This window comes from Telmatherina bonti (genome assembly GCF_933228915.1).
Source record: "Telmatherina bonti genome assembly, chromosome: 8".
Lineage (NCBI taxonomy): Eukaryota > Metazoa > Chordata > Actinopteri > Atheriniformes > Telmatherinidae > Telmatherina > Telmatherina bonti.
Window position 1 is genome coordinate 27,930,888 of NC_136626.1, and position 71,360 is coordinate 28,002,247.

At 38.0% G+C, this 71,360-nt stretch overlaps 6 protein-coding genes across 6 annotated transcripts; 3 read left to right on the forward strand and 3 right to left on the reverse strand.

Moving 5' to 3' along the window:
- Positions 1-1,577: 1,577 nt before the first annotated feature.
- Positions 1,578-10,380, forward strand: tmem161a (transmembrane protein 161A). Its single transcript, XM_079245262.1, has 11 exons — positions 1,578-1,658; positions 2,145-2,248; positions 2,345-2,428; positions 2,644-2,735; positions 3,766-3,922; positions 4,237-4,452; positions 4,604-4,747; positions 4,835-4,948; positions 5,327-5,501; positions 5,667-5,763; positions 7,498-10,380. Exons 1-11 carry the CDS (start codon positions 1,656-1,658, stop codon positions 7,800-7,802), a joined length of 1,491 nt encoding a protein of 496 aa, XP_079101388.1. The 5' UTR covers positions 1,578-1,655; the 3' UTR covers positions 7,803-10,380.
- Positions 10,381-14,063: 3,683 nt separating this feature from the next.
- Positions 14,064-21,465, reverse strand: mef2b (myocyte enhancer factor 2b; the record flags this gene model as incomplete). The annotated part of the gene is made up of 8 exons (XM_079245222.1): positions 21,387-21,465; positions 19,921-20,124; positions 19,553-19,681; positions 19,252-19,441; positions 18,341-18,489; positions 17,896-18,010; positions 15,973-16,084; positions 14,064-14,376 (listed from the first exon to the last, which is right to left on the reverse strand). Exons 1-8 carry the CDS (start codon positions 21,438-21,440, stop codon positions 14,064-14,066), a joined length of 1,266 nt encoding a protein of 421 aa, XP_079101348.1. The 5' UTR covers positions 21,441-21,465.
- Positions 21,466-30,764: 9,299 nt separating this feature from the next.
- Positions 30,765-33,701, forward strand: tmem221 (transmembrane protein 221; the record flags this gene model as incomplete). The annotated part of the gene is made up of 3 exons (XM_079245024.1): positions 30,765-31,186; positions 32,368-32,453; positions 33,175-33,701. The coding sequence occupies exons 1-3, from the start codon at positions 30,885-30,887 to the stop codon at positions 33,699-33,701; spliced, it is 915 nt and encodes a 304-aa protein (XP_079101150.1). The 5' UTR covers positions 30,765-30,884.
- On the reverse strand, positions 32,544-37,437 carry borcs8 (BLOC-1 related complex subunit 8). Its single transcript, XM_079245025.1, has 6 exons — positions 37,339-37,437; positions 37,004-37,116; positions 35,096-35,160; positions 34,891-34,998; positions 34,239-34,330; positions 32,544-33,000 (listed from the first exon to the last, which is right to left on the reverse strand). The coding sequence occupies exons 1-5, from the start codon at positions 37,373-37,375 to the stop codon at positions 34,261-34,263; spliced, it is 393 nt and encodes a 130-aa protein (XP_079101151.1). The 5' UTR covers positions 37,376-37,437; the 3' UTR covers positions 32,544-33,000; positions 34,239-34,260.
- A 139-nt stretch (positions 37,438-37,576) lies between these two features.
- Positions 37,577-41,200, forward strand: rfxank (regulatory factor X-associated ankyrin-containing protein). Its single transcript, XM_079244632.1, has 9 exons — positions 37,577-37,758; positions 37,846-37,950; positions 38,091-38,192; positions 38,290-38,355; positions 38,424-38,524; positions 38,605-38,730; positions 40,004-40,070; positions 40,152-40,232; positions 40,896-41,200. The coding sequence occupies exons 2-9, from the start codon at positions 37,851-37,853 to the stop codon at positions 40,946-40,948; spliced, it is 696 nt and encodes a 231-aa protein (XP_079100758.1). The 5' UTR covers positions 37,577-37,758; positions 37,846-37,850; the 3' UTR covers positions 40,949-41,200.
- Positions 41,201-41,539: 339 nt separating this feature from the next.
- Positions 41,540-43,278, reverse strand: nr2c2ap (nuclear receptor 2C2-associated protein; the record flags this gene model as incomplete). The annotated part of the gene is made up of 5 exons (XM_079245515.1): positions 43,208-43,278; positions 42,968-43,058; positions 42,230-42,335; positions 42,072-42,141; positions 41,540-41,660 (listed from the first exon to the last, which is right to left on the reverse strand). The coding sequence occupies exons 1-5, from the start codon at positions 43,252-43,254 to the stop codon at positions 41,540-41,542; spliced, it is 435 nt and encodes a 144-aa protein (XP_079101641.1). The 5' UTR covers positions 43,255-43,278.
- Between the last annotated feature and the right edge of the window lie 28,082 nt (positions 43,279-71,360).

Below are 71,360 nucleotides of genomic sequence, written 5' to 3' on the forward strand. Positions count from 1 at the left end.
AAATGCACACATCTTTATTCTTTGCCTATCTGCGGTGAGCAGTGTTTTAATGCCAAAGCAAGGAGTAACAGGAGCATATCTGAGACTTTAAGCCTAACAATTTGCATAATGTTTGTTTTCATCCAGTGAAATGTTGAGATGTGTAACGGTGGAAGCATGAAACCTGGAGATTATCATTAGGAGGATCACACAGAGGCATTCATGGGTACTGAGGAAGAACAAGGTACTGAGATGGATAAAACCTTACATTTTAATGAGAGGAACAAGTGGAAGAGTTTCTTATTAAATATTAGCATTTTCTCCCCCATGCTTTTCATAAACAGTTGTTTTCACAATAAAAAGTTGAGACCCTGTAAAATATAAATACGTATGTCGAAAATTAATTTATTGAAAATGATCTAAATGATATTTAATGAAATCATTAGAAAACATAATGGAATCTGAAAATATTGGTCTTGCATTAAAACCACATTGATTTTATGTCACCACACTTTTTCACTGATGAGCAAAAAGTTGACGAAACCAGACAAAATTAGGATAGTGTCACAAATATCTTCTAGTTTCCATTAAATATTTGTTAGCTTTTATCCAGGAGTATATGAATTGAAGTGTTCTTATGGTTAAAAACACACAGACAGACACACACACACAAGATCTGTTGAAGAGATTCACTCCTCAAAGTGAATCCCTGTTCTGTCTGAAGAGCTCTTTAGTTTTCATTAATGAGCTTGCCTGGTGATGTAGCAGACTCTGTGTCTTTAACCACACCTTCATAATATCATGAGATTTAAAAAAAAGTGAATTGTGTGAAAAATGATGTATGAGGTAAGGAATAGTTGAGACTCATTGATTATATTAACTTGCGCTTTTGAATGGCATGATGTGCATTCCTCTTAAAATCTGAATAATGAACACTTCTTCATTTTCCCTTTTTAAGCACTCAGCCTCTCTGCTCTTTCATAGTTTAATGAATCATGTTACTCACCTCCTGTCAGTTCTCCTTACTGTTGAATGGTGCTTTAAAAAGCTTTCTTCCTTTGACTGCTCTGAATATTGCCTTCAAAAACTGGAAATAGTGCCTGAGGGAGGCAAGCTGATGAGAATATAACTTTTTGATGGGGCTTTTGGTACTCCGCAGTTTTGGTTGTTCTCAATTGCATTTATAATAATAATAATAATAATAATAATAATAATAATAATAATAATAATAATAATAATAATAATAATAATAATAATAATAATAATAATAACATACTTTGTAATCCATTGGGAAACTGAGTATCACCAGTTTATTTAAAATATTTGTTACATAATCTCTTCAGATCTAAAATATTTATAAGTCAGTTAAACATGCAAGTTATAGTAGAGTAATAAAAACTGCGTATGTCCCTCTTACAGAAATATCAAACACAAGTGACAAAAAATAGAGTGAAACATTGACAAGCCTATGGGTTACATAGTCAGTAGTCGCAGCATCTCTTTAAAATCCAAATTTACGTGGTTTTCGCGGGGTACCTGAAGGCATCCAGGGACCCATCGACTACATCCGGGGCATCAGTTTCACATGTCAGTCGGTCCAGCTGTCAAAGACTGTCCTGCATGTACAGAAGCTCCGACAGCTGCTTTAAATTTCACCACTTCTTTTGATAGAGGGGATGGTAAATTCATTCACATCTAGGCACAAACACCGTCAGCTACTAGGATATTCTCTTCTATTGAAGGATATTCTCTGAAGTTCAGCCGTGACTCAGAAGAGCAGCGGAATGATACTCTGCTAATGCTAACTAGTCGGCTAATGGTTGCAGCAGGCTGACAGCTGCTGGAGTTTCAGCTAAATTTAGACCTTTAAACATTTGCTAAGTTTAATTAATTTTCTAGAGACTTCCAACGCGCGCTGTGTTTAAATATGACATGTTTTTGTCTAAAGTTGCTCTCCTCATACAGATGACTGTTTTTTTGTTTGTTTGTTTTTTTTTGTTTTTTTATTGCAGGTTGAAACTTTAGCTTCTTCTGCATAGTTTGTGTATCCAGGACTGCTTTTTCAGTGCCGTGCAAAGAATACCGTCTTGCCAGTGTTATTGATAAGAGCAACTTGTTCTATTATGCATTACCTTTCATTTGCTGGTGTCTGCTTCCCCTGACAGGCTCTGATGGGGATTCAGCTGGTGGTCAGCCTGCTGGCTGCCAGCATCATGCAGAGGATGGCTCCACACTGCTCATTTGCTCGCTGGCTCCTCTGTAATGGCAGGTAATTGCTCCCCTTCACACTAGTTTATACACCTCTATTAATCTTTTTTAATCCAGTTTGCAGTGCTGTTGTTATACGTGATGTTGATCCTTTCAGTTTGTTCCGATTCAAACACCCTTCAGAGGGAGAGCTGTGTGCTTTGGCTGGAAAGCAGATGCCGAAACTAAACAAAAGAGACAGGTAAGAGAGGGCATTTTTAATGTTGAATATCTGAGTCTCTGTTTGTTGTTCATTAAAAATGCAGATATGCTTGAGTCAAAGGTTGGCTTGCACAGACACAACATTTTAGTTTGATGGCTTGCTAATCTGTCTCTTTGAGTGCCCACCTGTTAAAACTTACCTATAAAGTTTTAACGTACTCATGTTTCTCCTGCAAATTTCTCTGCTGCTCATAGACGACAGAATGGGGAGAACAAGCCTCTCACTGTGCCCAAAGACATCGACCTTCATCTGGAGAAAGCGCCAGTCAGTGTGGTTGATGCTCTTGGTAAAACAAGCACTCCTTTAATTTACAATGACAGAAAATGCTATAAGCACTTATGACTAGGCCTGTCACAATAAGCAATAAGTTATTTAATCGCATGATAAGAAAAAATGTACGCATTAAGTTTTTCAGACACAATAATTTTCATTTGTCTTTCTATTCTCTTTCGCAATCTCTAACGCATTTGTTTTATGACAATATTAACTAAACACTGCAACACAACAAGCTTCTATCTGCACTTAAAACCCATTCATCAACTGCAGTGTTCCCAGCTGGGGAAAAAAGACCTTAACAAACAGGCTAGCTCCATCTTCCCAACAGTCCGACGATCACTGGGGTGTTTAACCAACAGATAAACACAACCAGGACAGTGCAACATGGCGTGCACTCAGACAGCATGGTCGGTAAAGCCATGCTGCCCTTAATGCTGTTAAAAAGGTGACATTTTGAAAAATGTTGCAAACATTTCACAGCCAGTGTGAATTACCTGGATGATCATACATGTTACAAACGGCATTTCCACAACTTTACAATGACATGAAAAATGACATAATGAAGGCGATCAAAGACATTCAATTTTACCATTCCACCTCTGGTCAAGTCCAAACATGTCCCCTTATAAGAGCTTTACCATAGACTATGTAACTGTGTTTCATGGTGTTTAGAGACCATATGTTCCAAATAACCACATCGCCAAAACCCCAGGAGAAATCCTGATCAGTTTTTGCAGACTGGAGACTGGATGAGCATAAACTAGTCTGCACATCGAGCTAAATGTTCTTTAGAAATTAAAGTTTGTTCATCTTTGAAAGGGTGTACTTGCATTATTAACAACAATAATTGCTAAGCGCAATATTATCGTCTATCGCAATAATTTCTTTGACAATCGCATGGCAAAATTTGCTACGGTGACAGACCTACTTATGACTACTGATCCATAATAGATATGTAGTATTAATCAATATACTGCATTTCATGATTTATATTTTAAGATATGCAGCTTTTTTTGTTGTTGTTTTTTTTTTGCTTACAGTGCTGCGTTTTTTCCTGGAGTACCAGTGGCTTATAGACTTTGCAGTCTATGCGTTTGGTGTCTTCCTCTTCACTGAATGTTACTACAGTGTGGTGGATGCAAGCAAAGAGGTCAATATTGGAGCCATCTGGTGTGTCATTACTGTTCTTTTCGGTCTGTATCCTTCAAATGTGAACTTTTTCTCACACAGCAGCAACGTCTGTGAGTCTTTAAGTGTATTTAGGACTGACCAAAGAGATTTGAATATCTCATTGTAAAGCTGCAGTTTCTTCCCTTTCTTATATGAGTGGTAACAGAGATCATAAAGTCTCCAGTCACCTTTGCATAGTTGCAATATGTTATCAAAATGTATGCTAGTGGTAATAGGTTACATTATCAGGTAGTTAGAATTTTAAAATCTTCACTGAAATATATGGTCGTAGGCTAGATGAGTTGCCTCTTTGTTACTTTCTTTTAACCCATAACCCTCAGAAAGACCCTTCACACGCTGATGAGCCACTACTTCCGCTCTGAGGAGGGTGGCGAACGCTCCGTGTGCCTTGCCTTTGGCTTTCTGTCTCTGTTGGTGGCCATGCTTGTGATTGTGGTCAGAGAGGACTACCTGGAGTTTGGCCTGGAGCCTGGATTTTCTAGCCTATTTGACAATTTGGAGATATTTGCCAAACAGCAGGGCTACGCCGACTGGTCGTAAGTATCTGTGCTTGCTGGATATAACTTTGAGCTGAGATACCAAAAAACTTTTTTTTAAAGAAACATTTTGATAGTGCTTGTTAGGGGATTTCTTCTTTAGACACAGCCATGTTGGTTTCACATACTATGGTGGTTGTTTTGCCATCAGGATCCCCGTGACTAAGCTGACGGTGAAGCTTGGTCTGGCTGCTGTCTGTGCTTACATTGGAGCCCTCCTGGCCTTCCCAGGACTACGGCTGGCTCAGACTCATCTAGATGCTGTACAAATGAACTCAGACCGCCCTCTCATTCAGTAAGATGCTATTTGAAAAGGAAAAAAAAAACAGGCATCATATTAGCTGTGCATGGATCTCTCAGTGCTGTGTCTGTTTCTTGACAGGATTTTGCTGCACATGAGTTTTCTTTCTCCAGTCATTGTGTTGATTCTGTGGGTGAAACCCATTGCTAGAGACTTCCTGGCCAATGCACCTATGGGAAAGACTTCTATCACATTGTAAGTGTGCTTCTTTTATCCTCTAGAAGTATTTCTTTTCTATTTCTTTTACCTTTTATTTTACCAGGCAGATGCTTGAGATCAAATTATCTCTTGTATCAGTAGACATTTCACCAAGCCACAACATCCAGCATATCATGCAGCAAAACACCTGCACAATCCCATATCTCCCATCAGCATGTCTGTGACAAGAGTTTTAAAGTGAGGGAGACTCACTATGGCCTGAAGCTTTTATTTTATTCCATTCCAAGCAAAGGGAGAGTGCATAAATGCCCTCAAGTAATCTATGCTATCAGAAATCAGCAGTCAGGAAGCATTGGATGTCCTCCATGTACTGGCTCATGGTCAGCACGGTTTCTAATACTCTTTCTTTTGCAGAGTGCCCAGTGCAGCATTTGACAGCATGCGACTATGGATTATCGTTGTACTGTGCGCGCTGCGGTTGGGACTGACCCGTTACCACCTGCAGGCCTACCTCAACCTGGCCCAGAAGTGGGTAGAACAGATGAAGAAGGAGGCAGGACGCATTGCTGCCATTGACATCCAAAGGAAGGTTAGCTACGCTTTGATAATTTACACTTGGATCTCTTCTGTCCTTCCTGACAGATTTACATTTAGATATTTGAATTTAAACTTTGATACAAATAAATCTCTTTTAGCTAGAAGAAAGTAAAATCTCAGTAAAACATACATTTTTTTGTGTTCGTTTTTTTTCCAGGTTACACGCGTGTTTTGCTACCTGAGCGTCGTCACTCTTCAGTATCTGATTCCCGTTCTGCTTATCCTGTTCTCCACTCTGTCACTAAAGGCACTAGGTGAGTAAAATCTTGCCACTGTCACCAGAACCGCTACATTTTGAGGAGCAAGTCCACACTTCATGTCTCTGCCTACCCGTTTAGAATTAGTTTTGGATGAACTCAGAGTGATTTCGGTTTTCATAAAAGGTGTGTTTGAATTTCTGTGGAATTATGCTGAATACACTACCATAAAACATATTTGTGTCCCTCGTTAAATTGAATTAATCCACCTATTAAGCTGCTCTGGATAATGTGGTGATGTGCAACATCAGGTGGCATGCACAAAATAAAAGTTTAACATTTAGTCTAAAACTGGAAGCTAGTGTAGAGAAACTTATGGTACGTGTACCTGTTAGTTGTTGAGCAGTGTGTGAATCAGCTGCAGCTAAAAGAGCAAAATGCTGGCCGACACCTGAATGAAAGTTTTATAAGTTGTCAATAAAGGATATTAATTTGTTGGTACACATGATACACATAATAGAGATTACAACTTGAGATCAGAACAGTTTCTATTAGTTGTAAAAGTCTTGTTTATTATTGTGAAAATGAATGAGCATTCCATAAAACCATGTTGCATCATCTGGTATCCCTGAAGTTAAAAGCAAGGTTTAAAAATACAAAATGTTGAGAAAATACTGTATTTTAAAAAAAGTTTAAAAAACAAATAAAAAAACAAAAACAAAGGCAAACTGATGTTTCCCCACACTAGATTCACACAAACCAGTATACATTATTGTATTTACATAAACCCATAAATACACACATAATGCATATAAATCCATTATCACTATCAGCTATACAAATCATAAAACATCTCTATCTACATGCTTACTCTTGTCCACGTTATTATACATATATGTTCGTACAAACATTTGAATATATACATAAACAAATATACACACATAAATACATACAAACTGTACCAGTCAAAAATTTGGACACTCTTTCCCATTAAATCGAAAGGGGGGAGAAATGTGTCCAAATATTTGACTGGTAGTATACATCCATACATATCTACATAGTGCCGTCTCCAAACATCGTTCCTATGGTGACCTTTTCCAGGCGAACTGTTGTGAGACAATCTGTCTCTGTTGGCAGTAAGACGTTCCATAGGTTACCACCCTGTGGAACGTCTAAGTGTGCCTTTTAAATCATTTTCAGAAACTTGATTTCATTAAGATTATTTTCTTTAAACTTGGATTATTAACACTTTTTGTTGAGCAAGATTCCAGAAATCCTAGTTTCTCCCTGCTGGTTTATTAACGGGCATTAGTTAAAATGGTCTAAGTACTTTTTTTTTTTTTTTATCTACAGCCTGAAAAACAGCAGATATGAAAAGTATGGTGGATATCCTTTCTTCTGCTAATCAGAGATAACAAACACCCTGACATTTACTCTTCACCTGTTCTATTTGCAGAACAAGTAGTTTTAACAGGTAAAAACTGCACCAAGTACTGACCAGTGTGCCAGTGTTTTGACATTGAGCCGTATTGGAGAATGAAGCTATTTAAGACATTAGCTTGCAACCAAAATTCTTGTGCATTTAGCAGAACTAAAACTGGATCCAGTTCAACTCTTCCATCAGACCCAACTCGGTTTCTGGTCTGTAGCTGGTTACCAGCTGAAAGTCTTAGTTGAATATCCCAACTTGTTAAGTAATAAATTGATGTTAGCTACAGCATAACTACATTTCATACATTTTGCTCAAGTTTTATCGTCTGTTTAACCTTTTCATTTGGTGCTTTCTTACAGGAGGTTTCTCCTGGGGTGTGGGTGCTGAGGAGACTCCTGGGGTCACACCAGCACTGGTGATGCCCACAGCAGCACCTGTGCTGCCTGGCGGTGTTGATGAAGATGAAGACGGGATGGAAGACATGGAGGAAGACATCCAGGCTACAGTAACTCGCCTAACAGAGACTTTCATGGCGCTGCGATCTGTTCTCACGCCACTCTTTTTCCGTGGTTTCTTCGCCTTTCTCACCTGGTGGGTGGCTGCCTGCCAAGTCATCAGCTCTCTGTTTGGGATCTATTTCCACCAGTACTTAATGCAAAACTGAGGAAATTTGACAGCTCAGTGTCTGGACGAGCAGGGGAACCTAAGCTCTAGGTTTATGGTGTGCTGTTGCAACAAAGACGGCAAAGGGTACATTTCATGAAAACATTCAACCACAGACAGATTACAACTCATTTTGTAGAAGAATTTCTGATTAAAGTTGTTACAGTTTTACCAGCAGGATACTGGTTTCCATTGTACAAATATACAGTTAAAGACTGGGGCTTGTATCACAAAGCAAATTCAACTTTTTCCAGGTGTCACCTCTTTACTTGGCTTCACCAAGTTGTGCGTCACATACTGCATATTCAGAAAGTGCATCTTGTACAGCATGTTGGCAGACCTGCAGCAGCAAAAGGTCGAGTTTATGTCTGATCTGGAGATGACTGCAGGTCACCAAAGCTCTGAACATGCCTAGGGTTCATTAGTTAGCTGGAAAGATATCCTGAAGGTGTCCTTCTGCTGAGTTTATAAACAAAACTATCCTACAAATAACAGGCCAAATGCAGGTTTATGTTGTGGAGCACCCCCTAGTGGCCAAATACTGAAATTGTTTGGTTCTCAGTCAATGTACCAAATTGATCAATCATAGTATCGCTATGACACCATGCTTCCTGTTCGGCAACTATGTTACTTATATACACTTTTAACAATATTTGACAAGCAAATCTGTTTGACAGGCGCTTTGTCTGAGCATTACTTATGCAAATTTAGATGAATAGAGAAAAACAGATTGTGGCTTGCAAAAAAAATGTTGGCTTTAAAAAAAAAAAAAAAAAAAAAAAAAAAAGAGTAATATTACTAAACTCAAATCCAGCATCATTGAAATCCCAATATAGGAAAGTGTTTTTTTTGTTTTGTTTTTTTTTTGTTTTTTTTTTTATATAAAAGCTCGATATACAACTTCACTTCAGATTTGGATTCATCGGTTGTGCTACAACGTGTGAGATGCATACAGCCAAAGTTCAACTGGGTTTGTTATCTGTTCTCCTCATCACCATATCATTTATATCATCACATAAACAGACAAATGACAAAAACACGGCAACTCCAAAGCTGAAGTTCCATCCACCCTTCCAGATTTGACAACTAAGCTGAAGTTGTCAAATTAAAAAAAAAAATTGTATTGATTTGCAGCCAACAATAAACAATAGTTAATCAGGGAAATATATGTTGGTTGGAGACTGCATTATCCTCTTTATTTAGCTGGTTTCAGGGAAGTTATTGCCAGAAAAGATTAGCAAAGCTGCCTTAAATGACACATTTTAATTGCAAGCTTATTGTACTCATCAACATCTCCATTTAACGCATCTGCATAGTTCCAGCCCAACAGGTTATTTTGAGTTTAATTTTTCATAAACGCTTATATTGAGAATAGTAAAGTAAGAGTTGGGTAAGGAAGAACCGATTGAAGCGAATTGTTAAAAACCTTTTTTTTTTTTTTTTTTTTTTTTTTTAAATTAATTTTCTTTCATCTGTGCAGCATAACAAAAAAAAGCCATTTCACTTTTGTGATGCTGAATGCACATGGAATAAGAAATAATTCAGACTTTTTTCAGATGTTGCATGTTAAATAACCTTTTGAAGACTTATAAATTCAGAGTCATGCAGAATAGTTACCATGGCTATATCTCATCGAGCATGACAGGCGGACGGGGCGGGAAATCCAGACTAACACAAACGTAGCCAGTTTATAGCTTTTTGTCATACAGGTCCCATTTGCATTTTCCATCCACTTCAGAACATCTTTCTGCATCTTATCAGGAATTTCTATCATAGTTTGATCTGAATACAACTACTGTAAAATGCTGCATGTAAGATATTTATTGGTGCCAGGGCAGGTTTAAGAATTAACTCCCTGAATAGAAAGATGTGATGTTTAAATGAGGGACTTTGTTTCCCTCAAAGAACCGATTCAAGAGTGCTAAATGTTTTTTTCTTAAATTTTACTTTAATTTCTCTGTAATTTCTCTTTTCTAAAACGGCGTTCTGTATTTCTGGGTGCAGATTAATGGAAGCTGAGCACTGAACAGTTGTTGCTTTTTATCCTAAGTGCCTGGGAACTCCAGCTCAAGGGTGACTTGCGAGCCACTTTTAAAAGCCTCTCTCCTCCATGTTTATATGTTTTTTGCAGAAAAGTTTCAGTTAATGGCTTGTAAAAAAAAAAAAAAAAAATTGTGTTTTTTAAAGTATATTTTCATACACTACCCATCGGCAACATTTTTAAGCTGCACTGTCTTAATTAACCACATCTGTTCTGAGTTTGTGCTGTGTTTTTAATATCTACTCAGTCATGTACAGGTTAGATTAATCAACACCTTCTATTTATTTATTTATGTTACCTTTTGTTAGTTAGAAATGACCTGCTGTAATTTGGAATGAGTTTTATGTTCTGTTTATGACAACTTTTGATTTTTAGTGTGTTTAAGTTTGATTTTTTTTTAAGTTGTTTGCTCTGAAATCAATATACTATGAAGAGTATATTAGAATATTATGTTATTTTTGGAATGCATTCAGATTTATGACTGTAATCCGGATACGTGTGTGTGTGTGTGTGTGTGTGTGTGTGTGTGTGTGTGTGTGTGTGTGTGTGTGTGTGTGTGTGTGTGTGTGTGTGTGTGTGTGTGTGTGTGTGTGTGTGTGTGTGTGTGTGTGTGTGTGTGTGTGTGTGTGTGGCTTAATAAAAACATACTATTTTAGTCTCATTTTAAATGTTGAGCTTAATTCTGGCTTCCTTCAGAGCGTGGGAGATTTCACATATAAATGGTTCTCTTTTTTTTTAAAGCTGCTGCTGTATTTGACAAAAGAGATCATGCATGACAAAAGAGTGTCTAGCTGCTGTGCAGGGTCTTGATCTCTGACCCCAGCCTCCTGAGAAGATCATTCTTTAATCTCTCGTAATTACTATGAACTTGATTCCCACCTCAAGTGTCTGAGAGAAAATACATTTGTGGCTCTTTGCTGCATAAACTTGATAATTTTGCGGAGAAAGTTGCCCTAAAGTTTGGAATTTTATGTAACAGGGCTGTTTACAAAGTAAGTACTTGCTTTCTTTTTTTTTCTTAGTTTTGGACATTTCAAACTGCAAATTTTCAGGGTTTTTTGTTTTTTGTTTTTTTTACCAGCAAGTATGATCAAAAGCAAAAAATTTAATTTAGATCCCTTTTCAATCAACACAAAGTGATGAGTAACAATGTCGTGGCTATCTGCAAGACTAATAAAAAGCCACTTACCATCCTTTGGATTAAATCTTTCCATAAACAGCATTCGTGTTGCTATTAAGTGATTCTTGAAGGGGCATAATATGGCTTTTGTTTTCTATTTATTAATCACCCTCTAAAAGGAGTCAAGCCCATTCCTCTCTGGCAGGTCTGAGCAGCCTAATGAGGCACAAGGTGATGAGTCTGACACGTTCATATAATCACTTTTTTTGTGTGTGTGCATCTGAAGGAGGCCTTGGGGCGCCTTCAGTCTGCTTTGTGGACTGCAGCATGCCAAGTCAGGAAGCTACTGCTAGCAGCAGTTGCTATAGAGACCAGTGTGTGTATGTGTACGCACAGGACACAGACATGACATACAGACTGGGCCTGGTCTCAGGGGAGCAGGCTAGACATGACCCCAGTGACAGTCTTTTTATTTAGGAAGCAGACAGACCAGACCAGTCTGGATTCCTCCATTTCCCTCCTCTTAGCTGATGTAATAAACAGAAAGCTAAATACTCCATAAGGGTGGCACGAACAGATGCTCTGGCATAGTTACTGTGAGACAACCAGCTGTGAAAATGAGCCTTTTTCATTTAGATTATATTCTTTTCTCACTTTTTTTTTTTTAAAATAAAAAACATAAAGGTCTCCAGGCTTTTAAGTGGTCCACAGTCATCCCTCTCATTTTGGTGGCCATGTTGAGCTGCTTGACAGGGACCTGACACGATAACGAAGGACTTTGTCTGTGTTCAAAAGACTGAAACTTAGGTCAACAAGAACAAATAAGAAGCATCGCACGATGAAAGCATAGCAGGAGAGAGCTTTTTACCTTCCATCAAACTGAAAAAACAAACAATTCACATTTTCTCCTCAAACAATATATTCAACTAAATGGCATGTGTTGAACAAAATAAAAATAAGGCTGGGGTAAAGTTAAAAATGTTTATTATTTCAAATGGCTCAAAACAAATGTTGAATAAAAATCAGTCTGCTTGGCTAGTGAAGAACTCTGCAAACATAAATAAAAATGTATGAATACTTAAAGTACCATAATTATTTAAAAAAGAAAAAAAAAGAAAAGCAAATTGAACAAAAAACAGACATAGGCGCAGAAGTGTTTGCTAAGTGTCATCTGGGTTAAACACGGAACGTCTGTCCTGTTGTGGAGTTTCGTTACATAATTAATTGCCGAAAGTAAAACATCCATTGTCTCATACAGTGTTTAGCCTGAATTTAGACTCTATTTTGAAGAGCAGAATTTGAGTATGCAACAGTGAAACATGTAGAAATCCAGAAATGTAAAATTTACAACAAAAGTCAGCTGATTTCTTATTAAATATTCTGTGAATATTAAAAGTAAATGCATATTTCCGAGCATCATAAGCGCAATCATTTCTGCGACATTCACACAACATGAAGCCCTTTCGTAAAAGCTAACACCGTGCAGTTGTGTAATCGAACAAAAATAGCAACATTAAATACATCTTTGGCTGCTGCAGTATTTCAGTGCAGTGCATGAGGATTTACATCAGTTTGGAAACTGAAAAAGTAAAGATTGCAACTTTTATTAGGAGAAAAAAAAAAACCCCAGAAAAAGCTTAAAGCGTAAACCTGAAAGGGAAATAATGAGTTAACATTTTCTAGTCTGCCTTTAACAGTGCTTCCATGTCTGTGTGAATGCTACAGAACACTTTGGCTGCTCCTGTTCACATCGGCCAAACGAGATACAAAAGTCAGGACTTATGTAAGGGGCGATATTTCTATCTCTATTGAAGAGTGCATTTTCTTTTCATTTCTATGTTACATTCCTTGTATTTCATGCCAACATACTGTACTGCTTTCCCTAAACATTTGTCTTCACACTCTTAGAGCTCAAACTGCTCCACGTTCTGCATTCCTCTAATCCAGTGGTGTCCAAAGTCTGTCCTCGAGGGCTGCTGTCCTCCAGGTTGTCAATGTATGCCTGCTTCAATACTCCTGACTCAAATTAAATGGATCCAACAGCCTATGTACAGTTTTACACAGTGACCGACCAGTTTAGTATAGAAAACCTGCAGGATTGTGGCCCATAAGGACCGGAGCTGCTCCAATCTGACCATGTCTCTGTGCACTAAGGGTTATCCTGCAAATCCTTAACTCTTTTGGATTTAGCAGTCTGAATTACACAAGTACCTTTGGGTTAAATTTGAACATGTTTAAAAAAATGATAACTGTATTTTGATGCATTTGCTTTGGTTTGCGATTGCTGGGTGTTCTACAGATCACTGCACAACACTGTCACCAGAAGCACTCTGTTACTTTAAATGGGGAAAATGCTTCTTATATAATAAAGACAGAGGAGGACATATTTAATATTTAGCTTTCCATTATAAAGCTATTTCTTGATAGAAGAGCAGAAATGCAGCCTTGTGATAGACTGGCGACGTGTCCAGGGTGTACCCTGCCTCTCGCCCAATGGGAGAGGCCCAGCTTCCCTGCAACACTTAATTGGACTAAGTGGCTAAAACATGGATGGATGGATGGATGGATGGAGTATTGCAGCAATTAAAAAACATATGCACACTTACAAAGACAGACTTAAAAAAAAAAATCTCATTTAAAATGCAGGTACTTTCACTTCTTGAATGAAAAAAGGTCAAGCTTCTTGTGAGGTTAACATGTCTTAATATAACATCCATACTTTGGTTAAAGATGAAGATGTTTGCAGGTGGTTTCAGCACTTTTAAAGAAACTCAGTTGGTCCCAATATGCTGCTGTAGCAAACTCCAACAAAGTCTTTAACTAAATTAACATTTTGGATTTGTATTTTTATTCACCATAAAAAAAAACAAAAAAACAAAACAAAACTAAACCTAAAGAAAAAGCAAAAGTCTCTTTGCATCCATCTCCTCATTGGATAGAAAGTGATGTGGAGAAGAATTCTCCACTTGTGAGAGACCAGCTCTGTGTGAGGAGACAAAGAGAGGCGTCCCGTTCTGGGAGGTCGGGGACACACATTTCCACCCGATCTGGTTTGTTGGCAGCTGTTAAAGGAGAGATGGTGGTGGACCTACAGCACCTGGCTATCTCTGCCAGCCATCACTCATCTCTAACTGCCTGAGCGGCTGCCCGCCTTCCTGTATATCTTGTGGGTAGCTGGCTTTGGGAAAATCCTTCGTCTCATTGGTTGGTCCTTTTTCTGGAGGGGTATGGCGAGTTGAATCAGGGTTGCTAATTGGAGAATGCTGCCTGAGGTGGTGTAGAGGAGGGGTGGAAGGTGAGGACATGTGCTCAGGAGAGCTTCGCTCGGATTTAATGCTGAGATTGAGGGAGGGGAGATGTGGGGAGTTTGAGGAGCAAGGCTGAGAGGGGAAGGAGCACCCCCCACTGGACATGCTAGATACAACAACAAAGAGGTGGACAGAAAACAAATGTACATTTATGTATGAAGGGAATTAGGGACAATTTCATTCAGCTGAAACTAGAAGAAGAAAAGAGAATTTGACATTTGACACTCATTCATCATGCCTAAAAAGTTACAATGTTACAATGAATCACTTTAAATGTTGATGAAACAGAAACTCAGCGAAAGGAGTTTAGTATTATAATAATAGTATTATAGTATTATAATAGTATTATAATAGTAAAGCAACACTGACATCACTTTGTCCTTTTTTGCTTTATGCAAATGTGGATTTTAAGAGGACAGGAACAGAAAATAATTTCTTTTAATGCAATTCCTAAAAGGGATGTTAGATCCCAGCATATCTGTTCAGTGTGCTACACCAAAGTCAGGAGATTCTGATATTGACTATCCAAAGTAGGAAGGAATGGAGATTGCATAAACAAAAATAAGAACGACTTTAAAAAATATTTACTAAGCAGCTGTAGATTCAGCGCTGCAGACTTCGGTCTGAACACCTCAGTGTAAGTGTGTTCAGATTCTCATTGCAGTTCGGTCGTCTATATAGAAGTCCTCATGAACCTCTTTCTTTGACCTTAAAATGATTTTAACAGGTGTAAAGGAAAGTATTTTCTAGGAATAATAATAATAATAATATGTTATATCTTTCACAGAAATTTCATAGTATCACTTTATGTTTCTCTGTTTTAGAGGAAGCTGGATTAAAAGGGTGATGCTCAAATGAGTCACCCTTGTCTAGAAGTTTCATGTATGACACGTTTCATCCCTTATTTGCCTCTTAAAAACTACTTTCCAGCATCTTCTTCTCTTCTTTTTTTCATCCATTTAAAATACATTTAAATACCAGTTACTTTTGAATCCTAGTTATATGTGGTTATATCTTTCCAAGATGTCAAGTTTATCACATTATTATTTGTTGGGGTTTTTAAGCTTGAGTGCTTTGAACATATTTAACATTTTCTTTTTTTTTCTCTTTTTTTTTTTGCTTAATTTATATAATAAAACTTTGTAACTTTATTTAGTTGTTTTTTTTTTCTTCTAATTTATTTTTATTTGGTTAGAATGTCCAAAAAAGCTCCTGCAGAACTGTGTATAGAATTAACATGATCATTAATGTCATTGCAGAGAGGCTTGGTCACCTCTGTAGTTGTCTGCCAAGATGACCAGTAACAAGCAAAGCTATTTTCTCTCCATTAGCTACCATAGTAAGGTTTTTTTCTGTACAATATTTTAAACCAATGTATTGCACTTCCATTACTGCTGTAGGTCACAGACCATTGAGATTATATCTCATCCTCACAAAGTTTTATCTCTTTATACAAAGAGTTCTTTGGATCTGCACAGTACTAAATGACATTATTTGCAACAGCTGGTTGGTGTAAAGGTGCTTTATATGTCAAGAAATGATGAAACATTGCATTTTTGTGCCTAATTTCCTGAAACACTCAGAAAGAAACACACCAAATTAAAAAACTATGGACAGCAATCAGTTGCTGGTTCAAATGCCATACAGCAGCTTTTCAACAAAATGGATCTGTGACATTTACAATAGCAGGTAATCTGCTTACCCTGAGCTTATATGTGGCCCATGGGGCTCCTGAGGCAGTTGTGATGGTTGCCAGGGGTTTACTGCTCCACGTTGTAGACTAACAGAGTGATAAAAACCAGGCTGGCTATACTCTGAAACAAAACGACAGTGATGTTAAATAAATCTTTGAGACATTTGGATTTCTATATTTATGAATAAATAATACAAGAGTCCAGTTTCACCTTAGTTTTCTTCTTACGTTGAGTTATCTTCGTGTAACATAGCCTTAAACACAGCGCAGCATATAGATACTGTTTCCAAATATAGAAAGTTAAATGTAGCCACTGGCAGAAACACATGGAGCTAACTGCGATCCTCCTAAAAATAACCCTGTGCCAACTCCTCTCACAAGCATCTTTTATCTGCGGCTAATTAAAATAGATAGGAAATCTATTTTCTTATCAAGCTCAAAAGCTGACTGGTTTATTCTGCAGCTTATACAGTCATCTGTTAATCATTGTGTTGAACGAGTTTAGCTTATCTCAGCTAAGCTAAAGTACGCTAAGCTAGGTCATGTCTGTTTAAAATTACTTTTTTTTAGAGCTGCTTTTATTAAAATAGGTGTGCAGGCATTATGCACATTGGTCACATTTGATGCACAAGTGAGGCAAGAAAGGCCTGGATGTGTGCAGAGCAGTGATTTTTACAGGAACAGTAGAGCTTACTTTTATATTTACTGTTCCCGCCATTGCATATCTCAGCACATGCCAACAGTGACATGTAAACAGACACTGGACAGTTTGCCTCGCTGCTATGACGACAAATCGTGCATCTCAGTGTTTGTAACATGCCCAGTTATCTGTGAGTCTGATGTTTTTCAGGTCCGTGCCAAGAAAAAAGGAAAGAAAATTTGTTTTGTTACTTTTAATCCCTTATAGTAACAATAGCTACTGTAAATGAGACGCTCCAGTTTTTCATGTATAAACTTTAACCAAACAGTTGAGATGTCTGATTTATAAATAAAATGATCATACTTTTAAAAAATGTGATAAAATTCTAAAACAAGTAAAAATCATAGACTGTATAAAGAGATGGACGGAGCCTCTGTGATGTCACCCATAGGTTTCTGAAGAGCTGAATTGAAGCTCGGTGAGCGGTTCCAACCATCGCCATGTTGGCAGTGTCATGCGTGTCATCTCGCCCGGAAAATACAAATATGGGCAAAGTGGTGGAGCTGAGAGGGGGGCTGTGAGCGTCATGGTAGATGATTGACATTGAGTGAACTCCGAGCTTTCTGTAGCTAAAAGCTAACCAGGCTAACCTGGAGATAACAGGAGCTAACCAGCTAACGGAGGTAAGCGGGCTAAAGTTAAGTCACGGTTTTAACCGGCTAAAAACCGCGGTTGTTATACATTCTTCTGACTTGAAGCGGGAGATCGGTACCTGTCAATCAAAAGGACACGAAATTAGCTGAATTTCGATATTAAATTACTTTTAAACGGGCGAGTTAGAAAAAAATTCTCTCCCCCCACAGTTGTCATGAAGGTAAACCAAACCGAAAATGGATTTTTGAACCAAGCTGTAAACATGTTTATTTCTAGTGTGAAGTTGTTGTTTTTAACATGGGAGTCTATGGGGATTTGCTCTGTTTTGCAGCCCCTAGTGGATGAAGGGGGAACGGCAGTTTTATGCACTTGCGCATAGGTTTCACTTTTAACTGCAGGAGGCTGCCGCTTGGTAAAAATACAATAATATTTTCTCAAGAAATTTGCAGGCAATAGCACATTAGAGTTATACCCGTTTAAGTACGTTATTTCTATTTCATTTTAATTAGCTAATTTTACTAACTTTAGCTCGCTTCTCTACCTTTACCACAGAGTGACATTTCACTCGTTTGCTAGAGCATGTTTTTTAAAAATTATTTGACCCTTATAAGATGTATTTTATGTAGCATTAAACCTACCAGAGGCTCCAGGGGAGGGGAGGCCATAGCTTCCCAAACTATGACCAAGGATCCCAGTTTTGCCCATGGCTACCATGGAACTACCACTGTGTAGCCCCTGGTACAAGAGACCCCGCTGATGATAAAAAAAAAAAGAAAAGAAAAGAAAAGAAAGAAATGTAAACAGCAGAAGGAAATTTTCACATGTAGTGGTAAAATGATTTCATTCAATACAGAAAGCGTGAACTTTGTAAGTGTGAGCGGCGTGAATGAATAAAAACGATTAAAGGAACTTGTGAAATGACTTTTACAAGTTTGCAAGATGGTGCGTGTATAAGCAAACACACACCCACACTCACACACTTTCTAGTCTTACGTCTAGTTAAAAAATTGCACAAAAAAATAAACAACTACAAATAGTTTGTGTTGAATTCAAAGACACCTGTTTCTGCTGACAACTACTTACAGCAGAGCTGTGGTTTGCTCGTGTGATCCCCATGCCCTGATTAACAGCATCTGCCCGCATGTTCTCAGTGCCCACATTCAGAGGAGGGGGGCTTTTCATGTCCAGAGTTCGATTCAGGTTCCCATGGGAGAACACAGAGTAGCCGATACCTAACCAGTGAAAGAAAGGAGCAGAAGTGAAAAGTAACCTCAGTTTGCTTCACTCACAGAGGAATAATTTTTTTTTTCCGTGATACATTCTTCACCTCCCTCTGCTGCTACCTACAAGTGTGACAAAATTAACTTCTTTTTGTGTGTGCTTTGAGTCACTATTTGATATGTGTGTGAGAATAGGCAGCAGTTATCTGAAGGTGAATTTTAGTCTTAAGCTGGAAAAATCAGTTTTAAACCAGCAAACAAACAAACAAAACAAAAATCTGTGTAATTTCTTAGCTTAGTTAAAATGCTGCATTTAGAGACTGTATGAATATCTCATGACATCATAATGCATCTAAAGAGTCGAAGAGTGAAAAAGAGGCAGACATGACCTGCAGGTGTGATACATTCTGTATAGAAACCACAGAACTATGGTTGCTCTTACACTAGTAGAAGGCCAGTTTCATAAAACAGGCTCACAACATGTGTGGATTAGTGAATACACACACTTCCTGTGAGTTCACAGCCAGCTGCACAGTTGTTTGACATGCGAGCTTTACGGCGAAGCATTTAGTGAGAAAGTAAAACGTAAACCTCGAAAAGAAGAAGAAAAATTCACCAGTGATTCATTTATCAACGATGCAAAGCAGTTATGGAAAATAATTTTGTGAATGAATAAATGTGAGTTGTTCTTTATGATGCCAGTACGTGCAAAGCATTTCCATTCGGCAGATTTTAAAAGCATTTCATGTTATTAAAACTGTCGTAGGGTCTCACCTGCATGTGGAGACATAAATGCAGTGTGTGCGTGAGGTGCAGCAGGGCTGGCAGGGCCCGGTCTTGAGCTGAGAGGTTTAAAACCTGGGGGTCTGTGGGAGGCCATGGTGGACGCAGAAGAGTTAGGGAAACCATTCTCGCAACCCGCTGAAACAAGGAACTGTGCCTCTGGTGAAAGGAGCGAAGGAGCCTACAAAGTAACACATTTTATAATTAGCCCTGTTGATTTCTGTACACGTGAAATCTTTCAAAATCTGTGTTACTGTTGAGTGTATAAAAGCACAAGTGTGTATGGACTGACATAGAAGCGCTGGCGGGCCACAGAGAGATCCATGCCCTCGCTGTGGGGATATTTGTCTGCCACTGCCTGCGCGCTTTCCTCACCATCGAGCTCAGAGCCTTCCAGACCGAGGCCTTTCCTACGCAGGGTCTGACTCAGAAGAGAGGGTGCACATTGTAAAGTTATGCAGCACAATGTCTCTGAACAGCAAGAATGATTAAAAATGCAACACTCCAAGTTGAAATTTGTAACCTGATTACATCTCCTATAACCAAATCAAATGTCTTGTTTGAAATGACAATTATAATACCAGTCAATATACTCAGTAGTTAATAATAACTAGAGTCACATGTAAAAACTTGTCAAAGAGCAAAACGTTCCAAGAGTACCTCTAATATGTCTGAGTTGGTGCGACTCTCGTGGGGCTCGCTGTACTCTGTGTACTTCAGCAGCACTTTGTCCATGTCAGTGCTGGCGTACTGGAACAGACGGTTGGTACTGTTAAAGATGATGAGGGCGATCTCACAGTCGCAGAGCACACTCAGCTCGTAAGCCTTCTTCATCAGACCAAACTTACGTTTGGTGAAGGTCACCTACCGCAAATTAAAAAAAAAAAAGATTAGAAGATTAGAAGAAGCAGAAGAGGAAAAGGAAGTGGTCTGTGTCATTATGTTGTGAATAAGTGTAACAGATAATGTGCCCAGACACCCTTCAGATACGAAAAAATAGAGGGATAAACTTCATGGACGCAAGCGATAGCTCTAACTTTTAATAACATGCATCTCACACAGAAGTGTTCTGCAAACATCTTATGTGGTGTCTGATGAGAACACAATAGCATCTCTACTGTTAGCTGCCATCAAGATGATACTGTACATGTGATCTGTTATCAGATTTGTTTCCTTATTAAGCTGATAAAAATGTCTTCATCTGTAAAATATGTCTTCTTTATATAGACTTTAACCATGTTTCCTCTTTCCGCGTTGACCTGTTGGTGAGCTCACTTGGCTGCTTTCTGTGTCAAGGTGCCGAAGTCATCTTTACCCCCCTTTCGACATGGAGCAAAATCTCACTTTTTTACCGGGGTTTTAGATTTTACTACATTCACATCAATGAAACACAGAAGCAGTTGTAATTTCTTGGAAATTAAAGCATTTAAATTGATGCCTTTTAAACCTCTGTAGAGAAACATGACATTAAAGGATTTGTTGTTTCCCAACAAGTGCAAATCTGATGCAAAACTATTTTTTATTTTATCGAAGTCATAGTTTTTTTTTTCTTTTTTTTTTTTTATCAATAAACTGAAAGTGGAAATTGTAACAGAAAATAATGCTTGATTAATTATCTATCCCTACCATGCAATACACAACACATGGTCCATGTATTTGCATCCTGAGCCGTCTCTACGTGAGTATTTTGTATGACTAAAGAACTGCTGTACAAAGTAATGCAGCTGCCCTTTGACTTCTTCTGCAGGCCTTAGTTGTTACCAGTTACCATTAAAATCTGCAGCAAAACAACGGGGCAACTTTCATTTAAAGTCCTCCAGAGCCCAAAGTAAGGACTAAATTTCATGTAGCATGCTGAGCGACCAGACAAAAATGAATAAATAAATAAAAAAACAGAGCTAGTGTAACAGTATGTAGGCCTACACCAGAAAAACTCATTAAATTCTTATACAAGAAATGCAGGAAATAATGTGATTACGTTCATGTTGGTCTTCTAACCGGCTGTCATTTGAGAGATCTGAGACACTGTGGCACAACGCTGTCTGAACAACACTGTGGCAAAAGAAAAAAAAAAAAAAACCCAAAAAACTTTTCTAATATATGTGAAGTAGCGCGTCTAGACCCACCTGTCTGTTCCTCTGGTCGAGAATACGAGAAATTTGTATTTTCTTTCTTCCCATTTTTCTTCTCCTGCTCCAAACTGAACTCTGCAATGAAGAAGCAAGATCACCTGTTGAGGAAAATAAATTATGCTCTCATTGCAGAAATTAAATTCAATATAAATAACTGAGTTTTGTAATGCTAATAATGCATTAACCCCTTTAATTAAAGAAAATTTTAAATGAACCCATTATTCCGTTAGCTGCTTCTGTTTAAATTTAATAATTGGGACATTTAAATGTTCTGATGTAAGTTTATAAATGATGACAATTTTGAATTCTTCATGGGTACCTATTTATAATATCTGTGTTTACATCCTCTGGGTATTGTTCTGTAACTATTACAGACCTTTCCAGAGCACTCTTTAAAATTATATTTCAAATTTCAAAAGTTTTTTTAAACAAAACTAAACAAAAAGAAGACCAGCTGAACAACCAAAAATGAAAAAAAAAAATCATTTTTAATTTTGATCTTTTATGATTGAAACAGCAAATTTTCTGCTCAATTGTCTAATTCTTGCAAGAAAATGTCTTTCAAATGGTTTAAGTGACTCACATCTCTTCCTCTTGGTACAGGCAGGGTATTTATTTTTACCAGTATGAGGTGATGCGGTCTAAAGTTAGAGCGAATCTTGTCGGACCATCAGTCCTTGCAGACTGACACACTCGCAGTCTGGGTTACCCCTCGGCCAGCAGCACAGTGCTCGCATGCACCGCGCTGCCCCAAGAGACAGGGTTAAAAATACAGTCCACTGCTCCTTTTAAAGGTTGAGCAGACAATCGCTGAAACCAAACAGTAGAATGAAAACAGTGTTTTTGAAAGATGGGTGATGCTAAGAGCCACCCACTCCTCTCTCATGCACAGCCAGGTCAGAGAAAAAACAGGACTTGTAGGGGCAGAATGAGAAGACATGGATGGATTGTCGTTGGCTTGAGAATGTTTTCAGACTCACACCCCCTGTTTTTCTGGGTTTTATGGTCTAGAAAACTGCACTTCTGCAAAACAACAGACAAATCAGGTGTGTGTGTGTGTGTGTGTCCAAAAGAGACTTTAAGTCACTTTGACTTCAAAACCATACAAAGCTAAATCAATTGTGGGCATATTGTACGGGGTTAGGGTTAGCACCTTCTTGTTAAGTGCTGGTCTGATTCTTCTGACTTGACTACTTCTCCAAAGCCCAGAGGAGTTTTCACTGGTCCCCTCCCCCCTAAAATTCAGGACATTTATTGGACTTTTCTATATTTAGTGGTTGCCTGAGCGGATATGGCACCCATGTTCCCACGACCCTTAAAGTACCCGCTGCACTTCAGCATGAGCTGGGCATACAGTCATCTGTGTCATTTCTGGTGGAATCCACCTCTTTACTCTCACGATTACCTTATAAAGTTGTATGAAAGCACAAGAAACCTCAACAATACTAGCTGCAGACAAAACTATTACTGCATCTGTTGCTGTGGCAAAACCAAGCACGCAATAGGCAAACAGAGCCATAATAACCAATAAAGCCATTCTGTTGGTCTGTCTAACTGACAACTCAGTCACCACAAAGAACTCAAGCCAAGTGAGGTCAAGATGTTGTGTTTTGGACCAGACGTGAGACAATTTAACCCCATTTCAAGACTTTTTAATGGTGAGGAAGAGAAGGAAGTGGGACATGTGTACTAAACAGCGCAGAAAGATCTTTATCTCATGGGTTGACAGAAAGTTCCTCTTGTCTAAGAAATAACCAAATGACAACTACCATACCACAGACAACCCTGTGAAAACAAATGACTAGTTGAATAAATATAGAGCCATATCCAGACGGACAGCACATAGTTAGCCGTGGAGCTCTTTGTGGTTTTGCAGGTTTAAACAAAGCCCAAAGGCCAAAACAGGCAGGAAAAAGCCTGGCTGTTCCCTCTCACAGCTAATTCAATGTTTTCCCATTTGACAACTGCGACTTGAGGCCTGTGTACATGCAGAAATAGGCAGGCAGCATTAGCATAAAGCTGCTACTCCTCATGGTCGTTCACCTCTAACGCTAACTTTTAAACACGTCGTCTCCACGAAAAGATGGACGTGAAATGGAAGAAGCACATTTTCATTTTTTGTAGTTGTTGTAGAAGTAATTAGGATGAACCATGAATGCAAATTGCTGTCTGTCCTGTAACAGTACAATCATTAAACATATATACAGTTGCCCCTCGGGCTTTTACAGGAGAAGACAGTCACTTTGTCAGATACTTCCCCAGATGAGAGGCGGTGGAAAACATAGCAAGCCACTACCCCTGCTCTCACACACCCTGGGATCTTCTGACTGATCACTGGGGAGCTCACCAGGACAACATTGTGTGTGCACAGAAAAGTTTAAAAAAAAAAAAAAAAAAGACAGAGCAAGATTATGTTAACTGGTTTGATCGTTGTTTTGCAATACCAGTCTATGCTGTATATTGTTTTGCTACAGTGAACGCTACGCATGAATGAGAAGGGGGAAAAGTAGGCCATTTGTAAAGTATTAAGGGTTCTGCTTCGATGGTTTTCTTTCCATGAGGCATTCAGAGCACAGCGGCTTGTAAATGTTTCAAAAACATGATAAATATTTGAATATTGGCCAAGACAGCTTCAACTAATGTGACATCAAGGTAGACCATCAGAAGTTTTCTTTATTAAACGTAGCTGAGTAAAGGGATGCAAGTAGGTGTTTATTTATTTATTTCATATAAAAAAGCTTTCTTTGACAATATTTTGTTCAGCTGAGTGAGTGGCTGTATCTCTTGGGGCCGATGCATTGGAATAATATATTGTACTCTGACTGCAGCAACAGATGTGTCAGTCATTTTGACTATTCAATACGCCTTTGATTACCCAAAAGGTTAAAAGTAAACAGGCAGAAACTGCACCTGAAACTTTGTTAGAAAGCATGAACCCTATTTAACCAGCTTGTAAAATAACATCAGCACAATCTCGACTCCACTCAAGTCAACTCAGCTCTATTTATAAAGCTCTTTATAACAACCACAGTTGAAACAGGGAGGGAGATTATTTATCTGATTCCCTGTTTCAACTAATCTCATAACACCACAATAAAAAGGTGTATGGGCAGGCAGAAACTTGAAACACAACTCTGTCAATAAAATCAAACTTTTAAAAATATATAAACATTTTTTATGTGGATAAATAGGATTTTATATATATATATATATATATATATATATATATATATATATATATATATGTGTGTGTGTGTGTGTGTGTGTGTGTGTGTGTATCGTCTTGTCTGTCAAACAGTTCATGTGCTCAAAGGTCTTTGCAGGGTAATGGTGGCAAAATATTTGTCTAATTTTAACATGGGATAATTGAATGGCCTTGATATTTTTGATCAGAGTATGATACATATTTTAGGCATGAACAGGACATCTGATCTTTACATAAATAGACAAATAGCGCAAGCTAAATTTCTTTTCATATCTATCTATCTATCTATCTATCTATCTATCTATCTATCTATCTATCTATCTATCTATCAAATGGCCATTGGATGTGCCCATTAGGTTCCACTTGGCTCAAACATTTGACGCTAAAAATAAAAACAGTAAAAATACTGTTCTGAAAAAATGTTCCTGCATAATTAGGCCTAATGAATTGTTTATGTCAGTCAAAAAAAATAGGTCGCATAAGAATAGCCCCGTCGGTCCACGAGTTGCCAAGAGTCCCAGTCAAACATAGTGTCATCTATGGGCAGCTCTCAATAACCCAGCAACAGGTAGGCTGGCTGCTGAACACACAGCTGGGACATGAAATCGCAAGAAAACCTCGGGGAACTGCTGCTTATTTGACTTTTACAAAAAGGAAATAATAATTCAAACATACACAGATGGAGTCAAAACTAAAAATATCTCACCTGCTCCTCGATGTCCTTGTTGTTCTGTTTACTTGTTTGACGCACGTCAGTTTCCTGCTGACTGAAAGCAAACTGAAAAAAAAAGTTGGCAGTGAGAAACTTAGATGAGCAGGAAGAGTCTTCTCGTGCTGATGCACTGATATTCACCTGATGCAGAAGATGGTTGGAGGAGCAGCACGCTGCTTTCCAACAGCTGGCTGCCGCTGCCGCCCGCCTCTCTTGTCGCCACACGCCGCCTCCCCGCTCGTGCCATTGGACACCGTCCTCCGCCTCCCATCCGCCTTCAAACGCTCCCGTTACGTTGGCGGCGTGTTCACAACAGGAAACCGGCTCATGTATGACTGTCTATGGTTACTGGTGTGCATTAGAAATGAGAGAATTTGGTCTTCACGAGAACATTTTTTTCCCAACAGGTTGGATTTTGTGTTGAATTTCCCCAAACAGTTATTGTAGAATATATATATATATATATATATATATATATATATATATATATATATATATATATATATATATATATATATATATATATATATATATATATATATATATATATATATATATATATGTATGTATATATATATGTCCATGCTTGGATCACCATTATTTTATTTTTAAATAAACATTTAAGTCATAAAAAAATACATGTCAAAGACTTTTGAGCTACTGTGTAAATGTCTGGCCTCTCTTTGTCTATATTGCAGTAAACAGAAAGTCCAATATAAGCAGATTTCAAAGAACTATAAAATAAAATTCCCTGAAGAAAAACTTTGGGTGTCTTAAAGGGTTTTAGTAAGAAAAAGTGCTGCTTTAGTAAGAAATGCAACAAAACTTTAAGTTCCAAACTTCTTTTTTAATGGAAGTGTTTTTGTATGTGCTTGCACATATACTTATGAATAAAAGTGGCTATATGTGTATATATTTGTATGCAGACTTATATGTAGTTTGTGATACAAGTGTGTTCATATGTATATATGTATGTGCGTATGTATGAGTATACATGTGAATATATGTGTGTGTATGTATGTATACATGGGTGTATCGACATATAACTCACCCGCCCTTCTAAGTTGGCTTCTAAATCATCTAAATATCTTATGAAGGAATATGAGCATGCACAACACCCCCACCCCCCTTTATTTTATTTTATTTTATTTTTTATGTGTTTGTTGATTTTTATATGTTTGTTAAATGTGTTAGGACTGGGTATGTTATATGGGTTAAATATTTAAATTGTGAAATTAAAAAAAAGTTTCAAACTTCTAGTCCCCCCCCCCCCCAAAAGTCCTCTCATACAACTTTCATGTAGAGCTTTGTTCAGTACGCAGGTCAAATGAATAAATAAATGAATAAATAAAGAGTCAACTTGCACCTTTTGTGATGTGCAAGTCTTTGGAATTTATGTTTGCAATCATCTTTAACTTACAAATATAATCCTATGTTATTATTATTATTATTATTATTATTATTTTCTATTTTTTTAATGTTATTTTTGCTTCCAGAATTTGCTAAGATTTAAATTAAACATTTCTTGTTTTCTAAAACTGAAATGCTCATCAGTGCAGCACAAGCCTAAAGCACCATCACTCTGTACTAAACTGTTAAAAATGAGACATTTTTGTGGTATTTGCCTTTTTTTCTACCATATATGCACCCTTGTCTAATGGGTTGGAAAGATCCTTTGCATGCTTTTATACTGTTGAAACTGCCTCAATTAATCTGTAAGCTGCTGTCTTTATTTGTCTTCAACCTGAAATTTGTTTGAAAGGCCATGTTGGCATCAAATCTTTTAACTTTCAGTGCATCAAACAATCTCTTATAGGACAAAACTTAAGGAAATTTCCATGTTGGTAAAGCTTTCAGTTTAGCATCATTAAGGTCTGTCCAAACAGTGACTAACAGCTGGTAAAGGCCTTGGTAAAAATAATAAAAGATCAAAACTTTTATGATGCCAAACGTGTCGCTCTTTTCCTGTACTCATGCTAAAAAAAGTTTGAATGAAATGGTAAAAATAATGGAGTTCATTTTTGTTTTTGTTTTTTTTGTTTTTTTTTTAGATTAGTTCATTTTAAACTCCTTTAACTCCTCAGACTGACATATATTTTGACCAAACCTCCGCGAGCTGCATTATGAAGCACCATCTGCCTGGCAACTGCAGGTTACACTTAAGAGCATTCATAAGTGTAAGGGTGATTTCCCCTCATAGACTTATTGACCTGAATATTTGGGACCCCGCAAGTGAGAGAATGCTAAATGGCAAAGAAGAAGAAAAAAAGACAGCAGAGAAAGCCTGACGGGTAATGGATTTTGTGCTTTGTTTCATCATTTCAAAGCCTCGCTCTAGAAGAGTAAGAAAACAAAGACACAGGAAAGAGGTGCATCGTGTAAGCTATAAATGCTGTTTTGCATGTAAAAACCAACAGCAGGTTAATAGAAATAAGTGGGAAATAAGCTTTTAGATCAACAATATTCAGAGATTTTGGCTTATTTTAGCCTTTAGGTTTATAACCGTCTTTTTTTAAAGGGAATATAAAAAATATATGAAGATGAAGTCTCATATTGGCGGGTAAACCACTTATACAACATTGTGCCTTTCATGGCATATTAATCAAATTTCTATTCCATCAGCAGTGAAACCCTCTAATCCACAACCACACCAAAGCGTAACACATAACTTTGTTTCAAAACTTGGTCCACATAAGAGCAGGATACAGTCAAGAGCACACAAAGCAAACAGGTGGTAAGATACAACACCATCAGTACCTATAAAATATAACAAAGAAAACCTCATGTCACTTTGTTTATGAGCTAAACTGTTGATTTTGGATTATTTTGTGTCTTTATTGAGCTACAAAATTAAATATGAATTATTACATTAAAATGCAGCCATGTCAATGAAAACTTGTTACTATCATGTAAGTTTATTAGCTTACTTGCATGTCACTGATGGAAACAGGGGGCATAAAGCGAGTGGTGGGAAAAGGGGCAAAATAATATGAGCAAAAGCCCTGATGGCAAGCAGACATAATCTTAGTTAACAGATATATTTAGATGTAATAACTGAATCACTGCATGAGGTGCATTATCATCTATTTTGGGAGGTGAAACAGTGTAGTGACAAATTATTAGCACAGATGATTTGTGGAAGGGTGGATGATACCCCCGTTTTTCTCCCTTAAACACACAAACATGTCAGCATGCAGGCATAGACACATAGAGCTATGTATACCCACAGACACACACAGTCTGAAATCCCAAGAGGTGTCCCAAACTGTGCATCTGATGCAATAGTTAGCAACATCCCTGCAGACCGCCACAGCCTTTTACCTCTAGGATTCATCAGTGTGGGCACAGTTGGGCTGAACAAGAACACTCTGAATCCCCATCTGTGAACGCAACAAGCTTCACCTGCAGAAAAAGGGAAATTCTTTCCCAGTGTGGCGTCTATGTACGTCAGTGCTTTGTACATCTTTTTAAACACTTCATCGGTGAGAGGCAGAAGATGGAATTGTAACCCCACCGACCCCATCAATTAAAACGAATGATAAACATTATCAAGAAGAATGTATAGAGATAAAGGTGCCTCTGAGAACTTTACGTATCAAGTCCGTTTTCGTTTTTTCATTTTCCTGAAACTTCTCACTTCTGCTTTCAACAAGATCAGCCGCAACCCTTTTAGAGCATGTGGTGAAGCTGTCGGTTTCAGAAATAGCCTCCATGATCAGTGTACATATGTGAGAGCAATTGTTCACATTGTGTTTTTATAGCTACATTCTTATCTACATTTCAACAGAATAAGGGTTACACCTTTACCTCCCCACCATATCCCCAACGTTTAACAAAACAATAAGGCTTCTGTAACACAGGTCACCAACTTTTAAGTATGTCAGGGTTCTTGTGGTCCAGGAGAGTGCAAAGGAAGTGTATTTATAATGAATACTGACTAGTTTGGTTAGATCAGGCAGATTCTGGACAACCAAACTTATGTGAAATTATGGCAGGAACATAAATAAAGAAAATGAGAGTATATCTGGTTCACGCTGAATGTTTTTAAGGAAAGTAGTTAAAAGTCCATTAGATGTGGAGAATTTGAGGAGACGGACTAAGAGTAAAAGAGATATTCTACAATGAAAGAAGGTAAGCTGAAGACGCTACCTTGCTGCAAATTCCTCCAGAGTTTGCTGTAACGCAACACCTACGGCCCCTTTTTGTCTCACGGAGACTCTGAGGCTTTACATACTTGAAGTACTCAAATATATTTTTGTATTTGTGTCATTTTCAAATCAGAAATAAATATTATAGTGCTTTTCAATTTTTACGCTTTCTCTCAAGCAGCAGATGATGAGGTGGCATATTAAAAAGGGCCACAGTAATCCCTTAATCACTTCACGTGGATGGCTGTTGTCAATGTTACAGCATAAGAAGTAGGCTAATCTAAAAGAAGACATGGGCTTTTATCAAACATGCACAAAGGGCTCGGGGAAAACACATTAAACTGCAGTCTTATACTCTACACAAAGCCAATTTAAAGTAAAAAGAAAATGATCTACCTTACTTTTAGATTGCTTTCAAATAAATCTGACAGAATATTGAAGTTTATGTAGCTATTATTATTTTTTTTATCTGTGGGCATCTGATTAGTCATGTGATGGACTTGGCCAATGGATTGCTCATCATATTCAGTAGGAAAAAAAAAAAAACCCCGCATTTTCATAGTCTGTAATTACACTTAGTCAGATTATGCTCAAAAACCACTATGGTGTTCTACAGTAGGTGAAGGTCTATGTGCAAATACATTGCTGCTGCCTCTCTTGTTTGTTTGTTTTCATTTTTCTAAAGGAGAGGATCCCTTACCCAAAATGATCCATTCTTGTGGTTTGGCAAAAATTGAAGCAACAAGTCCATAAATATTTAGTCATTTGGTCAACAAAGAGAACCTGGGTTAAGAGATTTATTAAAAGTGTAAAATCAGGGGCACTTTTAAAAATGTAATCTGGACGTGTTACAATTAATTGTTTTTTGTTATAACGAGTTAATTGGGGGTTTATTAGTGAGCTGCTGAAGATTTGCGTTTTAAGAATATCGATGCTGATCTTTTTAACTCATATTTGAGTTTTTCTAAAGCGATCACTTCAGATTCTCTTTTGTTCTGATGCTTAAAGATCGTCATTATTCCAGTCTTAGGGGGGTTGTGTTTACTCTGAGAGCTCTGCCTCTCCTGCGACCACGTCAGGGCTTTGTTTCCGACGATCCAAGAGAAAAAGTCCATTGTTGTTGCGAACTTTTTAATCTGGGGATTTAAAGCCCATCACATGCTCAGACGGGGCAGCAGGGAGCTCGACCACAACAGGCGAACTGCTGCTAAAATCCATATCGAGGAGGAAAGCATTCACACAAACAGGACTGGGAGACACATTTTTATTTATTTATTTTTTTATAAACATCAACAATGCCAGCACACTTTTCAGGACTGTAAAGGAGTTGTGTTCAAACAGTCAGACAAGGAGACAGAAATCTCTCTCTTTTTTTCTCCTCTGGAACAACCTTATCAGTGATTTTTCTTTTCCTTCCCGGGATAAACATGAAGCAAAAGTACAGCCAGAGATCTTTAATTGTTCTTTCTTTGCTGGGGATCTTATCGGCTATCATGACAGTTTTATCGGTGATTTTAATCTTCCAGCTACAGTCCCAACAGAAGACGGTGAGAGAGTCTCCCCCTTCCACCTCCGCGGTCATACCAGCTCATATCTGGGCCGTCCTGCTGCCGGTCTCCACGGTGCTCTCCGCGCTGTCCCTCACCCTTAATTTGAGCTCTGTGGTGGTGTGTCTCCTTCACAGCTACTTTTCGACCGAAGTATGCAGAGGGGAGCAGGATGCCGACAGGTATTTGGCCTGCATGAAAACACCTGCAGCAGCTGCGTTTACCCCAAAATAGTTCTGACAAGTAGTTCCGGTCAGTTGTGACGCACCTTCAGACGGCTAATTACAACCGACACCACAACCAAAGCAAAGACACCAGTACTTATTAAATACACAGGTTTAGAGTAAAAATGAATAAGTCTAAATACCATTATAAGGTTAAACGTTTGAAAAAAAAAAAACTTAAGCCTCTCTTCCTTTCCTTTAATTGGTAAAATATGACCAGTACCTTTGCTATGGCTTTACTAAGCTATTGTCCCAAGTCTGTAGTGAAGGTTAGCTTCTTGCTTGCTAAACTACTGTTTAGGAACTCATATATTATCTCTCTTTAATCTTACTTTACTAATCTTAAAATAAGTTACATTTTTATTCTAACATGAATTAGGATAACCTTTAACCTCAAATTTGAGGTTGTAGCCTATTTAGTACAGCTGTATTGGTTTATTTCAATGATGACACTTGAAAACATTAAATAGTGGCCTGGTGTGCATTAAAACCACCCAAGTATTAAAGGAATGTTTAAATATAAAGTGTTGAGCTATATGTGGCCTTACTTTCTGGTCCTAGAAAAAAACACGATTTAAGCTATTTACATGCTGCCCACACAATATTTATTGTTAACGCTGCAGATCACAGTTTTATATTGGGTATTAAATTTAAAATGCGGTTTTCTAAAAACACAGAAACACCAGAAGGGGCTACCTCATGTTTTAGAAAGAGGAGGACTGCACTGCAATGTGTTCTTGGTCATCACCCCACCTCCCAGCTCCTATGAATCCCATTCAAACAATGGTCTTCCTCTCATTATGCACCCAGCACACGGCCTCTGGCTGGACCTTTCCCACGTCGGTATACAAATTCAACAGCATACCCCAGGACCTCCCGACTGACAGATGGGACATTCCAAGAAAGTTTGAATAATAATGAGAGCGCCAAATTCCTTATGATTGAAACCAAAGAATCAGTAATCTGTGTTTAGCGTTCATGCAATAAACTAAAACAAAAAAAATAAAATGGAAAGGAAACTGTCAATATAAATATGTTACACTTGTGCCAATTTAATAAGAGTAGTAAGAATAAAAAAAAAAAAGACTTGAAAGCATGAACATGTCCTGAGTACCTGAATATGGGATTTGTTTCAGCAGAGCAGACTGGTTCCTTTTGGACAGCAGAGCTGTGCGACATGTGGCCGTTGGCCTCTTCTGCCTGGGGGTGTCTGTTTACTTGGCAGGTAAGACCAGACTCAAAATATGGCAAACTGGAGCATTTTATTCAACTTTTTCAAAATTATTATTGTTTAATTTTAGCTTCTTTTAAAGCATGTGTGTTCAAATCTGATATTCAAGCTACTTCTTATACATCCAACTTTAACATAAAACTCATGAAAAATCAGCAAACTCAAGCCCAGAACATTGCTGGCAATGTGGATATCCAACAGCTGAGGCACAACAGCGAGCGCCGCCACGTTCCCTCTAACCCAGTTAGCTGGTCCAAGAGAACAATGCATTCTTTCAGTAGCCATGACTTAAAAGTTTTTAATGCTGAACCTGGCAGTGCTGGTGCACACTGTTCCACTGAGAGGCTTGTACTGGGGAACGGTGGGGGGAGTCACTGGACGCAGTCACTTCACTGTGATGGGAGATGTCACCTCTATGACCCCACTTCAGCCGCAGTCAAAAGGTAGACGAGCAAAGAGATTGGCGAGGCAACAGGACAAACTCAGGAAGCCACGTCACATCCCCCCCTCCTTCAGCATGCCTGAGTCCACAGTCCTTTTCCTGCAGACAAGCAGAACAATTTCAATAAGAAAAGCAGCTCTCACAGTTTGTTTAGTTTAAAGTCATTTGAGCCACATAAACTGATACTGTTTGCTGTTGTAGAGAAAAGTATTTTGTGTTTCTGTGCAACATAGAGTCTAAAGTTTTCAACAACCCTCTTGCTTTTCTTGGCAGCTATGTCCATCTTCATGCTACTGATATTTGAGATGGAGACGGGGATTGCTAATGCCTGCGTGCTCTCCTCTGGGATCCTGATCCTGGTGGTGGCTGTAATACACTCTCTGGTAAAAGCTTCCCATGCTGGCAAGCACTGTCACAACGACCATGCTGACACCCTCTACCAGAATGACCACGGTGCTAGCAACACGCCTGTCTCTAGACCCTGTGAGCTGAGGATTGGCGTGGACAAACCACGGATAAACCGCAGCCAGTCTCACCTCCAGCATCCCATCTCCTATCCTCCGAGACAGCGAGAACCGTACCACCAGCAGTACTCCCTTACTGAAGGCTCTCAAGGCCACTCTAGTGATAAAGACGGTTACAGCAGCGGTGGTAGTTTTCCTCGAATGCACAGGACCCTGTCTACTGAGTCTGGCTTGTTGCAAGCCCAGATAAAACCCTGGAATGGAGTCAACAATGAGATGAGGAGTGTTCTTGCACGCAAGTCAGGGATATCTGCAAAAGACTCTACACTTGTGTGACATAAAATGAGCTGAACTCTGGACGATTAAAGGAGCGAGGGCTGCCTGTGGGTGCTACGTGTGAAATTCCCATTCTGAGCTGAACTCTCAGCTTGTACAGTTTGCAACATGGGAGTGAGTGTGGAAAAAACATGTTCTTGTGCTCTCAGATTGTGCAGAAATGTTAATATGATGGAAAACCTATTGCATCATATTAGGAATACACTTGAGTTCCATCTACATGCCAATGCCACACAATTATCAACATGGCCCATTTATAGCTTTTATGATAATGTAAATACTATATTCTGCTGTATAGTGTGGCTTTGTGTCATTTATGTGTGAACAATGTCCTCGTGTGTTTTGTCACGCTTTCAAAATGATTTCTCATAAACCTAAAATAAAATTCTTGAAAATAGAAATAATAATAAAAAAAAGACTGTCTCAAAGCCATTTCAGTAATTCACAAAAGCCTGTTATCTTATAAGATCAGTCAGACGCACTTTACACCCATTTCTTATTCCACCTAACTATGTCACGTCTAGAGGAACTACTAACCTTGGACACCTCTGTCAACAGATCATGAGGAAGTGGATGGGGCATGAGGAGTAGAGACAAGGGGACTTGAAGATGAGGTCACATCATGTAATCTACATGCAGGTGTCGATGGGGAAAAAATAATAAACAAAAATAAATGAAAAAGAAATTAAGATGTGATTAAATTAAAGTTACTTAAACCATAAGGTGATGCAGGTTAGTCTAAATGGAGAAACAGAGAATAACGAGACGAGGGAAGAAAGAAGCAGTTCTAGGTACTGTGTCACTGAGAAGCTGAAAGTAGCACATTAATGGCTCTATGGTTGGGTGATGGGGTATAAAAATGTTAATTCTACAGTTCAACACCTTTTGAACATTGAAAGTATCTATGGCAGCAACTATTAATAGTTTGCTAAAGTAACTACATAGAAACGAATGAGATAAGTTAGAGGTTTACCTTCAACCTTAAAGTAAACAAGGACCACAAAACTCGCTACTCCCATCTGTTCATTTGACAAATAACACTATAAATGTAACTATTTAGAAACAGATAAACAAAAATCCACTAACTCTATAATTGTCTCAGTGCAGACAAGGTCTTAGATATGTGCGCCTCCCCTGCGTGCTTTACCATGGGTGTGCTTCAGTGAGCATATTCATTACTGTCTCCTACCTGCGTCCTTGTGAGTTATTAATCTGTTCCTTCATGCTGATGGCTTGACGAAGGAGGCTGTCGATGTTTTTGAAATACAGACTGCTGTTTGTCATGCTTTTCACGGCACTGCAAACACCAGCACATCAATGCGAGCGTTAACGGGCAGGTCAGAGATCAGTTGGGGATTTGCTTACATAAATATTTTAAGAATCAGTAATCTCACCTGCATGCATACTCGACAGTGTAAATGGCTCCTTGACTTTGTTCTTCCCAGCTCTGCATGTCTGTCTGAGTAAAAAAAAAAAGACAACAACTGACAATAAAACAAAGCAATATAATATAATATAATATAATATAATATAATATAATATAATATAATATAATATAATATAATATAATGATTCAGTAGCTACACAGCTACACATGTAGCTACACATGATTCAGAATTATCTTTAAATGAACTGAATGTAAATCTTTAGACTAAAAAACTAAAGAGTAAAATTTGCTCATTGTGACATTTCAAATTCAAAGGTCAAATTGAGAAATTAAACAAGTTACTGGCTAAGAAATGCGTCTTTTAGGGGTCTTTTCAGAGAACATTGGAACAAAATCATTATATAAATATATTAGTGCTGTATCCATGTGCTGTTAAACAGTTAGACATTGGCAATACTAAGTTTCCAGTATTTGTTGACGTCCCACCTCATTCAGGATCAAGTTTTAACATGTCGCCTATTATGTGACCTGAAAAATAACTAGCTGTCAGTAGGGCTGTGACGATATGCTTTTGTCCCAATTCGAATTGATTCCAATTTTTTGGGTGCCGATTCGATTTAAATTTGATTCTCACAATTCTTTGATATTGCTAATTTTTCTAGATTAAAAACAAAAATAATGTGTAAAACTTTTTTTTTGCTCGTCATTTTTCTTGATTTCAATTGGGAAAAACAACAGAGTAGCCAGATCATCATTCTGCTATAATGCCCAAGAAGACAAGTTAAAAGATCAATAAAAACAAAAATTTTGTAAGGGATTTTTTTTTATTTATTTGAAATATATATATATATATATTTTTTTTTTTTTCTTTCAGCAAAAAGTCTATTTTAAAATTGTAAAGCAAAAAAATCCAGATTTTTTTTTTATTTTTCTATTTGATTTTTCCACCCCTAGCTGTCAGTGCTTGGGGATTTTTTTTTTATTTTACCACCAACAATCTCAGAAGGGGAGAGCAGACAGCCAATATGTTGTATGTAAAAGACAAAAGGAATCACTCCTTGCTGGGTAGGGCTGTATAGCTATTTTGCACTGACTGGGAGAAACTAAACTAATGAAGAGATCTCACATACTGTGTCTCATTGTAAACTAAACTAAACTAAAAGCAAAAAATGTAAATGCATAGACCACACATTGCTAAAAAGAAAAGGAGAAACCTGACAGAATAGTTCACAGCTTATACTGATATTTTACCAGGTACAGTTGTGCTCATATGTATTCATACCCTTTCATTAAAGAAAAGGCTGAATTTACAACAGTCACTCAAATAACTGGAGACTTAAAAAAGGAGCAATAACTAAAAATTTGCAAAAATATAATTTAGTAATATAAAACACTGTTTTTTCATATAATTGAGTTTGACGAAAGAAAAAACAAAAACAAACAAATTGGTCCTGGACAATTTAGAGCACTTTTCTGTTGAACAGTGGGACAAAATACCTGTCAACAGGTGCAGAAGTCTGACTGAAAGGAACAGAAAACACCTGACTGTAGCGGAAACATTAAAAGATTGTTCAACAAAATATTAGTTTATGAGTGATGTAATATGTAATAAATTATCTTATCTGTTTGATTAAAAAAATAAAATCAAATAAAATAAAAAGAAAATTCTATTGAACCAGAATTAGAAAATAATGTAATGATTTTCATAAAATTTTTATTTATAATTACTTTAGTCAATTTCAGCTTATTTTACAGGCAGCTGTTTTTTTCCTTCTTTAATGAAAGGGTATGAATAAATATGAGCACAACTGGAAGAGGCTGTTTGTGAATACGAATGTCCATTTCAGATTGTTGGAATATCAATGAGTCAAAGTAACTCTTTTTCCAAATGTGTGACATCTCACTGGGTGGATACCTTGTGCTGCACCAGCTCTGGCAGCGACCTCCTGACGTGCTCCTGCAGTCTGTAAAGAGCCACTGAAGGCTCGTTAGCCAGGACGTACATGCTTTCCGTGAATTTATCACTCACTGTAACATCAAATATAAACATATTATATTATTAATACTAGCCCTGTGTCAGAAAACTGTTAAAGTAGGAATAAATCTCCCCGCAGAAATACATGAACTAAAGGAACATATCCGAGCATTAGCTTAGCCGCTACACGTAAGAAAGCAGCTTCCGGCGTACCTTACACTCTCCTATGCAACAATAAAGTGAGTTGTTTATATATTAATTTGGTAATTGTTTACCTCGTCGAACTTTCAGTTGCATCTCCTGATCTTCCATAGCTGGATTATTTACCGTCAAAACCGAGTGGTGTCACCTGATTCCTTCTTCTTCCGTATTATTGTTTTTGTGTGCAACTCTAAAATGTTCCGGGTAGAAATATCGATTATGAAAGCACACACACAAAAAAACATTTTTTTCCTCCAAGAAAGAGTACCAGATGCGATCAGGCGTTGCACAGGCTCGTGGTCGGAACGAGTTTTTAATCCATATGCTATAATAATAGATTTATTAAGTAGCTTATTTCCTCTGCGATGTGAAATGGGCTGACTAAAGAGACCAGCGAGATCAATTGTGTGACCTGAAATAATTTACTTTCAGTTTAAAAGAAAAAAAAAAAAAAAAAGGAAGTTAGCGCGACTGTGAGGCCGTGGTGTGATGTGGTGAGTGGAAAATGTTTTTCGCTTCCTAGACGAACTAAATTGATAAACTCTCTTTGGTGCCTGTATAATATATTTTTTCCATTGCAGTTATCATGGAGATCGGAGATGATGAAGATGTAGCAGATGGCCAACACATTCAGCCATCCAACGCTAATGAATGTTCCTCCGATGCAAGACACAAGTCGTCAAGTGGTACTGTGTCTTATTTTTCTACAACTGTCCAAGCTGTGGTTACTTTTCTATCATAATTATAGTATTATGCCACACATAAACTGTGTAGTGTAGAAATAATTAGACTGTAAATATTTTTTATTCCTCTGACATGAATCTAGAAAACATGGACATGGATGAAGATGATTTATTCAAACACTCCACTACCCTCACCAACAAGCAGCGTGGGAATGAGGTTACAGTAAGACCAGCAACATTAGATGGTGGGTAGCGTCCAGGCAAAGAAGTGTTGATGTTAAGATTTTCATTTTCATCATTTGAAATGTGACCAGAAAAGTAATCGTCTCTTAATCCCATCAGCTCTCTCTATACATCAACTGGCAGCCCAGGGTGAGGTGTCACAAGTAGCTGCACACCTGAGTAAAGGTGAGAACATCTTACGACATGCACTTTGATAACGTGCATTTTCTTTAATGTCCTGTTTTATCTTGCAGACGGTTCGCTGCTCAGCTCTCAGGACGAGCGAGGCTTTACGCCTCTCATGTGGGCAGCAGCGTTTGGAGAGAAAGCAGTGGTGGACTTTCTCCTTGAGAAGGTTAGTAAGAAGACTTTTATGCCATGAATAGAAAATGTGCAATCTGACTGAAGTTTGTGCAATTTTTCTTTTGTTTACAGGGTGCAGACCCCAAAACGATTGCAAGGGAGCGAGAGAGTGCTCTGACACTGGCCAGCTCTGGGGGTTATGTGGACATTGTTGAGTCTCTTCTTAGACACGGAGTTGACATTAACACCTACGATTGGGTAGTTATGCCTTCATGACTTGCCAACATTAATATTTTAAGATTTATTAGCAGACCATTTATTATTTAAACTTAGCACAATAAGTAAGGAAACGTGTTTGTTCAGTTATTTCTTCCTTTTAATTATACCGACTAGTGGTGTGTTATACATTGTTGAAAAGCCAGATTAGTCAACTTTACAACAAGGTGTAACTTGTAAAGATTTTACATTTATAGAACGAACAACACAGCTAAACGTGTGGGATGTGGCCCTATAAATCTGCCAAAATCCCTCACCATATTCTTCTGTAGGTATTTACTGTGTGATCCAAATGCTGCCAGGTGTGTTCTGGTTACAAATGATCGGTATGATTATGACATGACTGATTATCAGACATATCAGAATGAGATTCTGGGGCCAGAGGTGATCCCATATTCTCAGATACTGGGACCCAACTCTATTCTCCAGGGTCACAATGTTCTCCACTAAGAAGCCAGTGTCATGTCAGAATACCTTCAGAATTTGGACGTGGAGTCCAAATGACCCAAATGAACCCAAATGAACGCTTGTGGAATCCGCATGAGCGTGTTGCTGTATGTGCTAGTAAGACCAACACAACCATGCTGCTTGACCTTCAACACCTCCTGGTTGAGGAGTTGAACGTAATCCCACAGCCTCAGGCTGATGACCAGCATGAGGAGGATGTGCAAAGTTGTTAGATTCCTGACTCTGTAAAGCTAATAAAGTATCAAAGTGTCCAGTATGTGTTTTTTTTTTTCCATATTACTGTGAGAGTAAAATAATTTATTCCACCAGGCATCTTAAAATAAGAATGAATACCAACAAATGGAATATTTCAGGGGATTTGGACACATTTTCAGTAGGTACTACCCCCATGTAGTAAAAATGTTAAAAAAAATCACTTCATGTAAGGACCTGCGTCCAACTGGACAGTCCACTAGCACCTTTCTACGATGTCCTCTACTGTTTTATTTCATGCTTGTGTTGTTCTCACTCATATGTAAATCACTTTGGATAAAAGCGACTGGAAAATGACTGTAGAATAGAATAGAATAGAATAGAATAGAATAGAATGTTTAGCTGGTTGCCACAAATGTACAATCCTGAAAAGTTATATCATGTTGTAAATGTGACAAGTGAGGTTTTAAAAAGATGTATAATGCAACACCAATTAGGTATTTTTAAATAGGAGAAATAATTGGTTTATTTAAGGCTGTTTGAGTTATCTCTCATTTAAAAACAAACAAAATAAAAACATTGTTTTTATTCTCAGAATGGCGGAACTCCTCTTCTTTATGCTGTACGTGGGAATCACGTCAAATGTGTAGAGGCACTACTGGGTAAGCTGAGTTTCTATTAGTCAAGATGAATGTGAAAAAAATTATATTGGCTTTCTTTCCCATTATGGTCCTTTGTTTCAGCAAAAGGAGCAGATATGACCATCGAGTCAGACTCTGGGTACAGTCCAATGGCCTTAGCTGTCGCCCTGGGACACAAAAAAAGTATGTATGGTATTCCTCCACCTGATATAGAAGGTAACCAAATCTGTTGGTGGTCATAAATTGGAAGTGATAAGTGATGATTGTAAATAAATTAAGTATGTACAATCAAAATGTTTCAATATTCGCACCAAGGTCAAATTCAGATTTCTAACATTAAGAAAATCCCTTCTGCACCAGATGTGGCAAAGCTGTCCATAAAAGCATAATATAACCTTCACTACGTGCCCCTGCTTGCAAGGTTTCTTTTTGCTTGTGTGCATTTTGTCAGTCTTTGACAAATGCTTTTAATTTTTATTTTTCTATGTGAATAGAACATTAATCTAAAAAAGAATGAAGCTCATATGCAAAAACTGCAAACATTAACGGTGTTTTGTCTTTCAATAATCTCCAAATCACACATTTTTATCTGATTTCATGTGTGCTGTGAGCTGAAACCACTTCAGTTTAATTCAAGTCAGTCTGAAGTTCCTGAAATCTCAAGCATTTTGTTTTCTCATAAGTGGCACCAACTTCTGCAGGTTTATTGAGTTCCTTTAATATGCTCAAACCTGAAAACATCTTGTTTGGTATAAATCCCTTTACATCAACTTATAGACTAAACTATATGTATTCACAATTATAATTTTCATTTAGTAAAATGAACTTTTTCATTTTTTTTCCCAGTTCAGAAAGTGTTGGAGGACCATATCCTGAAACTCTACAAGCCACCAACATGATTTCTGTGGATGAACAATGTGATGGAAAAGATCTGATGTTCAGAAATGATTGTGTGAGATGGTGATGTCATCAAACCAAAAATTCATAAACATTTGCAGAGGCATTAATATAGCAAACTGGATATATCCATTCATAAACTGTTTCATTCACTTGAATGCATTACTTGTAATGCTTCACAATGTAAAAACTTAGTACAAGGACTACATGTAACAGTTGTGCTGCAGATTGTTTTTGACAGAGAAAAAAAGTCAGCAAACAGGATTTAATAAAAAACTTATTTTTTTAATGGAATGTTGATTAAATCAAAGGCACAATGCAGGATAAAGAGCCAATCAAAACACTTTTTGGGTTCATAGAACATCCATAAAACCTGCAGTTGAAAATCACAACATAAAGCGTTGTGCGTTTTAGTGATGCAGAGTGAGACCGACCGACAGATCCCTGAATGCATTTATACCAAAAAAGGCCACGTTCACGTCAGTTCACAAGGTGGTAGCGTAGATTACATGTTTCCCAAGTGCCACCACACTATCCTGTACTTCACCCAGGGGTCACTTCCTCTCTCATGATAGAATGAAAAAAGAAATCGGTCATGTGGCTTTTTCCCCCAGGACATCCAAGGAGTAAACAATTATTCTCCCAAAAAAGTCCGTACTATTCTCAAACATTATTTTTACTTTGTCCACAGCAGAGGCGTCCTGTATGGGAAAGCTGTGGGTGTGGAGTTAAGAACAAGATACCGGCTGTAATAAGGAAAAGCAGGTCCAGCAAAACATTGTCAGATTGTTATGAGCCATCCAGAACAGCAACAGGAAGTCCGCTGTGTTCTCTGAGTGACATGTAGATTTCCTGTTAAAGCTCTGCTAAATGAAATATTTTGGATTAAAACAACTACATCTTGTGTTGCATTAGCTGTATACAGTTAACTTAGACTGCAATATAAACAGTTTCCTACCAAAAACTAATAATAATAAATAACAGTTTGTTAAATAAAATACTTTTATTATTTTAAATTTATTCCCTAATTTGCCATTCTATATCAAGTTAAGGCATTACAGAAATGGTTCAATTTATGCTTTTATTTATTTAGTAAAACATCCACATGGAAAATAAATGAAGGATATCTGAAGAGAATTGTTGTCTTCTGGGTAAAAACTCCCAAGTTCTGAGAAGTCTCCTTCTTTGAGGCAACCTGCAAACACCACAAGTGGAAAAATACATGGCACCATTTGTCACACCTCGAGGTAAAAAACACTGGACAAGGATCTTTAAAGTTTTACCTTCTAATCTGCAGGTTTTGGCTGAGAAACCTCCCTGAAACTGGACCTTTACTTCTGACACCTTTACAGACTTGGGGAATTCCAATGATACCCACTGACATTCACCCTGAAAAAGATGAGACGTGGATCACCTACTGATAGATACGGCACGGTTACCCTAGTTGGTCTTATAATGGCTGTACTGTTGTAATGTTATGTGTGTTGAAGCAGAGAAACATTGAAAATCTGCAGAGCTGTGACGTTTGTAGAACCTAACTGAATAGAGCTGACATGCAGTAATGGAAAAACTAAATCTTCAATCATTTTTCTATTGATTAAAAACAGTTTTAAATTTAAGAGTACCTGTTTTTTTTCTCATAAGAAAACAGGAAAAAAAAAAATCAATTTATGTTCACAAAGGTTATCATTTACTCCTGGTCCCACTTTATAGTAGTGGTTCATCGTGTTTTTAAAGAATAAAAATTACTTAAACCCCACATTTTATTAAATAACAATGCGGTCTAACTAACTTGGTCGTACACCAATGGATAGTTTTGTGGCTTATGGTCAGACTGATTCAGAAACAACTGTAGACAGGTTAATATCTATATATCTGAGTGAAGGTTGAGTTTATACTGCAATTGTGCGGTTTAATTACTGTATTGAGTTTTATTAATAAAAGATAATGGAATGATGATAGTGTTAATAGTGTTTCAGTATGTAGTCTGGACTAGAGATACTGTTTGTTTGTTTTTTTACCTGGTCTGAATTCCAGCACGTCTCCTCATTACAGTCGAACATGAACTTCTTTCCAAACTGTTTCACATCTCTGTTTAACACTGAACTCACCCTAAAATGGGATGGAAAATACCACAGATACGTGTACAAGCTGTCAGGAACCTTGAACTGAAGCACAGTATTTACAAGTGGGTGGACTAATAACAAAGGGTCCATGAGATATGTAAGCTAATTCCGCCAACTCGATACAATTGATTTTACCTGCTTTGAGTTTCGCTGCAAATCAACGAAAAAGCCATGTCAACCATATGTTTAAAGTCACAATTTGCCGTCAAGTGTCGCAGCCACGTGGTGTTATTTTACGACACTGACTTCAGAGCTTGTAGTTTTGCTTCTGACCACTAGATGGAGATCAAGCTCCGTCGGAATATTAGCTGTGACCCAGTTCAGGCTTTGCGCCATAAAACAGAGCTGTTGAGGGGTTGCCAAGTTCGCTTTTTAACTTGTGCTTAACTTGGGGGGGGGGGGGGGGGGTTTGTTTTCTTTAATGTGGTTGATTGTTTAGTTTTGTCCTGCTGCCTTTATAAAGACCTCTCTCAGGTCTCAGGTTTTCCTGAGGTTTTCCACAAAAGGCAGAAATCCCTGTCTGCGGATGCAACAGTCTTGTTTTCAGGAACTAGTGTCCAGAACATGGACTGTAGGTCCGGTCCAGAGCCTTGTTTCCCTGGTTACCACCTCTAAATGAAAGCTCCTGCACACACAGGTGCGCACTTCACCTGACAGAACAACTTTCTGTCAATTAGTGTGTTTAAAGTGTAAAATATGTGCTCACAATGCAGCATGCTGACACACACACACACACACACACACACTCAAACCCTTATCCATTTGCTTATTATTTCCTCTTTTTTTTTTTTTTTTTTTTTTTTACCATGAGATTTTTTTAATTTGTTTTGTTATACCCCAGATTTAAAAAAAAAAAAAAGAGAGAGTAATCTATGAGGAGCCAATGTGCTTCTTTTGGATTTGTTTTTATTGAGCTGGTTGCTCTTTTCTTGCAAGATCTGGCAACACTTTACGTCTTATGGATATCCAAGGAAAGAGTCTTGTCCATCATCAGTCTACAGCCATAGAAAATGCTTGTGTGTCAAACTGCAGTCTGCAAAGGCCACAATCTTGCAGGGTTTTTGTTTTGTTTCCCTGCTGCAACACACTTGACTGAAATTAGAGGGTTTGGAATTATGAGCAGTGTTGGAGCAGGGAAACATCTAAAACGTGCAAGAAGACTGGAGTTTGACAGATCTGCTTCAGAGTAGGAAATATTAAACGCTGATGTTCTCTTGTAAGTGAAGTTCTGCGCACCCATCTTTGCACTTTCAGTTCCCAGTGTTGTGTTCACGCAAGATTTTAAGATCAAGGGGAAAAAAATTCATTAGGAAAAGAGAACCACAGTCACCAAAGGCAAATTGATCAACTAACTGATTTCAACCTTCAAATGGAAGCCAGTTCAGCACAGGAGACCATCAGAGATGTTGCCTGCAGTGAGGGGGGCACCTTGCAGGTAACATCCTGTGTGTTAACATAATTGTGCAAGAACACATTCACGCTCATGGTAGATTGGATAATCCCACAAAGGGAAGTAATATCGGCTGGAAGTTTTACTGTTTTTCTCTGAAACCGTATCCCTGTATCTATTTCATGACCTGAGAACCAATAACACTAAAGTGTGTGTGTTTGTGTGCAAAGGCGACAGCCAATGGTTCATTGTTAATAGAGAAGTCCTGCAGAGGTTTTGTCAAGGTGCCCCCTCAGTGCAGATAATCAATAGGTCTACAATACAAAACCTGATGAAACCCATTCTCTGAGAAAATTGCACAAGGGGGGGAGTGGGGAGTGTGACTGTATTATATGATTTGGATACAGCCCCACCCCAACTCAAAAATCTCTCCCAAAGAGACTCATGTACACACTTACCTTCTCCATGGCTACGTCACTTTTTACTCTGTGATCTCACATTATTCTGCTTATTTATGTTGCACTTCTGCAGTGCTTTGTCATGCATTAAAGACTGAATTTCAATAGCAAATTACATCAATTAAATGTCTCATACATAACCATTATTAGTTACAACCCTCTGCTCCTTTGGGGAAGTGGACACTGGACCTCTAAGGTCTCTTGTGGTTTTTGTATTAGGATGCTGCCAGTGGCTCTTTTGAGCCCTTTAGGTTGTGGCCGTTATGGATCAAATCTGTTCTGCTGCATCTGTGGACACACGATCAGATTAAGGTCGTTCGGGGGACTGACGTTGGCAAGTGTGCGGTGGCTTTCGTCTTTCGATGTGTTCCTCGAGCTATTCCTGAGTATTATTTTGCGTTCTAGAGAGCTTTTGAGTAACATCTCGCTTCAACTTGCTGAAATGTGAAGGTGGATCATCCAACTCCATCCATGACCAAAGTGCTCAGTTTGTGCATTTATTTTAGAGGCCCACTGACCATTAAACCCTATGTCCTATCTCCACCTGAACTGGATGTTGGTGGACTTGTATCTGTGCAGAGCTGAAAGTGGGTGATCCAACCTCGAGTCACAACCACACATACTTGGAACTTTTTCATGCTGAAGGACCCCACTGGTGTTGGGGTGTTGTCATGAGGCTTGTTTGTACACTTTTCTACTAAAACTAATGGGAAAACGTGTCCAAACCTTTAACTGGTTGTGTAGATATCATAGTAACATCACAACCTGAGGTTTCCCAGACAAACGTCACAAAGCAACAAAATGATCAGTGTTGGTTTTAATGTTCTGCTTTATTGGCAAATATGTTTGCAGGTCCGTAAAGCTGGTAATCATAGGCACTGCCTTAACAGTTACTTAGCCAGGTGCTCATTTATTTGCGTGACAGCACTAATTTTCTGGATTGGAGCCATTTTGGATACCCACCTGGCCAACAGTCCCACGAGAGTCACTTTTATTGGTGAGCGATGAGCTGTCGCTCAGATGTGTAAAATGGTGCCCATGTGGACTGCTAATGATGCCAAGGTGGGCCGCTAGTCAGCAATTAATCCTAAGAACCCACATGTGCTCTTTTTGTGTACATTACAAGAACTGTTGGAGACAGGGAAACTGCAAGATATCAAGTCAGATCTCTAAGACGTCATTATGAGTCCAGCTTATAACCCATGTTGATCTACAACATGTTTATTACATTGTACAAATTACTACAAAAGGTACAGGGGTATTTTGTTGTTGTTTTTTTTTTTTTTACCTTTGTGCAGGAACAAGCTAGCTGGTTTCCCTTCCTTTTTATATGCTTAAAAGATCATTAAGTCAGTAGGCTGCTGGCTGGACTTATATTTACCAGTTAAGAGAACCTTATTGTCTAATGGCCTGTGTACGTGTGAAGTAACATTTTCCACAATGCCAAATTTTGACAACTCATTTTTTTTTCTTTTTTTCACAATAAGACGTTTATGGCTTCACACGTGGTTTTATCTTCTCCTATTTTCACTGATGGAGCTGAAGTCTTACATGTTTCCACTCAGTTATGTTTGGTGTCCTCTCTCTGCAGCAGTTGCTCTTTTCCTTTGAATTTCGGTTACTTCTGTTTCCAGGTTGTGTCCCAGAAAGAAGGACAAGTAGTGTGAAGCAAATTAACGTCATGCCTGATGCTGACTGACTTTTTAGTTTCTGTATATCATCTCAGTAAATAAGTCTGCAACCCACAGGTCATCCCAGCAAAATACAGCATGTAAAGGTAAAATATTACCAGTTTAAGAAATATGTTTTTTCTGGTGTGTTTTCTCTCCCTGATGCATGAAACCAAACGTCTACTACATTACTGAATGTGTACAATAATTCATTTAAAGTGGAGCTATTATGTGCATTTCGGGCTAATTTTATTTCTGAGCCCAGAAGGGCTTGGATTGATGGAGTTATTGTCACAAATCGCTTTATTTACTTCAGACCGACCCTGTCCGTAGGCTGTCAGATCAGCCTGTGGGCAAAACGAGTGGATTGAGACTCTTCCGCATTAAGCCCCGCCTCCCGCCACTGCACTACATCAGGAGCGCGCACCGCACCTGCTTTTGCCGTCATTGTAACATCTCATAAACAGAAGGATTAGGCTAATATGAACTCAATAAAAAAAAAGCAAAATACAATGTCAACACATAGCGTACAGCCCTACATGCTGGAACCTGAATCAGACCCTGAAAACGAAGTGGAAAACAGCAACCCACAGCAACGAATGCAGCAGGATGTCTCTCTTTGGTAAACTCACCAGCCATCGTTGGAAATAACTTTATCCGACGTTTTCCACCTGCCTGATGTATTTGTACATGCCCTTGTTAACCAGTAGAAGGTAACCAATCACCGAACCTTATCCCCCGGGACGTCACAAGGATTTCGAAGTAGAAAAAACTCTTTAAAACGATGTGTTTTTCGTCGCTATGGAAACCGAACAGAGAGCGTGCTGGAACTCAAACTCAAACATGTGTTTAGGTGATAAAAAACAGTGCCGTTCACATGTCTGATGAGGATTCAACTCTGTAACACTGTAGAAAGCTCAGAAAACTCTAAATACCATAATAGCACCCCTTTAAAGGTTTGTTTTCCTCAAACATTTAGTTCTATGTTAAATGCAGTGACAATGTATTGGTGTGAGCAACAATTCTTTTCATAGTTCTACTACAACCATTAAACACATTTTAAATCAATAAAAAGTTACCCTGAAAGATGGAACATAAAACACCGACATTATCTTTCACTTCACTTAAATCTAAAATTTGACAGAAACACACGGTAACTGTTCAAAAAGGTCAACAGAGGATCCACCTGATGTGACAGCTGAACTCTTAATGTTTCTGAGAAGATTTTTTTGCAATTATCATTCTGTTATTGAGCAGCTTTTAACCTTTTCTTTATCTGTAGGTTTCAGGGGACAACAGTTTAAACAACATTGTTAAAATGTATGAGAAGATGAATGGTTTCTGGCTGGCAGAGTTAGAATTCTGATATAGAAAACAGGTAATTAAGAAAGCCGGATGCATCTCTGATAAAACCTTGTCACCTCCTCACTCTGGAGTGTCAATTTATGCCCTCTGGAAGGCGTTATCTTGCCCCACGTTAGAAAACCAACTGTTACTAAAACTTATTTATCTCTTCTGCAATGAAACCAAAAAATGCTTCTGATGGCATAAATATTTCTGTAGAAATTAAATCTGACACCATGAATGTTAGAAGTCACAACACAGCATCATCTGAACTGACTGGGAAACTGTTTGAAGGTAAATAGGATGAAACTTTCAACACAAAAACAGTCGCTGTGGTCTTTAACTGGCTTTATGTGCTGTGGGAACTTGTGCAGATTGTCTTAATAAGTTGGCTGATTAATGCGTGTGTTGCTGTCCACTGAGGGACACAACTTTTGCACAAATTAAGCACAAGCAGCTCCCACTTCAATCTAAATGAGAAACTGACTTTCTACCTGAAAAGCTGGGAAATCTCCTGGTGTGACATCTGTTGGTTTATTACAATGAGGTCGACTTAAATATATCTAGAATCCGATTGATTTTGTGCAAAATTTGTCACCTTGGAGCAGCTTAGTTGCTGATAATAATGGTAGGTAGGGATTAAATAAACTCAGCTGCCTAAAGCTTCAGACAGCATCTTTTGTAAATAGCTGGAAATTAGTGGTCGCTTAGTGGTCGTAAATCATTTAGTAAAGGAAGACAACATTTGGCATTCTTTGGGGCCCAGCTAATTCTAATAAAGCAGGAAATGAGTAGAAACGTGAGGCACATCTGTCGACTGATGCAGCAATTAACAGGATCTTGAGTTCGCATGCTGTTGTCTGGCAGGGTTCCTGGCTCATCTCCATGCTGAAATCCTCTGCTCCACTTTCAGTAGGGTTCTCTAATTAAGTCATTAAAAAGTCAAGCTTTTTCTCAATATGTTCTGCTGCTTTCATTACGAGGAACAATCACTTGTCATGCAAATTCAGGGAGGGAGGGTTCCATTTTTTTTAGATTAATTTTAGCAGTGAATAAGATCATTTTCCTGTGGTGGACAATAATGACAAAAGCATTTGGAAACATTTCAATGGATTCAAATGTGTACAATAAATTACAGATAAATTACAGATGTAAATAAAAGCAAGAAAACACACTCAAAACACTCATAACACACTCCAGTGCTACAGTGAGAACCCCTGGAGTAATATTTGACTCTGACCTGTCCTTTGGCCCACATATTAAGCAGGTTACTAAAACAACCTTCTTTCATTTACGTAATATAGCCAAAATTAGGGACATTCTGTCTCAGAGTGATGCAGAAAAACTGGTTCATGCTTTTGTTATTTCAAGACTAGATTACTGTAACTCTCTATTACTGGGCTGTCCTAAATATGCCCTGAAAAGCCTTCAGCTGATCCAGAATTCTGCAGCCAGAGTCCTGACCAGAACCAGCAGGAGAGATCATATTTCTCCAGTTTTAGCCTCTCTTCATTGGCTGCCTGTTGAATCTAGAATAGAATTTAAAATCCTTCTTACATATAAAGCCCTCCACAACCAGGCACCACTATATATCAAAGACCTCATAGTTCCTTATATACCAAGCAGAGTACTTCGTTCGCAGACTGCAGGCTTACTTGTGGTTCCTAGAGTCTCAAAGTGCCGAGCAGGAGGCAGAGCCTTTGGCTACCAGGCCCCTCTCTTATGGAATAAGCTCCCAGTTAGTGTTAGGGAAGCAGACACCCTCCCCACCTTTAAGACTATAGTGAAGACTTATCTCTATGATAAGTCCTATAGCTAGGGATGGTTAGCATCCCTTAGTTATGCTGCTATAGGTTTAGACTGCTGAGGGACATTTCCTGATACACTGAGCTTCTTTCTTTTTCTCTTTATCTGTCTCTTTTACCCCCCCCCTTTTGCCGGAGGTTTCCTTCCTGTTAAAAGGGAGTTTTTTCCTTCCCACTGTCACCAGTGTGCTTGCTCAGGATAGGAGATTGAGTTGGACCCAACTCAATCTGTTGGTTTCCTTATATAGGCTATTATGAATTGGCCTTCATTATGTTTTATTCTCTGTCTGTAGAGCGTCTTGAGATGGAATTGCTGTGATTTGACGCTATATGAATAAAGTTGAATTGAATTGAATTGAATTCATGACTGGAATAAAAAGGGAGGAGCATTGGGAAACTCACACCTGGTTAACAGGAAATAGTTTATGGTTTATGGTGTCATTTTTAGGGATAAACTGTTTACAATTATCTTAGGCAATTTAGATGTATTGCTTTATTTATTCTTTTGTTTTAACAAGCAAACTCCAGTTGTGTCTACGTTTTTTCTTTTTTTCTTTTTAAAAGATATTAAGCTTATACAAATTTTTTTGTCGCTTTTTGTTTTTTTTTTAGGAACATTTATCTTTTTGTTTAGAATAAAAATAACCCTCCAAAACAAATCCAGGCTTGATTATTTCCTCTCACAATAACATATGTATGTACATCTAGCAGAAAAGGAACTTTTTTACGATACTGAACGATACTGAAGATAAACGGCAACATATTGCACTTGAAAATGAAAGCCAACAGAGGGTACAGCCTTTTCTTGTGTTGAGAAGAGACCAGTTTTGTAGCTCCTGAGTCATCTACTATTCTGTGCTCGGTTGTGTTTCAGCAGTGTTTCAACTTACAGTTCTTTATTTGGGATGTTCATGAGTGCATGTTTTTCCTCATATTCTTTGAACAACCAAAGCAGAACAAATTATGTTCAGTACCATCATTTACACAGAGCTTTGCTTGTGTTGTGTTGATGGCAGTGATGTTAATGTCTTTGTCACTGTGTGCAAAATGAAAGGATTGTGTTGTGTGTTTATTTGAATGGCATAGAATTTGATATACCTGAGAGTTACAATCTTCTTAAATCTGGCAAAGCAAAAAACACCCAACATATATGTATGTGTGTGTGTGTGTGTGTGTGTGTGTGTGTGTGTGCGTGTGTGTGTGTGTGTGTGTGTGTGTATCAGTCATAACATAAACATGCCACTAAATGCACCAAATGACTGTGCAAAATTGTTCGGGCCCCGTCTGTCTTCCTGCACTGACTGCAAATGTTCCATCTGCATCAGTGAATGAAGCAAGTAATCTAATGTGGAAGAAAAAGATGTCCTGCAGGTGATGTTAAGATAAAGTGGAGGATGGTGACCACCCTAGGTCATTCAGCTGCAAGGGGCAGGAGGGCATCTGTTTGGGTCAATTCAGACCAGGTTTATCACCTCATAATAGTTTAAAAATCCCCCATGTTGACATCTGTTACCTTGACGATGCAGGCTTCAGGCTCTTTATAAAGTGAGGCTAATATCCTGCTGTTATCAAAATATTGGGCACATGTAACAAATCACAAGATTTCAGATGGTTCTCGTTATATATGGCAGCTGTACTTGATTGGATCCTCTTTCACGTTTCTTTTCCTTAACCAAAATGATTGACCAAAATGCATCCATCCCTATAAAGTTAGTGTGGCATCTAACATGAATTAGCTGGCAAACATGAGAGTGACATCAGCAGATAATGATGATAATGATGATGATGGTAATAATAATAATAAAATAATAATAATAATTATTATTATTATATTACTACTACTACTACTACTACTAATAACAACAACAACAACAACAACAACAACAATAATAATAATAATAATAATAATAATAAGAATAATAACCATAATAAGAATAATAATAATAAGTATTTAAAGACACTGGATAATGTGCAAAGAAGGGCTCTTAAAGATATATGCTCTTTGTCGATAATGAATTGCCAGCTAGCTTAACATGCATGTTTCTAAACTGTGGGAGGAAACTGGACCACAGGGTAGAAGAAAAAAAGCATGTGGACATAGAATGTGCAAACTACATACATGAGGGCATCAACTGAGATTTTTTGCCTTGAGCATTTTTGCTGTGAGGTGATTGTATTAACTATTACAATATGATGCTATACAATACTGAATAAACAAATATGAATTATATAAACCAAAAAAAATGTATAAACAACTAAACTTTTTACTGTGATGGACTGGCGGCCTGTCCAGGTTGTACCAGCCTCTCGCTTGCTGGGATAGGCTCCAGCTTCCCTGCAACCCTTCATCAGACTAAGTGGTTGTGAAAATGAATAAATGAATGAAATAATAAGAGATAAAAGTAAATTAATAAAGTAGAAGAAATGTAAGAAATAAAAGTTATGGTGTGAGGAATTTACAGTTATTTTAATAAAAGGCTGCAAATAAAAAGTTTTTAGCCTTGATTTAAAACATCTGAGTGTTTCAGAAGAGCTACAATTTTCTGGGAGTTTGTTGCACTTGTGACGAGCATAAAAACTTAACGCTGACTTTCCATCTTTAGTGGGAACAGAAAGTGAATTTAACTCTGATGACCTGAGGGATCTGGCTGCTTCATAACAAACCAGAAGATCCTGAATGGATTTGGGTCCTAAACCATTCAGCGCTTTATAAATTAGCTCAGGATTTTGGGCATAGGCCCACAGTTATTACTTCCAGTACCATAAAATGCACCGTTATGCATATAAAGAGAACCCTTATTTATCTATGTGTATAGGTTTCACAAAAAAAAGTTGATTTCTGAATAAAGGTTTGTTACATACAAATACTGATCAGTAAAAATCTTTGTGTCAATCTTCATCATACAGACTCTGGACATCTGCTCAATACATAAAATATCAAATAATGCTGAGTGGACAGAAGTCAAATTCTGGCAACAGCTTCATGATTGTGAACGTTTGCTCTAGTTTGACAGTTTAACATTGGACATTCATTTTGCCAAAGCTTTAAACTGGAGAGGTTTACTGATGGCTTGGAGCGTAATGATAAACATAATTTTATAACAATAAGGAGCATTAGTTTTAGGTTTTAGCGGGTATGTTACTTTTTAAATTATTTTCTATCTTTTAATCTAATGTACAGTATTTTGTTTTATTTTTCTGCTTTAAATCATGTTTGTGCATCTTCAAAAATCTCTTACAAATAATATATATTATTATTCCCCTGTTTAGCTTAACAGGTCATGTAAGATCAACAGTATTTTGTTCCCCCTGGATCTTTTACCCTAACTGTGTGTGGTGCCATGATGGGTGGAATTCATGAGATCTCCCTTTCCTTACTTCATTTCGTGGCATCAATAATACCCGTTTGCTCACGATGTGGTTTGAGACCCACAGGACATGCCTCGTTCACCCCTACTCGCTTTGCAATTCCACAACTGCAACCGCACGCCTGGCCTGTGAGATCTGAGCAAAGACACAGGCCTGTTTTAATGACTGATGCGCTAGCAGACCTCACAGGAGACCACAGTGTGAAGAGACACCCAGGCGTATCATTTCATGGTGAGGTCACAGGGATTTGTCCTGAAGAATAGCAGGGGATTTCATGGTTCATGGAATCTCTCTTGAATGCGCAGGTTCAGGTTATAGTGTGAGAATAGAACACAAGTAGAAGAATTACTTGGATTGAAAAGGCTGTGACATTTTGCTGTTATTTTCGAAGGTGTTGGCGGATTTTGCAATTACACACCAGCTACATAGCAATGACATTTAAGACTGCGCCAACGGTGTTTGGTTTATATTCTCTGAAGTCAAACACATGGCTGTTTACGCTTTACTGCAGCTGTAGCTGTCTAGACACGGAGGAGAACTAATCCTCATAGTCATTATTGCAGCGGCTGAGCCTGGCTACATAGAATAGAATAGAATAGAATAGAATAGAATAGAATAGAATAGAATAGAATAGAATAGAATCAGGGCCGGATTAAATATGCACAGGTCCCTGGCCCCAAAGTGTTCCAGGGGCCACCTTCCCCATTGCAACAAAACTGTAAAAATTGTGAATATATATACTGTGAAACGACATTTCTAACATCTCTCAGCTAGTGGTACCAATACCAATACACTAGACATTGTGGTGTAGCTATGTGGCTTTTATTTACATTTTGTGTCATGTCCAAACTGCTGGTGTATGCCCTATATGGGCCCCAGGGGGGTATGGACCCCTGGGGCTGTGCCCATGATACCGATTGGATAATCCAGCCTTGGATAGAAAAGAATACTGGGCTTCTGTAATTCTTTCTGATTACATATATACATATATATATATATATATATGTATATATATATATATATATATATATATATATATATATATATATATATATATATATATGTATATATATATATATATATATATATATATATATATATATATATATATATATATATATACATATATATATATATATATATATATGTATATATATATATATATATATATATATATATATATATGTATGTGTGTGTGTGTGTGTGTGTGGTACATATTTGTACGTAAAGCAGATGATGATGTAAGAGACAGGCGAGTGAGTGAGCGATGGGGGTACAAAAGGACTCAAACAGAAGGAAAATTAGCCTGCCCTCTTGAGGTCATGTCTTCTCACCGGAGTATGTGCTGCAGAGTTAGGTCAGCAACATCGGCTGGAGAAAACTACTCAGACAGCTGGGACTGCTCACTTCAGCGACACGGCTACCTAATTTAACCTTGGCAAACTGTTTACACAACAATTAAAGAAGACAGCACCTTCAATTAGGAGCTCTCACTTTCATGATGGCCTGTTGTTTCTTTGTGGATGCAGCAGACAGCAAAAACCTGCTCAGTGTTGTGGAGTAGGGAGGGGGGGGGTTGATGGGTGTGTGCTTATGCGTGTGTTATTAAAAGTGTCAGGTTAATGTTATGGGGAGGAGGAGTAACGCTTGGGAGGGGGTGTACATGGGCAGATGTTTGTGTGTTTGTGTATGTAGGTTGTTGGGGTTACATGTATTCTTTGCTTGAACAGCATGGCTTGTGTGTAAACGTGTGGGAGTATGTGTTCCCCCTGCTGTCAGATAGGCTTCCTCTTTAATCTGTGCAGACAGCTTTGTAATTTCAGAATTGAATGAAGAGGGTTGGACCTGCAGCTGATGGTGCGACCCCCCCTCCTCTCCCCGAACCTATTCTAAAAGATGAAGAAATAATAGATGTGGAGGATGGGTGGAAAATGTGTGTATCGGGACGCCAGGCCTGGCAGCATGTGGTCCTGAGGATCAGAGGTTCTCACTCTGTCTCCGAGGCAACAACATCATTGTCTGGGTGGATGCACTCTAACCCCACCTGTTTGCCCACTTACTCTGGTGAAAACCAAATGAATGCCCATATGAATGGTTTCCACAGGCAGCCGTAAAAGCATCCCTGATTTTCATTTCAATGCTATTCAGAATCATTCAAACAGTTTCACTTTCAGTTTTCCCCCATCGCAAGGCCCACCATAGTGTGTCCCCTCTCCTCTCGTGCCTGGGTTCTTCTTGCATGTCCCCCACATGGCAGATGAACTCACCAGACAGCTGCCAGACTGCTTAGAATGACAATTTGCCTTTTGGAAGTGAGGTTCTGGCTCCATTTTGTTGCCAAAAATTGAGTTATCCCTTCAGCAAACTCTTCACCAGTTCCCTCTTTTCCCCTCCTCTCATGTTCTTCCTTCGTGTCTGTATCTGTTAGGCACCATTCATGATACAGCTAGCAGAAAAGGATACTTCCATTGGAACATACTCGTAATTAAACCATCATTTGAATTGGAAAAGTATCACATATTAAGCAACAACCAGAGAAATGTATTGTGAAAGTTGTAAGACTGGTTCATGTGCAAGGGGGTAGGCAGGAGGTTCAACTGCAAATTACATACTTTGGCAACTAATTAAACGGATATTAATATATAGAGAGAAAGAAAAAAAAGCATTTTGAAACTAGAGGCCTGAACACACCGGGACCATTGCAAATAAATGACATGAAATTGCAAAGAGTTCAGTGGTGAATTATTGACGTTTCTGTCTGTGCACACCAAGTGTGATTTGAAATCGTGAATAAATAATAAAAAGTTCTAAAACAAACTCACAAGATCGACTCCACATCAAGCCATGACAACAATGTGCTTATGCTGCAAAAGAAAAGACCAAAAAAACAGACTTTCGGTCGTCTGTGGGACAGTTCAAGGGTCTGTTTTAGCAGCTAGCTCCTTGCTTTAAGTAGCAGAGAAGAAATCATAATTGGCCATAGTGATACAACGTTTGAATGAAATAGCACCTGCCTAGCTTACAACCGGTGATATATCAGTCAACATCTCGTCTCTGATTGGTCCACAATACGTCTGTCAGATGCCAGTGTCAGGAAAAATCTACTTCAGCTCTAAAACATAAAACTCGCTCAATAGCTGAACAGAATTTTGTCACTGATGTAAACGTTCACATTGATTTGACTTTGACTTGATAAAAAATATGACCATACAAATTATTCTGACAAAATATTTGGAGTGGGTGTTTAAGGGTCATAAGCTATGGTAAACTCAAACAATGACTGACTCGTGGCAACTTGTGAAGCCTTATTTATAATTAAGTCAATATGCAGACTGGCATACCAACACAAACAGGGCCCCTGGTCAGGCCTAATTAACTTCTGCGTTTAAAAGCAAACAAGTTTTTCATCAGGGGAAGTAACTTGGAGAGCCATCCATCTCCGGTCCACCTACAGAACACATGGTCAGCCCTTTCAATTATGTTTTATTGCACAGGTGGCACAACAAACCTTACTACTTTTGCAAGGGTTTTTAAGTAGTGCAGCGAAGGCGAGAAAGCGAAACAAGAAATGCAGAAGACTGCCCAAGTTGCATTAGCATATGCAAGTATCTGGAGTTAAAGCACCCATAACCTCCTAGAACGTATACATCAACCATGGTGTCTTGAAAAGCTTTTGGCAAACAGTAGTACCTGCTAACACAGAAAAAAAGATGGCTGAAAGATATCTTGTTCATACAGAGCGAGTCAGTTTGTGAAACAGAATTTTGCTGCTGTCACAATCTGCTAAAAAAAAACATCAAACTAAATCAGCCTCCTGTTCACAGACTGTTTCACTACGTCTGCTCCTATATCTCTGCAGTCATTATTTGCAAAAAAGATGCTGCATGATAAAATTTGCATCATACCTAAGGTGATTTCATAGTTGGTGGTATGGAGGTAAGTAGCAGGAGGCCATGAATAATGCAAAACTGATGTAAATAGCTTCCAGATGAGTGTGCTGGAGGATAGGGGGAAATTTGGTGTGCTGGAATAGATGGATTTAGGGAAATCCAAATAGTGTTTGGTAAGAAAAAGATGTCACAGATGGCCATTTTCAGTCAATTTAAACACATAAGGCATCATGTACTGCATTATTATTCCATTGTTCCTCAACATAAACTTCCATAAATCTGGATTTGTTATTCGGCTCCCTTCACTGCTAACCTGCGTTTGAGGGTTCTTTTGTTTTGCTTTTTAAATAATAAGGCAGCTTTTCTAAACTTGAAGACAACTGGATTCTTTAGTCTGACAACAACAAGGTTTGGCCTCAAAAGTGTCGCACAAAAAGTGAGCAAAGAATGAGTTTATGAGACAGCAGCTTGTTAACTGTTTGCAGCACGGATTCCGTGTCGTGTCGATGTCACTTAGCTCTCTTTTTTTTTTACCTCATGGAGGCACTTACAGGACTACTCGCTCCATGGATTACATTTTAATAGATCTGTTGAGGGCAACAGTATACCATTAATGCCAGTCTTATGATGATTTTATCTGGATGATGTAACAGTGAAAGAGACAGAGATGGCAGATTACTTTACCAAAAATGTCCCACACTGCAAAAACTGAAATCTAAGTAAGATTAAAAATCTTAAATTGAGCACACATATGCTTATTTTTTCAAAGGTAAGATAATTCTTAGTTTTTATGCTATAGAATTCCTTTTGCATTAAGAGTATTTTTACTTGTTTTGGGAAGTCTTGACAAGCCAAATTTTCTTGTTCTATTGGCAGATAATTTATCTTATTTTAAGCAACATTTACCTAATTTTTGTATATTTTTTTTCCTGTTTTTTGAGTTTTTCAATTCTATTCTATTCTGCAGTCATTTAGCAGACGCTTTTATTCAAAGGACATCGTAGGAAGGTGCTAGTGGACTGTCCAGTTGGATGCGGGTCCTTCCATGAAGTGCTACAGGCTTTTTTTTTTTTTTTTTTTTTTAGTTTTTGCAGTGCAGGAATACATTTACCATATTTTTTTATGTGCTGAAGACTTACCACCTGATTTTGTGAATATTCTGCTTGATCATAGGTAGAGCTGTAACATTTTGGTCGTTGTGAGCTCTATCTACACTGGTGTCTTGCCTCAGACACAATTATATAAGCCCCCCTGGGTGTATTTTCAAAACTGGATAATTGTGTTCTAGTTTGTTTACATTTCAGATTTTTCCACCAGTCTGCAGGTGGTGGAATCTAAATGCAATTACTTGTGAGGTGAATGAGAATGCTCTTGACCAAAGTAATACATCAATGTCAGGCAGGACTGGTGAAATATGATTTTCTCTGTATCTGCAGGAATAAGTTTCCAACTTTATGAAATGAAAATGAACTGCTATATTTGCCAGCCACAGCCCATTTACCAGATGGTGGGGTATGGATGATGAGTGAATTGATAAAAAAAAAAAAAAGAAATAACTCCATTCACTTCGCATCTGAAGTATAGAGGAGTATGATCCATCCACAGGGTGGAAAAGACATTAGAGATTGATCTGGAAGTTGAGGAATCCACATTTGCAGCTCGTGAATAAGATTATAGAGAGAAATTTGATGTTTGCTTTCGTCTCACTTCAGCCACTAGGTTTCATGCTCAGAGAGATGCAGACGTCATTATTTAACATTAAGACCGACTCATAAATACCGGAAGGATCCTGCTGCAACTCAGAATTATTATTATTATTATTTTATTTGAATTCTTTTACTTTCCCATTTCTTTGCTTTGCTTCTCACACAGGATTTACATAAATGGCAAAAAACTATACTGTATCTACTCAACCGCAGACGCTTTGAAGCGCTGATGTTCAATGAACGCTGTCAAATAAGGTTGAAGGAAAGTGAGGATTTTTATTGCACCTTTTGGCTCATGTACCCCAGCCCCTCACCCAGAGACAATTTCCTTCTGCACAACCTGGAAAAACCTTACAAGGCCAGCAACTCGGCAAAGCTCTTAGCTGGGCCACAATGCAAATCACATTTAAAAGCAGCTGTATTGGTTCCAGTGTACCTTTCTGTGAAATCCAACCTGTAAAAAAAAACAAAAACCCATGAAGTCACATTTTCCCAGTAACTGCTAAACTGGCGCTCGAACATTAACAACATCCTTGTGTTGGCACATTAGAATTGAATTTTGATGCAAAAATGTGATGATGAGCAATTTTCTGAGCTTATTATAGTCATTTCTACATTTAAATATTATCCAGTTTTTCAAAGGCTGTAAAGCAGAAACAAACTGAGTACAATTAACATTTATTGCTCATCATCAATTATTTACAATACAGCACCAGTTTCAGGCCACTGTGAAGTTTCCATATGCCTTATGTTGTCCATCTGATTGGAGCTCAAATCTAATCAGCTTGACGTTATGCAAAACAGAAAAAGAAAATTCTCTCCACTGGTAACCAACTTTCTTCTTTGGTAAATTACTTATTTTCACACATTCAGCCGTAGACTACAGGATGGCTAAACAAATATTTTCAGCAACAATTCACAAGGCTGAGGTAACTAATAATGCAGAAACAATCCTTCACACCACTGCTCCCTGTCAGCACAGTCACTTTTTTATTATTGATTTTTCTGGCAGTTATGAGGTTTGCTGGGCTGCAGGGCTATTTCTACAGCAGCAGGGGTTAAGAAGAGCACGGAAAGCTAATTCTAGACAGCTGTTTGTTACCCATTTCTCTACTTATTCATTTATTTATTTATCTTTCTCTCTCTGGCTGGCATCTTCACACCACATATACACATAAACATGGTACAACTGAGTTGTGATGGGAAAAATAATGGTTTCTTAGATGCACTGTGATTGTGTCTCAAATCATTCGGCATGCCAGAGAAGTAGCGCTTCATGAATAAAACATTTGCTTTTGAGGACAAACGGAATATGTGATAAATACTTGGATTATGTTTGAGGGGGTGTTTCTTGCGAAGTAAATTGAATAATGATGATAATAATTACAAAAGGGGCTTCTTATGTAAACTGAAAGCTGCTTTTTGTGGATGTAAGGATGCCTTTGTCATAAAAAATGGTGCTATGTTAGGTAGAAAAGCACACTGATGCAGCTTCAGGCCAGCGCCTCAATAAATCATCAGGATTTGCTTATCTTTATACAAACAGAAATATTTGCCACCGCAAGTAACATAAATAATCAATATAATTAAAACTGAAAGTTGCTATAAGCTGCCTTCAGGCTTATGGTGCATCCTGCTATCAAATATACTTACATTGCCTCAGAAGACCATTTAAAAGGATCTGATGTGAGTTTTGGCATCAAAACACAGAACAGATTCATGGTAAATATCTTATAATTCAATATTCATACATTAACATAGTAAGAAAAAGAATAACTCTTGCCCAATGATTGCTGGGATAGACTCCAGCTTCCCCACAACCCTTAGTTGGGCTCAGGGGGTTAAGAAAAGGAATAAATAAATAGATGGATGAATAGGAATAACAAGAATAAGAAGAAAATCTTTGTCAGTCATCTGGACATTACATTGACAATCACACCAGCAGTGTCAGTCCTTGAAGACCGCTGTCCTGCAGGTTTTCCATGTATCCTTATTCCAAATCCCTGGCTTCCATTAAATGATCCAACAGCTAATGAAATTCTGCACAATGTCTGATTTATTTGAGTAATGTGTGTTGAAGCATGTGTACATGGAAAACCTGTAGGATTGTGACCCTTGAGGTTCGGAGCTGGGCATCTCTGCTCTACATGACTGTGCTGTCCTTGTTATTATTGCACAACAGCAATCCATCACTTTAGCTGTATGTAGTTTGATGGGGTTAGGGTGTACCGTACCTAACTTAGCTCCATTGCATAAATATTGAATATAATGGCATTTTCATAATGACATTTTTCTTCTTTACCACCACGTTGAAGTCAGTTTAGTAACTTAGTATTTGAAATGCGAGTAGACCAGTTCTTCTTTATGTGGTTTTAATAAAAATAATATAACAACATATTAACAGGATCGTAACATCTAATGTCTCTGGCTTCAATCTGACTATGCCTCATTGGCAGCTTCCCAGTGATGTATAGAAACTTAATAAATGTACAATTATACATTTTTAGCAAAACTTTCGGAGCTAAAAAACCCTTTTAATATTTTTACTTTTTCTTTAAACTAAATTGTGAAATGTAAAATAATAAATTTGACTCCAACATTGAATGTTGAAATCGGTGGTTTTGATGAAGTTAACAGAGGGTGGGGTCACTCCTCAGCTACACCTCTAGTCAACTGGTGAGCCTTACTTCAATCCTTCAGCTCTGTCTCTTTCTCTCAACCTCACTTTTATCCATCCTCATCTAGCCTCCATGTCTTCCACCCCTCTCCTCATCCCTCCATCCTACCTCTCCATCCTTTACCCCTTTTCATCTTCTTTATGCCTTCTTCTGCCCTTCATCTAAATTTGGTCCTTCTTTCTTTGCTCTTCTCCTCTTTCCTTGGCTGTCCTTCTACCACTCCTGTTATATTACCTTTCTCTTTCAGGTGTCATCTGTGGGAGGGTTCCATAAGCCGGGTTCGCAGAAAGAAACAAAGATGGAACCCCCACCCTGACTCTCCTTCACCTAGCTCACCACAATGCCACCCCAGATGTCCACTTCAACCTCCTTCTTCCAGAAACACACATTAACTTAAAGCTTACATGTTGTTGGAATGGTCCTTGGTTGTGAATTTCCAAATGAGTATGAGTTCAGATTGTGTCTTTCAGCTGATTCATTCAGAAATTCAGATATGCTTATAGCTTGTCCACATAATACACATGTCGGAGCATCTGCATTATAAACCCACATTCAGTCTGATCAGTTGTCCAGGATGATATGCTGTTGTTTTGGTAGGGTTTATACAGTGTGAGTTTCCAGGGAAAATAATGAGAGACTGATACAGGGAGAGAGAGGGGGGAGGAAACACAAGAAAAACCAGGTTTTATATATCCATAATTGTCTTCCTCTGCCAACATCAAACAGAGAAGACATGGTGGAACAGACAGCATCTTGAAAGAGACTTCATCCATAATTTCTAGAACAGCTCAGTGTTGTGGTGTGCAGATGCATAACTAAAAAGACAAAAAAAATTTATCTATATCATGCAGCAGTACCATAATAAGAGGTTAGAAAAAGAAAAGTTGAGAGGAGTCCATCAGCTCAAAGAGTGGCCTCAGTGCTCAGAGTTAGTAGACCTCAGTGAAGAAGTAAACTAATGATGGATGGAAGCAATCGATACTGTGCTCTCTGTTCTCACACAGCTAAGGAACCGGAGTATTTTTTTATCTTTTTAATCATATTTCCAATAACTTAGACAGATATCACACCATTAAGTTTCTGTTTCTACAAATGCCTGCAGTGAAAGAGCTGGAGCCAATTCAGAATTTAAATTCAATTAAGTCTTAAGTGTGATTTTTTTTTTTTTTTTTTTTATCATTCTTTTCCCTTTCTTTTCTTTTTTATTATTAAATGTTTGGTGATAATGATGTGGCTCAGATAAGAGCACCACGGTGATTGCAATCATTCGCATGGAGCATTTCTTTGCATTAATTACTCTTTAAAGCTTTTCTTTTCTACCAGCGATGAGAAGAAAAAAATAAAACAGGAAGAGCTTCAAAAAATTGAATCACAATTTTATTTTAGATCTCATGTGATATCACTAAGAGTATAATTTGACAGCCCTGCCTTGTTATTTCTGAACCTACAGTGATAAAGCTGGAAGTCTCAACAGTCTGCCATAAACTTCATGGCCCCACTGTGGTTTTATAGCAGTTTGAAGCAGCTGATTACCAGTCAGCTCCTTCACCAACTGTCAGATGAGACAAAGCAATGCTTGCACATGGCTACAGCTAAAGGCAAGTTTTTCCATGCCAATAAACACAAAACTGTTACTCTGGTTGTGCTACACTGATGGACTTCTGGCAGCAGAGATGCTGCCAGTCTGTGTGCGTATGCATGAAAATATTGGCAAACCAAATATCTCTAATGAGCTTAATTTGCTTTTTGTGTCATCTTCAGTCAGCTGCACTGGAGAGACAAGCACCAAACAACCAAGTCTGCAGATCAAAAGTGATGGTGTGTTCGCTGTTGTTTGGGTAAAGAACAGCCAGATCCTTTGGACCTATTTGATAAAAAAATCCTGTTACAGTTTAGAGTAATGGCGTTATTTGTTTCCTTCTTTTTTGTTTGTTAGTTTTTTTTAAATAAAATTTTCTTTCAGCTGCTATTTTATGACTGATATTGAGAGCTCATCCTAGGTTGTAGTGAGGGAGCAAAACTTTTCACAGAAAATTTACTAAATTTAGTGCAGGAATGTTTAGAAAAGACAAAGAAGGAACTAATCTGAATGTGGTTTAGTTCATTAAGTTCATTTTGATTTCACAAAATGAAAAGTGTCTGTGGGATTTGATTGTGAACATTTTGAGCCATGCCTGGTTTTTAAAATATTTTCTCCTCAATGTTCAGGCTTTAATTTTTTTTACAGTGGAGTGAAAACTATGTTCCCAGGTTCTTTGAAGCTCCTTCCAAGTTTTTGAACTGTATTTGAAAGTGATACTTTTGAGAAATGCTTCAAGTTCTTTAGTTAATCTACCAGCTTTTCTATGAAACCTCCTTAAAAATGTCACCATGGAAATCTTTCATTCCCACAGGAACTTTCTGACCCTAAAAATCTGTCTTTCTGACTCATTTTGATAGTGTAGTGACATTTATTAGATGTTTTTCAGAAGCTTTTGTTTCCCTGCAGCATCCAGAGATTGAGAAACTGCACTTTACAACTTTGGGTTTCCATCCTGGAACCACATGATGTGCTAAGTTTCACTTTACACATCAGTGGCCACGTTGACTTTCAGGGGCAGTGCTGGACCTCAGCAGTAATGGGGTAAATATAGGTTTTAGTGTGTTGCATTTTCTATTGTGTGGACATGGTTTTAACATGCTTTGTATGACAGGGCTGGGCTCTGGCAGACTGCTGGAAGGAAACGGAGTGTGGGAATTCGAGGGTGCATGTACGTTGTGCTTTTATTGGTTTTTAAAGAAAGTGAAATTAAAACGTTTTTGTTCTATAGTCATTTTATATTTTGCTTTGTTTACAGTGTGATGCGCCGCTACCTGCTGTCCTTTTGTTTGATTTAGTTTTTGTTTTGTTTTAAGTTAGTCCGCTCCAGCTGTGTGTTCCGGCCACAATTCGTGGTGATTGTAAGAGCAGACTAACTATTTTTTCTTTTTGTTTGTTTTGTGTTTTTTTTTTTTTTTTTAGTCGCTCCCCTTAAAAGTTTTTATCCTCCGGGGTGCTCAAGTGGTGGTTTGTCCGATCCCGACCTTTGATGCATGATACTTAAGTGACTGTTGGTATGTAGTGGGTTGCCGTGCAAATCAGAATGTCTCCAGTGTGTTAACTTTGCCGTGTACTTAGCGGGTGATCCGCTTCGGGGTGTGTATTGCTGGAAGGGCAAACTAATGCTGAGCCAGATGGACTGAAGTAATATATGGAGTGTTTATACAAATAAATGATTAAACGCTATTTATGTTTCAATCGTTCATTTGAGCGTTTCCCACTTGCTCACTCCCGCTACACAATGTGGTTTAAAACGGCCACTGTGGCTGATTAAGCAAGGAAACCCTGCAGGACATTTTCAGAAGAAGAAAGGTAGAGAGAGACAGAAAAGGACAGAGCAAGAGAATAAACAAAAGACAACATCAGGTTGACTTTTACTTGCTGGAGAGAGCTCAGATTACTGGTAGGATGTAAGATGGATGTGGAAAATAACCGTTGTTAGGGGGAGCATCACCGCTATGGTACGCAAAATGGATCAAGGATTGTGTCATTGATCCATTTTGCGTACCATAGCGGTGATGCTCCCCCTAACAATGGATCAAGGATTGTGTCATCAGCAGCAACACGTCTAATGAAGTGATGAATCCTCCTCAGAGCCTGGACCTCATCCTTATTGAAGCCGTGTCAGACCTTGGTAAAGAAAAGGAAAAAAAGAAGAAAATATCTTAAGAAGAACTTTGAAATTTCCTGCGGAACTATTTTGTTGCTTAAAGAAATTCCAAAAGAGATTTTTATAGAAGGTTCAGACTGTACTAGAAATGCAGGGGAACATTACCAAAGAGATTTTGGTTTTACTTTCATGTTATGCTTCCTTCTATGTTCCTCAGCTGTTTTCCATACAAAATACTGCATGAAAGAAATGAGGCATGGCTGGATTTTTTGCAGAGTGTATCCACGAGATGTTATAAACACACAAGCATTTTACAGAAACATGATGACACATCTTTCTGCTTTCAACTAATTTATGAAATGCTCTCATGAAGCTAAAAACGTTCACAAATTCATTAGAATAGAAAAACCAAACAAATAAAAAGGAAGCAAACAAACAAACAAACAAAAAAGAATTCAATTAAATCCATAAGGCCCTGCTGGGATAGGCTCCTGCCCCCTGCGACCCTGAATTGGATTAAGTGGTATAGAAAATGAATGAATGATAAATCCATCTATAAGATAACTGTAGCAGCTTGTACAGCCAACTGAAGCATCAGCTCATTTGGGGAACAGCTGTTGGTTAATTTAGTGTATGCTAGAGCTTGATCCAAACACACTGGAGAACTGGTCGTACTTTCCACAACACCTACAATAAAGTATGTGACCTATAAAGTGACTGATTCTATTAAATGAATTGTGGACTTGGCACCTGAAAAACTCAAGCCTTTGTGTGGTGAAGCCTCTGATAAAGGCATCAGAATTTCTAATGGGAGGTACACATATTCTTGGCTTCAGTTTAATTCACCCCGACAAACACCTCATGCCAGACCGCTCTCCCGATGATGCTGGAATGAGGTGAAACTCCGTGTGAAGACAGGCTTCTGCATGCAAGATTAAAGCTATGTTGATTTCCCAGAAAGCAAAGGTTATCTGGAGTTTAACGAGTCAGGGATGCACACATGCTCTTTTTCAGGATGGGGCCTACAAAAAACGATGTGAATTCCCTTCTGCCACTTCTGCCTTACTACCTCTTTGCTCTTTACGTTCCGTTATCCTTCTGCCTCGCCAAACCAGGTCCCTTGTCACCTCTCCTTTCACTCATCTCTGACCTTCTCTTTTTCATTTCTCACTGTCTTCTAATCTTAGCTAAAGGTGCTTCATTTTTGTTCCTTTTTTTCCTTTTAAACTCTCCCTCAAGCCTCTTCTCCGCTTCTCATCTTTGACCATCTTGCCGTTTGATTTTTTTTCCCCTCACAATGCAAACGAAATAATTTTGCACATTGACATAGGTCAGCATATCCCCAGAGATTAGTTACAATATTACTTGCAGTGAGCTCACCAACCCTTTTATATCTCTGGCTATAATCCAATATTGGGGCGGTGCAACAAATCAACGATTTGAACAGCTTTATGGTTGAACTGGATTTACAAGATTTTAACATTGATGATTTGTCAAGTTTTCACTCCACCTCTTGTACCTGTCTATATTTTCTCTTTTTAAAGAAAACAAGTTGATTGTATAAACACACACTGATTTTTCTCTTGCAGCTTTAATTTTGACATAAAAAGGTCCACTATAATAACATTAATCTATCCCAAAACTGTGTTGAGATTTGGTGATTAAGAAGGTTTCTAAAATCCTTCAATCATTTTATAAATACTGAATTTATTTTGCAACAGGAGGTAATGCTTTTCTCCAGCAATGGATAACACCAAACTTTAAAAACAAAAAGAGATTAATTGCACAGAGGGTAATTGTATTAGAATTAAAATGTTGGAAAACAAAGTGCAATTTGTACCCAAGTTAAAATAAATAAATAAAAACTGCATTCATCCTGGAAAGCATCACAAATCAAGTAGATCATTTATTACAGTAATCAAAATAAATTTAAGCTTTTGCTTTTATCTTTGCAAAACACTAAAATGATGTTGGTTTCAGCAGACTTCAATATTATAAACCATTCAGTCCAGAGTTGCTTGAGATGGAATTACAATATATTAGAAACACAATATTGTAAAACAATAAAAAGAAGAAGGGAAAGTTAATAAAAAACTGTTTTACCTCCTTTCTATAAATATTCTTGTCTGCAGCAGATAAAAGTCAGAAGAAAGAGGAGTTTTATAAAGAATGTACGTGACATTTAAACACTGTGGGACATTATAATATTGCTTTCAACATGACATTTATTACGCTCAGCATTCAGATATAACATACATTAAGCTTTCTTTCAAAACACCTTCGCAACCAACCGTGTCAGTCACCAAAATTCCCAACATGCTTATGTCCCCACACCTCTAGAGAATAAAGATTAGGAAGTTTCAAAGACGGTGAAGGGCAACCTGACAAGCTAATAAAAGGCTTTTGAAAAGGAAGGGTAAAGTTTGGTGCCTCAGCTATGTAAATAGTGAGTGTTTTCATGGTGTGTATGTTTGTATTTATGTGCAAACGCAATACAGCATGAAGCAGAGCCAATTCAGCTACGTAAGGACAGATGTCTTGCCAAGTGAGCCGTTTCTCTCTTACTGTGCTAAAATGGGCTACACCCACTTTTTTTTTTTTGCCTGTGGAACCAAAACAGCGCCACTGTGGTACAAATGCCACCCTAAGAAAATAGAGTGTGCCAGCTCTGCCTCTGAGCCTCCCCAGCGAGTGTCTGCAAGTCCTGATATTTATTCACCAGTAAGATAATTAGAGGAGAACTGGAGGCAACCATATGGACACTACTGCTGCTCAGTTCTGTCCATTTTTTAAATAAAGATCCCAGCAGGCAGAGCCCAGTAGGCTTTCTGCATGTGCTGGCATGAGGAAATAGTTAGGAATGCAGCAGTGAATTGATTGCATGTTAGAAAAAAAAAAAAGGGAACAGTTGCAGAAAATGCCTTTAGCTTATTATTGAATATAATGACATCATGCTGGCGGCAGAGTGACAGTGACATGCAACACTGTTCGCACCCAGTGCAGTCACTTTATTAGAAATGTCAAGAATTGATGTAACTTTGTGAAAGAAAGCAAAAAGCCTGAAAATTGCCCTGAAAATGGCTCAACATGAAATCATTCTGTTCTCCTCATGCTGTTTGTGCTGAAGTCATTAACCCAATAAGAGATCAAATGATTTTCCTTCTAATCTGCCCTAAACATCTAATTTGAATAGATGTTTAAACATTTAAAATTCAACGTTCACACAGATGTATGTGATATCTGACGTTATTCATTACTGTTAAAGCTGGATCACTGTCTCTTTAGCGACAAAATCAACATAACGAAGCACTAGATAGCAGCCTGGCTGCTCTTTTCTTTCATTTGAGGAAAAAAAGACAAGAGGAAGATCAACATGAAATAGAAGCCAATTCATATAGCCCCAGGCACACTTTTCCATGCTAAAATATGCATAAGAAGCTGTGATTATTATCCCTGCCGCCTTCTGTGGAAATTAATGGGGGAAAATTGTTTGGTTTTACATTAACTGCAGCCTAAGTGACTGAATATCAGAACAGTCCTTACCGCATCCGAATAAGGAGATCTTTCAGGCATTTTAAACCTCAAAGGCAGAGAGGTGAGCGCATGTGTTGGAATATACAACATAAGGTTGAACTTTTTTCTAGTATTACTTATAGCAACCTACAACATGAAGACTGTTGCATTTAGCAAGTATGAACCTTTTAATTTAAACATTGACATTTTATGATTTACTGAGTGGATTGACAGTGAGTTTAAGGCCATCAAACTATTTAATATAGCACTGGGAATTAGAAAAGATTAAAAAAATATATATATATTTTAACAAATTTAAATGAAGGAGGAGAATTATATGCCTAAAGTAATGACTGACGTGACTATTATGACGTGAATAAACAAACAGAGCTCGCTTTTCAGTCCCAAATCTATGTAAGATTCTAAAACTGGACAAAAGGCCAATAGTAGAAATGAATCTACTTTTTCTGTACAAAACTGTACAAATTGTTCCAAGCACTAAACTATCTACACACGCTGTCTTTTCGGATAAAGTCGAGCCAAGGGGGCCGGGACCGCATACTGTGACTGGAGGCTTGATTATGCGGAGTGGCAGACTGAGGGAGGTGTTTGTAGATGGTTTAGCTGATAGATCACTGCTGGGACTCGACAGGGTGTGTGTTTGTCGTCCAGCAACCGAGCACTGATGACAGAACTGCTTTCTTGGTGACTGGCAACTCTTTAAACGCCTGCTGCAACTGACTGAACTCTCTTTTGGGTGCCCGAGCACATGGGTGGGGAGAGCAGTGGGGTGGAACAAAGGAAAGGATGCACAGGAAAGAAAGGCATTGAAAAGAGATGGATGAGGGAATGTATCTACCAAACGTAATGGATGCATTGATATAATGCATTTTTCAGCTTCTCTTTTACTTGTTTCCATTTCATTCCTCATTCGGTCAAATTGTGCAAGTTCCAGCCTTTTTAGCAGAGTGAAGGCGGACTCCTAAAGCACAGCATTTATCAGATTGTTCCTGTCATCGCTTTCTTGTCCTCCACCTCATCAGAGTCACTGCTGTGTTTGTGGAAGAGTCCTCTGCAGAGCGAAACAGTTGCAGGCATCGTCTGTCTGGCCCTCTGCTCTGGCACTTTTAATCTGAAGAAGACATCGAACATACTGATTGCAAATAAAGATGATCCGTCGAAGAGAGGCTAAGGGCGGGTTTAAAAAATGATATGGTGATTGGTGCTACTCTCTGTGAGTTGATAATGAAGGCTATATGTCATCTGCCATTATGTATCTTCCAGTGTGCCCGTAACCCATATGCTAATTAATGCTGATTTATGCCTCATTATGTTGATTTATAACAGAGCTACAGGAGTGCTGTTGACTGACTGCTGGAAAAAGAGCTCCGTTAAAAGACATGACATTCACATTACTCCCTTGTCTTGTACAGAAACACTTTGCCTATGCATCTTTTGAGTGATGATAAGTGCACAGTTGAGAGACCAAATCTGTATTTTGTAGGATTCTGGCCATTAACTGCAAATTATCTTTGCTTACGGAGTGATTTTCCAAGCTATAACTTTGATTTCCAACTTTAGCTACTAGTTGCTCTCAGTGTAGCATTTTAATCAAATTTCAGAAACTTAAATTTTTTTTTAGATTGATTAGTCATCATACTAAACAATCAGTAATGGCTGCATTGGTATCACTTTAATTTCACATAAATGCTCCTTAATAGCTTCCTTCAGAGTGGGAACAGCCACAACTCAGGAGGAAAAAAAATGGCCCTGTGTTCATGTTTGTGTAATTAGGATGAAAGTGGCCTCAACAAAATAACAAGGGTCACACTGCATAAACATACAGTTGAAGTATTAAATCATTTCACAGAATCAAACTAAACAGTAGGTCAGGAGAAGAAAAAGGAGGTTTGCTGCAACATTTTTTGCTGGCATTACAATTAATTCAAAAACAAATTGTTTGCAGAATTCTGCACAGACAGCATGTGCAGCTAACTTTAGACAGTTTTGTTTTCATTTTTGTTCATTTTGCCACTTGTATTATTTACTTTTGTTCAGCTCAGGTAGTGTGAAAATGCTATACAAATGCATATACAATAAAGCAGTACTTGTCAGAGAATGACACTTTATTTCTAACATGTCTCAAAGAAATGATAATTTTCCAATGATTCATCAAAACATTTTTTTAAAGTACCACTAAGCACCGTGGAGACCTTCATTGCACTTGAGGATAGAATAATGAATTGCTTTTCTTCAGAGACTTTGTTACTTTTCATGTCTTTAGAGTGTGGTATATATATATATATATATATATATATATATATATATATATATATATATATGTATATATATATATATATATATATATATATATATATGTATATATATATATATATATGTATATATATATATATATATATATATATATATATATATATATATATGTATATATATATATATGTACACATACATATATCTATATTATATATATAAATATGTATATATATATATTATATATTTTATACATACATTATATATTTTTTCACATATATAATGTGAAAAAAACAAACAAATGTACTTTAGAAAAATTTATGAAGACATTGGTTACGTAAGGTTTATTAAAAGACATGCTTTTAACAAATTACCATATTCATGGTCTTCTACAAAATTAAGTATGTCTGTTCCATGCAGAGTTGACTTGTGATTCATCATCTGCCTCCACTATACTTGACAATTTCCCATACAATGTTACTGATAAATTATTACTGTTTTTGTG

What these genes read in the sequence shown, in the direction of transcription:
- tmem161a (XM_079245262.1), top strand. An exon ending in AAACTAAACAAAAGAGACAG is followed by an intron (nt 2,429 to 2,643) that starts GTAAGAGAGGGC and finishes TGCTGCTCATAG; the next exon opens with ACGACAGAATGGGGAGAACA. An exon ending in CAGGGCTACGCCGACTGGTC is followed by an intron (nt 4,453 to 4,603) that starts GTAAGTATCTGT and finishes TTTTGCCATCAG; the next exon opens with GATCCCCGTGACTAAGCTGA.
- borcs8 (XM_079245025.1), bottom strand. Translation starts at nt 37,375, where the DNA reads ATGGAAGATCAGGAGATGCAACTGAAAGTTCGACGAG. An exon ending in ACTGTCGAGTATGCATGCAG is followed by an intron (nt 34,999 to 35,095) that starts GTGAGATTACTG and finishes TGGTGTTTGCAG; the next exon opens with TGCCGTGAAAAGCATGACAA. An exon ending in AATAACTCACAAGGACGCAG is followed by an intron (nt 34,331 to 34,890) that starts GTAGGAGACAGT and finishes ACCTGCATGTAG; the next exon opens with ATTACATGATGTGACCTCAT.
- rfxank (XM_079244632.1), top strand. Translation starts at nt 37,851, where the DNA reads ATGGAGATCGGAGATGATGAAGATGTAGCAGATGGCCAACACATTCAG. An exon ending in AAGACACAAGTCGTCAAGTG is followed by an intron (nt 37,951 to 38,090) that starts GTACTGTGTCTT and finishes ACATGAATCTAG; the next exon opens with AAAACATGGACATGGATGAA. An exon ending in ACATTAACACCTACGATTGG is followed by an intron (nt 38,731 to 40,003) that starts GTAGTTATGCCT and finishes TTTTATTCTCAG; the next exon opens with AATGGCGGAACTCCTCTTCT.